Raw genomic sequence first — 72,089 nt, forward strand, 5'->3', positions numbered from 1 at the left:
GTTGTGGCTGCTGTGATGCCCTCAAGCGCCCATCCAACTCCGGATAGGCCACTGCCAGGATCCTGAACATCAGGGGGGTCATGGTGCGAGGGGCACCCCTTCCACGTTGGGAGGCTAACCCCAGCAGAGGACTTCGGGTCAGCCCATTTAAGAAAGCAGCTCCTCCTGCACTGATCTGAAACAGGAAATATTGTATGTAGCACGGGCAATCACGTTCTGTGTTAGACAATTTTCTATTTCCTTTATACCCTCCCACACCTCAGCCTCAAAACCATTTTACAAAACTTTTAGTATTAGCTTCTGGAGACGCTAGCAGGCAGGTGTTTCAGAATCATTTTACAAATCCATACTACTGCAAAGCCCAGAAAAAATCAATATCAATTACCATGGAAAGGAAAAATTATCTTAATTATAAAATAAGCTTTGAAGTGTTACAGCTGTTGTAAAAAAATTACTGGTAAGCTGTTGTAGGACCAAGGGTTGTAGGTACGCAGATGTCTTGCTCAGCTATCCTTCTACTGTGAAGGTAGCTGAATGGGAAATAATTTGTAAAGGCTGCAATTGCACTGAAGGCCAATAGAGGCCTTCACTCGTGGTGTCTAGTTAGGTTTGATGTGTACAGGAGCGCACATGGAAGCAGAAGGCAGTCTCAATCTGATGGACCTTTGTAGCTGGCTGGGACCCAAGGGAGTTAGCAAAAGATTTACCATTTCATTTTCATGAAGCCTATTTAGACACACAATGAGGACCATGCTGTTCATGCTTGTGATTAAAACTGTGACTTTGCTGTCACATGATAAGGTATCATAGTGTAAATCCAAGTGCTTATTAAAGTGGAATACAAAGATTGCAAGACTTTCAGTGTATCTCCTGTATGTGTACTTCTCTAAGCATGCTCTATCAAGCCGTGTCTCTCAGCACAGGCCATAGAATGTTGTTTGCTTTGTGCATGCTTTGTTGACCAGTGTCCTCTCCGTGTCGCGTACGCGGTAAACAGAAGGCCAGAGCACCTCACTCTCCAGCCTAGCGTAGGTTTGGAAATGTGCAGTTTCATAATAAAGATGTTCTTACAGTCCCAAACCAGGTGTATACTTGTACTTAGGGCTCTGATAGTGAAGGTAAGATCTCACTTTTTAGTGGCCAGGTGCGCCTCGGTGTACATCATCTTGCACCACAACAGAGTATCACGACCCTTGCTTCTACGAAGCTATTGGAAGTGCCTTCCTCAGTAGGGCAGTTTTCTGGTACTTCTTCCAGGATGCACTATCAAGGTCCTATGAAGTGGTTTTTCCTACAAATCTGGCATCTCTTCCCTATGAAGCACTGCACCCCCACACTGCAATGCAGCGTCCTTGATGCAGTGTCATCCCATTCTCTGGTCAGTGATCCCGGTGCCCTCTAGGATACCAAGAAACTAGCTTTAATGAATCAGTAACAGACATTGGACTACTTGTTTGTTTAGAAAAAGATAAAATGTCACTTTCCTTCTTTACTGTTGGGAGGAAAAGTCCTCTGCATGGTTAAAGACATCCACCCCTGCCCTGAGTGCCCAACTCTACTGCTGTCTGGATCCTTAATGCAGATATTTTTGTCATAGGCAAACATGCATCATGCACGTGTGCCATAACATAGGTCTGTCTCACAAATTTCAATCTTTTTGGACCGGGAGGTTCACGTAAAGCGCTGCCCTCATAATGGTGGAAGGGTACTGCCTTCACCAGGACTAAGCAGCACGAGTGCAATGGTGAGCACATTGTGTAGTGATCAGTAGTAGTGAATAGTACCTTGTTATCCTTTATCACTGGAGTGAGACCTGCAGGCTCACTCCCCTTTTTAAAAGTTCTGCTGCTGTGTGCCTAATTCACCCCAGCCTACATCACGTAGATGTGGAAGGGAGTACGTGATGGAAACGTGCTGATTGCAAGTGTGCACACAAGAAGTACACTACACAAGGGGTAAAGTGTGATACAGTTGCACATGGTAAATGTATGTATGCTAGCGGTGTGTGTTTTTAAAATAACACACCATGGCATAATACAGAAAGGATGCTGGACTGAACAGTGTGTGCAGGCTGAATGCATTTTCTGCATGTAGTTATGCTTATGGTGGCATAATACACAAGGATAATAGTGCTGTGCAGTAAGTGTGCTGTGGATGGACATGGAGTGCAAGTGTGCCTGCACTGGTACATCACGTGGAGGACCTTGGGTGCCATTTTGGGAAGCCCAGGACTCCCTGGTGGAAAACATGAGGCGTAGAGGAATCCCTCTAGACAGATTTGTTTATTGCTGCTGTAAGCTGGGAGGGACATGCACTGGCCGATGGGAGAGCCAAGATCTCTCTGCACATTTTAAAGGGCCTTTTGATTCAATCACAGATCACAAGGAAGGGGCCTGGACACATCTCAGGGTGTGAGGCATGAGGATGATAAGGTAATCATAAAGAGTAGGGCTGGGAACCCAGGATTAACTTTTTGATGCACATGTCACTGTGGCTGACATTCAGGTGTGAACTCTGGTCACTTCTATGAATCTTGTTGTGGGTAAATAAGCTTCAGAGTCCTGCCTGCTGTGACAGGCATCCATCACAAGGAAGAAGAAAGGGGAAAGATTGGCATTTCAAAGAAGCAGAGCCCCAACATACCACTTCAAAGACTCAGACAGTAAATTACATTTTGTGTCTGGAAAAGGACTACCAGTAGGGGAGTTTGAGACTATAAACGTTGTCATCTGCAGAGCAGCCAGATGGGCTGTGTGAGAAGGGGAAATTCTGCAAGACTTTTGCTTGTGTCCAGGGCTGGAGATCCAGACCTGTTAGTCTTCCAGCTGGGTGAGGGGGAACATCACCCAGGGAAACCAAGACCACCTGCCCTGTAGCACCTGCGTGTTCTCCAAGACCAGTGAGCCCTGAGGAAGAGGAGAGCACTGGAAGGAGCAAGGTCCAGGTGGGGAGCCCTATTGGGGGTACTCCCTGTGCTAGGTGTGAGGAGTCCATTCTTGCAACCAATCTGGTTGTAGCCCGTGTACTGGATTGATTTGGTGACCCAGTGTGCCAGGAGGGGCTGTTGCAGACTCAGCCAAGGAGCAAGGGCTGTGTGGAGGGTGCCAGACCTGTTTAACCTCCAAGGGGTTGGCCTTCTGCGCCAGAGAGGGGGCAACTATCAACATTAATGCCAGGTCAGTGTGACCAGTCTTGTGAGTGCTGTGGCAGTAACGCCGTATGCCAGAAGGGGCAGCCGGAGAAGCTTAGACCAAGGGTTTGGGTCTTCTCCCAGGACCAAGAAACTGCTGCTATGACCAAGGTAGGTCCAGCCTGCATTCTGTAAACTGCATCAAAGGAAGCCCAAGGATTAAAGGACATTGCTGCAGCCCCTTTGGAGCAAGGTGATCAATCCATCCCCCACAGAGGGAAGTGTGACTTTGTGCGATCACAGGAGCAGGAACAACCCCGATCACTAAAACCACCCTCTAGCGTGATTCAGAGTAGAGAACCTGCGCCTGCTGCCACTTGTGACCACGTGCAGCATGACTTTGCTAATGCGGACCAGTACTTTGCTGTGCTGCTGAGGGGTTCCATACCGCTGGAGTGGGTAAGCCATGAACTGTCCCTTTTGGGCCCTGGGGAACATACTGCAATCAGTACTGCGACCATGTAGACTCTTGCGACTGAACTTCTGAAAGGAGTCAGATGAGAAAACTCTTGAGTACAGCCTAATAGTTTACATTTCCTGGAGGTGGTCATCAGTGATTGGTGAATAACAACGAAACCATTGCACTAAGGTTAGTGGGACAGGGAGTGGCCTGACAACTAGTAGAATTCTGACCTCAAGGTGGATTGTGTTATTTCTTTTGAATGTTGTTAGAAATGGGGTCTCTAGTTGGCAGATGCATACACCTTTGTCCAAGTAGGGACCACAATCCTAGTCAGGGTAAGTCACACACAATTCAAATTATCCTGTGCCCACCCTCTGGTAGCTTGGCACTGAGCAGTCAGGCTTAACTTAGAAGGCAATGTGTAAACTATTTGTGCAATAAATCGTACAATAACACAGTGAAAACACCACACAGGTTCTGAAAAATATATGATATTTATCTAGTTAAAATATGATCAAAATGATAAAGATTCAATCAGCACAAGTTGAAATATCACTTTTGCAAACTTTAAAAGAGTCTTAAATCTTAGAAATCAACAGTTGCCTCTTGGTTTCCCAAAGTACCTGGTTTGCGTCAAAATTACATGCACGGAGACCGCAGAGGAGGAGGAAAAATAAGTTGCACGTCAGATTTTCTGACGCGGCACGAATGATGTGTCTTTTCTTTCCACGCTGTAAGGGGATTAGCATTGATTTCCGGCACGCAGTCTTGGTTCCTCACTGCGATGCAGGAGATCTTTTGACTCCCAGGGACGATGCAGGGAAAATCCTGGGTGTACGGGATGAAGTCACAGGCATTGCGTAGATCAGGTAGGTGATGCGTCGAATTTTCTGTCACACGGTAGGCGCTGCATCGATTCTTCACTCAGGAAGTCGGGCTACGTCATTCCAGTACTGCTGTACATCGATACGGTAGGGTTGTGTGTCAAATTTCCAGCTGCAAGCAGGTGCTGCGTCGTTCCTTCACTCAGGAAGTTGGGCTGTGTCATTCTGGTTCGGTTGTGCAGTGATTTCTCAGTCGAAAAATGGCTGTGCGTCATTACTGGCAGGCTGTGCTCTGATTTACAGCACACAAGGAGTTTCCTTGAAGAGATTAAGGCGGTCATTCTGACCCTGGCGGTCAAAGACCGCCAGGGCGGAGGACCGCGGGAGCACCGCCGACAGGCCGGCGGTGCTCCAATGGGGATTCCGACCGCGGCGGTAAAGCCGCGGTCGGACCGGCAACACTGGCGGGCTCCCGCCAGTGTACCGCCGCCCCATTGAATCCTCCAAGGCGGCGCAGCTTGCTGCGCCGCCGAGGGGATTCCGACCCCCCCTACCGCCATCCAGATCCCGGCGGTCCGACCGCCGGGATCCGGATGGCGGTAGGGGGGGTCGCGGGGCCCCTGGGGGCCCCTGCAGTGCCCATGCCACTGGCATGGGCATTGCAGGGGCCCCGTAAGAGGGCCCCTAAATGTATTTCACTGTCTGCTGTGCAGACAGTGAAATACGCGACGGGTGCAACTGCACCCGTCGCACAGCTTCCACTCCGCCGGCTCGATTCCGAGCCGGCTTCATCGTGGAAGCCTCTTTCCCGCTGGGCTGGCGGGCGGCCTGAAGGCGACCGCCCGCCAGCCCAGCGGGAAAGTCAGAATTACCGCCGCGGTCTTTCGATCGCGGAACGGTAACCTGACGGCGGGACTTTGGCGGGCGGCCTCCGCCGCCCGCCAAGGTCAGAATGAGGGCCTAAGTCTTTTTGGCCCTGAGACTTCAGAACACAGGAGACAAGCTCAATCCAAGCCTTTGGAGAGCACTCCTCAGCCAAGTCAGAGAGCAGCAGAGCAGCAGGGCAACAGCAAGGCAGCAGTCCTTAACAGCAAAGTAGTCCAAATTAGTCCTTTAGGCACCCTGGTAGTTCCTCTTGACAGGTTACAGGTTCAGGTCCAGAAGTGTCTGAGTTGGTGGGGTCAGAGAGCCAGTTTATATACCCAAAAATGCCTTTGAACTGGGGGAGACTTCAAAGAGTGGTTTTGAAGTGCACAAGCTCCCCTTTCAGTACAGATCTGTCTGCCAGGGTCCAAGTAGGGGGTTTGGCAGTCCATTCTGTGAGGGCAGATCACTAGCCTTTGAAATGTTAGTGTCAGGCACCTCCACCCTTACGGCCCAGGAGGACCCATTCAGTATGCAGATGAGTGCAGGTGTGACTGAGTGTCCTGTGTTTGTAGTTGTCTCGGTTGAATGCACAAGGGAGCTGTCAACCAGCCCAGCCCAGATGTTGATTGGAGACAGGCTGTAAGGCACAGATGGATTTATGTGCAGAGAAATGCTCACTTTCTAAAAGTGGCATTTCTAAAATAGTCATATAAAATCCAACTTCACCAATAAGCAGGATTTTCTATTACCATTCTGGCCATACTAAATGTGACCTGTTTACCCCTTTCTGATCAGAATCTACCACTCAAACCCTGTATGAGGGTAGCCCTAATGCTAGCCTATGAAAGAAGCAGGCCTCACAGTAGTGGAAAATGAATTTAGGATTTTCAACTACCAGGACATATAAAACGCCCATGTATATGTCCTGCCTTTTACCTACATAGCAGCCTGTCCTATGGGTTACCTAGGGCCTACCTTAGCAGTGACGTATATGCAGAAAAAGGGGAGTTTAAGGCTTGGCAAGTATTTTTAAATGCCAAGTCGAAGTGACAGTGAAACTGCACATACATGCTTGTACCGGCAGGCCTGAGACATGGTTAAGGGCTACTTACGTGGGTGGCACAATCAGTACGGCAGGTCCACTAGTAGCATTTAATTTATAGGGCCTGGGCACATGTAGTGCACTTTATTAAGGACTTACAAGTAAATCAAATATGCCAATTGGGAATGAACCAATGTTACCATGTTTAAGGGAGAGACCATATGCACTTCAGCACTGGTTAGCAGTGGTAAAGTGTGCAGAGTGCTAAAACCAGCAAAAACAGCCTCAGAAAAGTGGAGGGAGGCAGGCAGGCAAAAAGTTTGTCAGGTCTAAAAAATTTCATTCACTTTTGCAAGTGTAGAATTAGAATTAAAATACACTCCCTACATAACGACCTGTGTTTAACTCCCTTATTACAGTTGAGTTCTGATGTAGCTTTCTAGTCATAAAAACGACATAACTGCTCAACTATAGTAACTTTTCACACTTGAGTTGCTGCCAGCAGCCATTGTGAAAGCCAGGGTGCACAGCAGTACTACAGCTGAAGTTTAAGCAATGAAAATGAGAACTGGCTTTTCATTCTTTTCTTCTGTTTTTCTAAAACGAACAATCATCATCTCACTTTGAGAACCATGATTTTCCTAGGGCTGTCTCGCACACCAACAGGGGAAGATCGTGGGTGATCAGTATGGAAGTATATGAGTCAAATGACTGAAACTGAAACTGAAAAAGGGACACCACTGTAAAACAGTTCATTCAAACATGTATTTTCTTTTTGGTATGTACTGTTGCTTTTTTTCTCACCAAAACAGGCACTTATACAGCCACTTTGCCTGACTTCATTGTGCTAAGACATGCAAACCCAGACATGTTCAAAGCATTGGCATAATAAAGCCAAGGGTATTGGCTTTACCACTGCTTGTTGGCAATGCCTTGTTGGTGTTTTTCACTTATAATACGTTTCTATTTGTGAATGGATCAAGTCATGAAGTAGTGTTTAACGAAAGGCATTTTTATTTTCAGTTTTTTATTTTTTTATTTTAATTATGATAATGTGTGTTATTCTTTTAATGATACCTGTTAAGTGATAAACGTAAGGGGGATTCAGCAACTTTATCAGGTAACATATCTATAAAACCCACTTCTAGTTCAGATGAAAGATTAATTAAAATTACTAGATTGTTAAATGCGGTAGGATCCCTGTTAGCCACAAATGAAATAGGAGATGAGCCTGTTAGTAACACTAATACTGGGATTAGAGCTGCGTGTAATAGCAAGAGTGACAAACCAGATGCTTCTATGCAAATTAATTCAAAAACTAAGGAGAATCTGCAATCTAAGACGTTTTAATTGTTTAAGCAAGCAAGATCGCATTTTTCAAACAAACACACAAATTGACCTTCAGTTAATTTATGGCTGAAGTTGACTTAGGTAGTTATTATAAAGTTCCTTTATTTGATAAGGAGCAACCTGCTGCTTCTAACATCATATTGCAAGTCCCTTGCAGTAATCAATTGGAAGTGTTCGCAAATAACGATACAGGGAACTAATTATTATGAGGGAAAATCTAGCTGTGTATGTAATATGAACATGTCATGTAAAAATTCGGAAATTATGTAGCACTAACTAAAAGGATTTCAATGAATGATGTATTATCTCAGCTTTGGGCCTGATTTATATGTTGGCTGGTGGGTTACTCCATCACAATGGTGACCGATGTCCGGTCCACTGAAATCTAAATCCCACTGGAAATAATAGGAGTAACCCATTTGCCAACATCTAAATCAGGCTCCCTGTATCTGAAGATACTGCCTTATTAGACAATGTATGTGTGGCAGTTTTCAATAAAATCGAAATAAAATATGTATGTTCATAGAGTATTTCATTTATATTTGTTAGAGATTTTCGAACCTCTTTGTGTGATGTAACTAACTAAATGTCAAATGTGTCACCTCCTGTGATAGCACCAGGCACAACGGTCATGTAATGTCATTTCCTGTAATGTAATAAAAGTCCAATTGTCACATCATGCCACATCCTGTGATGTCACCAGGTCAAAGGTCGTGTGATGTCACTTCTTGCGACATCTTTGGTGGGATCAAAAAGCATGTGATGTCACTTCTGTTATCCTTGGCATTTTGGTGAATCAACACCCATGTTCACCAAAGATGTGTACTAGAATGTAAATGGTGCTCAGAACTTTCTGTGGTCTATCCATATTTAATCCATGTTTGAGAAATCGGCAATTTCAAATTTATGGACCCATCATAATCAACTAAATTCTTCAACCAAAAATCTTGTAAAACAAACCTGCTGGACTTTCTTTTCTAATAGTAGCCAAAGGTTAGCTTCATGTAGTAGCATTATTCGTGACTTCCTTTCCGTTAAAAATATACTTTAACTTGAAGGATTTATTTATAAAATGCAACTGCAGAGGGCAGATGCTTTGTGTATAAAAAATAGATTAAGTATTCGGGTTTCAGCTGTGTTTATCTCAAAATGCACTTATGGTGGCAAGTCCAGAGGGATAATGAGAAAAACAAGGAGGAGTCACCTCATCAAGGACCACCCATATGGTGTCCAGAGCTGAAGTGAACCCCGCCTTGAGAAATCCTCCATCTTGCTTTGGAGGATTAGGACCAATAGGGATAAGGATATGTCCCCCTCCCCAGAGAGAGTGGGCACAAGGAGGGTGTAGCCACCCTCAGGGACAGTAGCTATTGGCTACTGCCCCTTGACCCTAACACACCCCTAAATTTAGTATTTAGGGGTGACCCTGAACCCAGCTCTGCAGATTCCTGACGACCTCAAGAACGAAGAAGGACTGCTGAGGTGAAAACCCTGCAGAGAAGAGAAGGAGACCCCAACTGACTCGGCCCCAGCCCTACCGGCCGTCTCAAAAAGCTGCAAGGAAAGGAGCAACACATTCTGCAGGACCAACGAGCCCTGAAAAGCCTCCAGGGGACTGCCTGCATCACCGAGGACCAAGAAACTCCTGCGGACAGCGGACCTGTCCAAAAAGAAGACAAGATACCATCTTTAAAGGGACTCTCACCTCACTCCAGAAGCTTCAGTCCAGCTACTCTGCACCCGACGCCCCTGGCCTATGTCCAGAGAAACCAACTAGCCAGAGAGAATACCCAGGCAGCTCCGACGACGTGGCTACCCTGGGTTGACCTCTCTACATCCACACAATGACACCTGCAGAGGGAATCCCGAGGACCTCTCTGACCGCGACTGCCCGGGACGAAGATATCCAACGACTGGAAAAGCACTGCACCCGCAGCCCCCAAACCGGTGCAGCAACGACCAGCAGGCAGCCCTCACCTTTGCCCAGTCGGTGGCTTGCCCGAGAGGCCCCCCCGTTCCCTACCTGCAGCGCCTATGTGACGCCCGGGTCCCTCCATAGCATTCTATTAAAAACCCGACGCCCTGTTTTCACACTGCACACGGCCGCCCCCGTGCAGCTGAGGGTGTGGTTTTTGTGCCTATGTGGGGCCCCTCCAGTACTCCTCCAAACCCCCCTGGTCTGCCCTCCGACAACTGGCGTAGTTACCTGCAAGCAGACCGGAGTACCCCCTGTCTCTATAGGGACCCATGTTATTTTGGCTCCTGTTTGACATCTGCACCTAACCGGCCCTGTGTTGCTGGTACTGGATGTTTAAACCCCCAACTGTGGGCTACCTGTGCCGAGGAGAGTGAACCCGTAAGTTTGTTACTTACCTCAAAAACTGTACTTGAAAATTGCAGTGTCCACTTTTAAAATAGCTTTTTGACATTTTAAAGAAAACTGTGTACATTGTTAAATCCATTTAAAGTTCTAAGTATTAATGTGTAAAGTACCTTCCATTTAATGTACTTAGCTGCTAAATCAATCTTTTGGTTCTAGAAATAAATTAACAAAATAATATTTTTCTACATAAAAACCTATTGGCTTGGAGCTAAGTCATTGAGTGTGTGTTTTCACTTATTGCTTGTGTGTGTACAACAAATGCTTAACACTGCCCTCTGATAAGCCTAACTGCTCGACCACACTACCACAAATAGAGCATTAGTATTATCTATTATGGCCTCTGTCAAGCCTCTTGAGGAACCCCTGGACTCTGTGCACTCTAAATCTCATTTTGATATAGTATATACAGAGCCAGCTTCCAACAATACCTCTTTGTAACTCCGTGAGTGAATTGATGTGTCGGACAAAAACGTAGGACTGGATATAATTTGCTTCTGAACAAAGTCAAAACAGCTATTCTGAAGGCAGACGATCCTCAGAATTGTACACGGGAGGGCAGGTTTGGTATTTCCGGTCTTCAGAAACCTATACTCCAGCTCCCACAACCAACTGAAACCCCAGTCATTGATCCCCTTGTGCTACTTTTTAGCTGCTGTACAGAGTATAGTGCACCCTAGGACATTGATACTTTTTATCAGGGTCCAGCGCAAGCGCTCTGGCCTGCTGTAATCTCTCTGTGGGCTTTTATCCACACCCACTCTTGCTATTCATTCTTTGTTGTGCTTGTCTTAAATGCTTCATTTTCATTGGTGCATTTTGTGAAATGTTCCTCCTTTGTGTGCTAAGTTGCCTCGCAGGCAATTTCACTAAGTGAACAGTTTTGTTGTCCATCACACTACGTCACGCTTCTTCCTGTTACAGTATGTGATGGCCCTTCCTCTGTCCTCAGTTTGCCTTTCATCCCAGCCCCGTTCCTTTCTAGACATTTACACAGGGAATTAGTAACTCTCGTGCTCACACTCATGGCGGACATGGCGCTTTGAATTGACTTGCTTACGTCAACTGTTTTACTTCTCAATTTATGTGGCAAAAAAAGTCCACTTAGAAATTTACAACGCTAATAGTTCTAACTCGAACAAACACAGGACCTACTGCATTGCAAATGCTTGTTATTTATGGTTTCTGTAACAAAATCCTAGATCAGAGACCCATCTGACCTATTTCTGCTGAGCAGATTGGAAGCCCAAGACTTTGATACCTCATACACATTGCTGCCATAAAAACCCAGGGGAGTGACCCTTCAGCCTATTGCTGCTGTGCAGAGTATAGAGCCCCCTTATACCATGGACCATCTTCTGACAATTTTGTACATGATAGAATAATTATTTAGCCCACTGTATTCTAGCCAATTGCCTCTGTGACGAATGACAATGAAGCAAACCCCATTTCACTGATCAGATCAGCTGACTGTTTCTCCCTGTAATGGGGTTGAAGGATACCCCAAGTAATTGACCCATTAGCCTACTGACATTGCTCAGTGGGAATGAAGGAGGCCCCAGGTCATTGACCCATCCAGCCTTTTGCTCCAGTGTAGATTGAATTAATCCACAAGACCTGATCCATCCTGTCAACTGTTTCTTTTGTCAATGATAATAAAGGGAAAAAACAGGTAATTGAGCCTTTCAGCCGTGTTGCTTGTGGAGCATGAATGGAACCCTAGGTCAGTCACCTCTCGCCCGCCACACAGAGAGCTCGCTACATGGTTCATCATTCTTGGTGGGGGCTAAGTAGGTGCTTGAGAGGATGTAAGCCAATGATAAGGTTTTAAGGGCTCGTGCTCTGCCTCCGCCCTAGGGTCCAACATATGTCAGAGATAAGTGGTGTGTGAAGACCCCCATGCCACTGCACTGACTGTGTATGAGTGTGCTCACGTATATATGTGTTATATATATATATATATATATATATATATATATATATATATATATATATATATATATATATATATATATATATATATATAAAAACACATATATGCATTTCAACTCGTGTGTGTGTGTCTGTGTGTGTTTGTAAGAGTTGAAAACATACTTGTTCTGTTAATCTAGGTGGCTCGCTGGGTAGAGTGCTGTCTCTGCAACGTCTGCTTAGCACCAAGAACTCTTAGGGGCAGATTTTAGAAAAGTGGTGCTGCACCCAGTGCATCACCACTTTTCTTGTGTCCCTTAGCGCCCCCCTACCACCACCATGTGTACGCCGTATTTAAAATACGGCACACCATGGCACATGGTAGGGGGCAATAGCGTCAACATTTTTGATGCTATTGATGTACTGTTCAGGGTTAGCACCAAAATTCTGGTGCTAACCTTGAACAGTACATAGGGGCCATTGTAACCAATGGTGTGCCCCCTTTTAACGTCTGCTCTGAGCAGGCGTTAAAAGTAGCCACAATAAATGACACAGTGGAATCCTTAGATTCCACTGCACCATTTTTGCGGTCCCCCTAATGGGACAACACCCCCTTTGCACACATTATGCATGTCCCATGCATACTGTGGGGCAAAGGGTTGCAAAGTGGTGCAAGGCATGCATTGCGCCACTTTGTAAATATGGCGTGGTGATTTTTGAAGCCTAACGCCACATTCGCACAAAATAATTACGTTAATGAGGCGCTGGAGCTTCTTGAATCTGGGCCTCAGGGTGGAAGCTCGTGCTTCACAAGTTTGATCACTAACTAGCTCTTCTTCAATTGAAAATTTCAAACACCACACGTCTGTTTTTGTTGAAGAGGCCATCCTGAGAATAATCCCGCAATATGTCTCAAAACCCAAAAGACGTCACTAAATAAAGTAACATCCTAAAATGCTTATTGTTGAGGATTTCCAGTTTCTCTTCCATGCATTTAAGCTTTTCATGTGCATCCTTTGTATTCTTGACTACAACACGTCATCTGAGGCTATGACAAGATCTGCGAAGTAACATTTGTGCACTGCGGCTGGAGCCTCAGCCCCACAAGCAGTGACCCCACAGAAGCACGAACACATACTATTATGGCCCACCACACCGATGACGCAGTACAGGCCGCTAAGAATGGGACTTATCGCCGAGACCGGCTGTCTTACTCAGCTGTTAAACTGCTGCTAATGAAGGGAAAATGTTTCTCAAACACTATTAATGTGTGTTACAATGACAAAACAACGAAGAAATACTCCCACACAATCCGCGCACAATCTACCTTTCTATGGCATAAGTTAGCTGACTCTAGTGCATGACTTCGTCCTCTGATTTGGCAACTGCCCAATGGCCCCAAATCATGAATGGCACCTTAAGCAACCCTGGCTTTTAGCTAACAGCAAGTTGCATTCTTGGATTTATAGTTTTACTTTTCACACAGTACGCTCGGGCCAATAAGGTTGTTAATGAAGAATACTGTTAGATAAAAAGCCAAGGCATGCTGAGGGTGTCACAGATGACGTATAGAGATGTTCGACATTTCTAACTCAGGAAATGAAACACAGGAAATTCTCACATTTTTTCCTCTTGCAGAAAGGAACTGGGGCAAATCCACTAATCCCTGGGAAGAGAAAGATTCTAGCGCCAAAGGCAGTGTTGATTTTAGAGCCATGTGAGGGTTCAGGCAATGTTTTCACCTCAATGCTAACTTTATTAAGGTGATTACATTGCCCAACCCCTCATGATGCACTTGGAAGCAACTTCTACAGAAGAGAGGTCTGTGTGCAGCGCCTGCCTCTGGGGTCCTCCTGGCACAGTAGCTGGCAAGCACCACACACAACCTCTCCTGCTGGGAAAGTTGCTTTGTAAAACACAAGCAGTGGCTGGCCAGTGTAATTAATGTAATGTAATTACATTCAGATAGTTACACAGCGGCGGCTGGCATGTAGGCAGGGGGGAGTCTCTGTTAGCTCATCTGACCTTAATAAGTAAACTTACAAGGGAATGCGAATAGGTTGATGAAACTTTTGACTCGCAATTAAGATGTTCCCACCATAACTCCAGTACATGCAGATCAATAATCAATCACTAACATTAATAATCAATAGTAATCAATACTATTAGTAATCAATTGGAGTCAGTAATTGTCACACACCATGACCTTTCAGTTATGAATAACCACACCTTTTAGTAAAAGTTAGAATATTTATTTCCCTATTTTAACAATGCTAATTTCATATAAAATAATCTCAATATCAAATGATAACATACAAAACTTCCCTGGCTGTCCAGAGCAACAAAAGAAACGCAATCTAAACAAAGCTTGAGCTACTTCACATTCTAAAGTTACGGTGCAATAGTAATAACAAGAACAATTTCGCAAACTATATCACATACATTTAGATTCAGCAAAGAAAAACTTTGACTGTTACTCCCTATAGCAAGTTCTCAATAGTGAGGATCCTTATCTAACATCAGATTAGCATTGGCATGTTGGGATTCATGCAAAACAATTTAGTCAACACAAATTTGGAAAACACCTAACTATGGCTCAATCAAAATAGTGCAGTTGGTACCTAGAAAGAAAAACAAACATGCACTGCAAATCACATTGGTAATAGTACACCTCTCCTAAAGTGGATCGGCAAGCTAAGATAGTCTTCGTCATCAGGACATCAGTTCATTCAGCAAGGCATCAGGTTCAGCATCAAAGTTCAGAAAATGCAAAGTCTTTAAGAATTAAAAGTACGTCTCTTTTCAAGACGCTCAAGAAAGTAATGGGCTTTCAGCAAGAAAGAAAATGGGCAAATGCGCTGTCTTCCATCAGTGCAGTCCGCTAAGTCAGATTTCCTAAAACTAATTCCCAAGTCCCTATAGATCAAAGGATCGCATGTTCACACTTTGTTCAATAAAACTAAAACATCAAATCTATAATTTCTACGAGTACACAGTTAACATGTCGCTGATTGGCTTCTCCTGTAATCTCCTCATCATCCGGCTCATCAGGTAACAATATTGTTAAAGCTTATACTCCAGTCAGTGTCTCTATTGTTCTCCTCCTGAGAAGGTCAGTCTTACACATCTCACACTTACAATGTTACAATTAGCAAGAACAGCATCTTCTTGCAAGCCGTTCTCATGAGAAAGACTTTTAGCTATGAGCACATTTGGTCAGCACAGTGGAAAATCACAATTGAATTCTCTAAGCAGATGTTTTATTAATCAGTTTAGAAATACAACTTGACATGAGGCCATGCAACTAGGCCAAGACCTCCGCTAAGTTAAGGCCTGCAATTAATAAAGCTAATACATAATGCATAACCCTGAATATGGCATACTACTACATTAATCAAACATAAACTCCATATTTCATAATAATAAGCAATTAATAAGTAAGCTTCGTGAACATTGACGACAGCTCACATAGGCAAATTTTCAAATGCGTGCATTATTTTCTCTAGGTTAATACATTTTCTACGCAAATCCATTACTCAGAATACATGAATATTTATTCATAATTTTAATTAAAACACCTGCTCTATCAAGGGCAAATGTGGTGTTGGTGTGTGCATGCATGCATGCATGCAAGGTGAGTGGTGAAAATAAAAAGAAAAAAACACTTACCTTGCTTGCTGTACAACGTCCGATGTCCTCCTCGCTCTAGTCTCCTCTCTGGATCCAGCAATCCTGGCACTGCTTTCATGCTGGTAACCAGCATGAAAGAAGTGTCAAACTTGGAGGGAGAAACCTCTCTCAGCACCCTCAAGAGCTTGGAGGCATGTGCTTTTTCTAACCCAGCTGTCTTAAGACAGCTGGGTTACAGAATTTTAAAGTGCGCATGCCTGGCTGGCTGCAAGACAGCCATCCAAAAAGACATGCACACTTTAAACTTAAGTGCATAGCTCACTGCTCCCACTCAGCAGCAGTGGCTCTTCCCCGTTCTGAAACTCGGTTCAAGATGGGAGGATGGAAAATAAAATGGTAATAAATTAACTTTATTACTATTTTTTTTATCCCTTAGGGGCATTTTAGGCAGAGGGATGATGCTCCTTTGCCTTAAAGGAGTAACCGCTGCTGTTTTTACATTGTCAAGCTCTTGACAGTGTTGACGAGCCAAAGAACTCCTCCTTCCATGCATTCCTCACTGCACAGAATGAGGAACTCTTGTTCTGAAGGGAAACTGCCCTGTATCCCTCCTTTTATCAGTTTGTGGGAGACAGATACAGTTGAACATCTAGCAGTGTGGCATACACTTACCAAGGACTGGAAAAAAGAATTTCACAATGGGCTACTTAGGCTACCATACCCATGACTTTAAAACCAATAGGTGCGTCTTCCAGTCTATGGCGGTCTAATATTTGGTGTGCTCACCTACATAGTATTTTGTATAAATACCTTGGTACAAATATTTATGCATTTCATAGCTTGTTTTTCGGCATGGCTCTTATTATTAGCTTGTACCAGTGAAATTCTGAAGAGGCTTGAAAATGGTATTTTCTACCAATTCTTCCACATGGTGTTTGCGTTACCATGCTGCTTTTCTAGTGCAGTTATGCCTACCACCTGGCAAAAAAATGGTGCACACAAACAAATTTAGATAGAAGTCATTCATTGCAAATGAGGGGGCTTATTTAAAATCCACTTTTTGTGATGCACCAGCGGCGCATAGTGCAGTCCCATATCCACAAAGCCACTTTTGACTGCCAATTTTGACTTCCATGCAACAATGCAGATGAGCAAGTCACTGCGTTGCCTTACACTGCGTCAGGGAGAGTATCCATGAGCGTTGCGTGGGACACAATTAGAAGAAATATCTTTATTTTTCCTCATTTTTTCCTCTATTTGTACTACATGCTCCCCAAATGGGCTCCAATACTGTACCTTCTCAGATCATATGGTAGAAGCTATCGTCTGGGGTCCTGCATCTTGGGCATTTCCTAAGTACATGTTACCCCGACCTAAACTAAACTACCCCGACCCCCCACCCACCCGAGCCCTAAAATAAAAACTACCCCAACACCCCCACCCATGCCCCTAAAAACTAAACTACCCCTACACCCCACACCTGCCCCCCTGAGCCCTAAAACCTTCTCCCCAATAAGTAAACTACCCTGACCCTCCACCCACCGTAAGCCCTAAAAAAAAACTATCCCGACCCCCCACCCCAAAAACTAAGCTACCCAGACTCCCCTACCGGCCCTGAGCCCTAAAAAAAAAATAACCAGACCCCCCACCCTTCCCCCTAAACATTAAAGGACTCCGACACCCACCACCCACCCTGAGCCCCAAATTCACACCCACCACTAAAAACTACCCACCAACCCTGCCTCAACCCTGCTTACCTCACCGCATCCTCTCCTGATCCGTCCTCCTCTTCTCTCCTTCCTCCTCCCGCCCTTCCTTAAACCTTCCCTTACCCCTTTAAAAATAAACTACTCCACCCTAAGCCCTAAATAAAAAAATACCCAAACCCCAACCCCGCCCTTTAAAAAAATTGCCCTTTCTCACCCCCACATACCCCAATCCCTTAATCCACCCCCCAACCATGCCTCAGCCCCACTTACCTTACTGCGTCCTTCGCGTCCTCTCCCAAACAACGCATGGATTTTTTCTGTGCTTTAACCATGCATATGTGTAGTTTAGCACATGCGTGGTTAAGGCACAGAAAAGGCCATGCTTTGTTACAGCCAGCATGGTTACGCTTGCATGGGAAATGTCTGCGTTGTTAAGGATGCATCGTTTAGGACGTTTCCCACGACATGGACCAGGGAATAAAAGGTGTACTCATTATCCATGGGGTGATGCAAGCATCATACATCATGGAAACGACTATGGACCATCCACTCCCTAAAGTGCTGCACTGTATGTACACAAAAGGCCCACCGGAAGAGAGGAACAGAGCGGTCCCTGACCTCGTCAGATGCACAATTATAATCACTGCCCCACATCCCAGATGCTAGGGGATCTTGTAACAATCCTGGGTCAGGGCATCAAAGATGGCCAACTGAAGTTGGGAGCGTAGACGCCCACCACTATGAGCGGCAGTCCATCCAGGCGACCTTCTAACAACACAAATCAACCCTCCTCATCAATCTTATTGAAGTCCACCAAACATGCGACCCCAGGGTTATCCACATCAATACCCCTTCCCATAAGCAGAGGGTACAGTACCATATATTTATCCCATCCACTTCACCTTCACCTTGCCTAATTCCTCCTGCGTGACATGCGCTCCTCGTAACACCACGTAATGGGCATGGCAGTGCATTTTATAGTGCTGGGCAGGACTGGTCATGCCTTGCGCGTTCCATGTCAATAGGTTATATTGGGGGACATTGTCATGCATTGACATGCCCATGTGTTATTATGCATAACACCACTCTGTCCCTCGCAACATCCCCATATGGACCCTGTATAGGGAGCAACCTGCAGCCATCTAGAGAGCACAAGCAGCCTGTTACAAACATGGCCCACCATCATAGATATTAACAGTTGATTCCACTTGTACTGAAAGCATTAATAGAGAGAAAAAGGTAGGAAAGGAAGAAAAAGTGGAAAGAAACAACATAACAAGCCCAACCACTCTCATGTCAGTAAGACTTCATGTCCTCCGCCTATGTTACGTAAACAGTTGGCAAAAATAATAACACAAAATATCCCATATGACAAACCCAGTTTGTATCTGAAGGCCTCCGGGGCATGACACATGTAAGGCCCAGGTCTCTAGCTGTGGTGCCCTCCATGTTTCACATGTTGTTTTTCCCAGATCTAGCAGGAGCAGCCGCTGACCCAGGCCAGGCCAGGCAATGGGTCTCAAACATTAGGCAAAGTACAGAAAGTCCTCATAGCCGTCAGATCAGGTCATGTGCCATTCAGGGCGTTATCACCTCTGATGGATTCCCAGAACTGCTTGTTTCTGAACTCATGTCTGAAAGCTGATGTTGCAACACCTCAAAGAGGTGTATCCCAAGGTGTGAGGCCTCTGCCACCACTTGTTCTTGTTCTTTGGCTTTCTGGTCTAGAGGCAAGGGTGTCTAATCCTCTTCCGCCTCCTGCGGCAGAGTTTGGGCATTAGCCATTCACCAGACTTTTGGACGGAGCTATTGTCTTTCGCCAAACCTTCCTCAAGGGAGAAGAATAACTGAGTGGAGCTGCCATTGATGACTGAGCGTAGCTGCATAGAGCAGTGCATATTTCAGGAACTCCTACTTAACTGCAGCCTAAGATTTAAGTTGTTGCTGCACCTCTGCTGTGAAGTCCGGGTAGGCCATTATGGTTCTGCTTTCATAATTCCAAGGGCCTTTGGATCAAAGCACTTGTAAGATCAGTTCTCTGTCCCTATTATTCAGGAAGCAAGCTATGAGTGGACGCATATGTGCACCCTAGAGATGGTGGCCCACCTGGTATGCGGTGTGCTCGCTCAACAGAAAAACAAATTGGCACTTTACCTTCCAGTATCCTTCTCATCAGTCAGCCTGCTAAGAATAGCTCCACATTTGGACCTTCGAAGAATTTGGGGAAACCAAGGAAGCTTACATTGTTCTGACGTGACCAGCCTTCAGCGTCTTCTGCTTGTCGATGAATGGAGGTGATCTCTGTAAGTAGATCCTGATCCAGGACTGGAGTGTTTGCAGTGTGGGTTGCAAGGAGGTCAAAGCTGACTCAATGTAATCTACATTCTCCACTATCTTTTGATGATCTACTCAGAGCAGGTTGACCTTCAGGGAAACAGCCTCCAAGGTGGTTTTTATGTCAAGGGTGGCTTGATACACCTATTCAAACTGAGTGGAATGATAGCGGAGGGTGGCGTCCAGGTGTGCCAGTGCACCCACATTCTAATCGGGGGCATCATCAGATTTGCAGCACCCACGCGGTCCAGGTTCTAGCCCTTGACAGTCTTGTGCTTTTACCATCATGTTCCCTTCAGAGGCAGAGGCTGTGGGGGGTATACTCTCCTAGCAAAGGAGCCTGGTAGGCCAAAGAATACACCAGAAGTCACCCCAGGTGCACAACTGAGCAGCAAAATGGGGAGGTCCCTTCTTTGGGTCTCCAGCCCAGTAGCGGGTCAATCACTTGAGCCACCCCACTCACCTCGCGGCCTGGGGCGAGTAGGCTGCAGTGAGAGGTGGTCCAGCCATGCAAGGTAGGGGGCAGACCCTCGTAGAGAAGCTGATCTTCACTCACAGGCTCATAGTAGTCCATGAGCCTGTTTCTGGAGGCAAAAAAACTCCTGCATTTCGATGCCTATCTGGAGAGTGTAAAGGGTCTGTGCTAGACAAGAAGGGCTCTTCTTTCACACTATCCCAATGAGCCTACCTTCAGAGTTGCCATGGCGATGTGTGTAGCCACATCTTAACAGATATCAGGGCCCTCCTCTCAAGCACTGGGGATCAGGAGCCCCTGCCATCTCATCAACTGGCCCCCATCAGCACAGGGCCCTCAGGTCATCTCCAGGGTCATCTGAACTCTGCCCAGTCTTGTGGCCTTTGCCTCTAACATGAAGTAAACCTCAACACAGAACCACTTTCTGAAGTCATTGTACTCAAGTGCTTTCAGCTGCGTTTAGCTGTAGGTCATGTATCTAGGTATGGCACTGAATGTGGCATACAAGTTAATGGCTTTATTCACAGCTTCAAGGAAGTCTCTGCCCCTGGGTCCCCTGGCTCACCATATCCAAGCTTCGGTGCATGGTCCAGTGCACAGTGATGGTCCCATAGGCCATGTACTATACCACTGCAGTGTTTAAGCAGGGGTGGTCTCAGGAGAGACCCCGTGTACATAAACGCGTAATTTTAGCCTTTCACCCAAAGGACAAAATGTAATTTAGACAGATCAGTTTTCCCAGCTGGACTAAAAAGGCAGGGAGTCTCCTGTGAGGGGCAGACAGATAAGAAAAGGCCTTTTTGCTAGGGTGTCTCCTTCCCTAAAGAAATAAAAATGTGCACAACTGGTAAATTTGCAAATGTAAAGGACTTGGAAACCTGCATTGACTTTACTCAAAGGAGTCACTTGAAGCTTTCTGATGACATATTTTATTTTAGAGAGGTACTGTAAGGGTGTTCCAAGGTGAAAAGTGGAGTGTGTGGTTTTATTGGACTGTTATAAAAATTGCTAGTACTAGGTATAAACTGTATATTATTCAAATCTGTAGTTAGAATAACTTTTTTTTATATAACCGAAATCTATTTGAGTATTTTGTAGCAGCCTATATTATGATGTGTGTAATGCATGCTTATTGTAAAGGCTTACACATTCACAGTACTTTCAGGGACCTTGGTACCTCATAGTACTAACAAACATTGGCAAAACCAATAGGTGTCGTCTTCATAAGAGGTATTGACTTTGCTAATGTGTTTTAGCCATGTTATACACCAGAGTGGCTGCTGTTCAGCATGGCAGAAGGTTAGTGGAATAGTGGTGTAGAGTGGAGTAGAGTGGCATAGGAGCAGTGGCACAGAGCACAATGGTGCAGAGTAGAGTGCAGTTGGGTACAGTGCAGTTGTTTAGAGAGCATTTTGCGTAAAGTGCCGTGGTTTAGAGTGCAGTGGCATGCAGTGCCATGGGGCAGAATAGAGTGACATGGAGTACACTAGATTAGAGTGGCATACAATAGAGTGGCAGAGAGTGCAGTAGTATAGAGTGGTGCAGTAGCATAGAGTGCAGAGTGGACTCGTTTGGCATAGAGTGCAGTGACATAGAGTGGTGCAGATTGAAGTAGTGTAGAGTGGTTCAGTGCAGAGTAGGGTATAGTGGCGTAGAGTGCAGTGGCATAGAGTCCAGGGGCATATAATTCAGTAGTACAGAGTAGAGTGGTGTAGAGTACAGTGACGGAGAGGGCAATGTTGCAGAGTAGAGTGTCAGTGCAGTGGTGTAGAGTGGCACAGAGGGCAGTGCTGTAGAGTACAGTGGTGCAGAGTAGAGGGCAGAGGTGTACAGTGCAGTTTAGAGTGCATTGGTATAGAGTGCAGTGGCATAGAGTGGCATGGGGCAGAGTAGAGTGGCATAGAGTGCAGTGGAGTAGGGTGGTATACAATAGAATTGCAAAGAGTTCAGTAGTGCAGATTGGTGCAGTGTCATAGAGTGCAGAATAGACTCGCGTGGCATAGAGTGCAATGGCGTAGAGTGGTGCAGAGTGAAGTAGTGTAGAGTGATGCAGTGCAGAGTACAGTATAGTGCTGTAGATTGCAGTGGCATAGAATGTAGTGGTACATAGAGTGGTGTAGAGTACAGTGGCGGGCAGTGCAATGTTGCAGAGTACAGTGTCAGTGCAGTGGTGTAGAGTGGCGTAGAGGTGTCCAGAGAGCAGTGGTGTAGAGTACAGCAGTGCAGAGTAAAGGGCAGTAGAGTACAGTGCAGTTGTTTAGGGTGCATTGGCATAGAGTGCAGGGGCATAGAGTGGCATGGGGCAGAGTAGAGTGGCACACAGTGCAGTGGAGTGGAGTGGCATACAATAGAATGGCAGAGAGTGTAGTGATTTAGAGTGGTGCAGTGGCATAGAGTGCAGAGTAGACTCAATTAGCATAGAGTGCAGTGGGTGGAGTGGTGCATAGTGGAGTAGTGTAGCATTGTGCAGAGCAGAATATACAGGGAGTGCAGAATTATTAGGCAAATGAGTATTTTGACCACATCATCCTCTTTATGCATGTTGTCTTACTCCAAGCTGTATAGGCTCGAAAGCCTACTACCAATTAAGCATATTAGGTGATGTGCATCTCTGTAATGAGAAGGGGTGTGGTCTAATGACATCAACACCCTATATCAGGTGTGCATAATTATTAGGCAACTTCCTTTCCTTTGGCAAAATGGGTCAAAAGAAGGACTTGACAGGCTCAGAAAAGTCAAAAATAGTGAGATATCTTGCAGAGGGATGCAGCACTCTTAAAATTGCAAAGCTTCTGAAGCGTGATCATCGAACAATCAAGCGTTTCATTCAAAATAGTCAACAGGGTCGCAAGAAGCGTGTGGAAAAACCAAGGCGCAAAATAACTGCCCATGAACTGAGAAAAGTCAAGCGTGCAGCTGCCACGATGCCACTTGCCACCAGTTTGGCCATATTTCAGAGCTGCAACATCACTGGAGTGCCCAAAAGCACAAGGTGTGCAATACTCAGAGACATGGCCAAGGTAAGAAAGGCTGAAAGACGACCACCACTGAACAAGACACACAAGCTGAAACGTCAAGACTGGGCCAATAAATATCTCAAGACTGATTTTTCTAAGGTTTTATGGACTGATGAAATGAGAGTGAGTCTTGATGGGCCAGATGGATGGGCCCGTGGCTGGATTGGTAAAGGGCAGAGAGCTCCAGTCCGACTCAGACGCCAGCAAGGTGGAGGTGGAGTACTGGTTTGGGCTGGTATCATCAAAGATGAGCTTGTGGGGCCTTTTCGGGTTGAGGATGGAGTCAAGCTCAACTCCCAGTCCTACTGCCAGTTCCTGGAAGACACCTTCTTCAAGCAGTGGTACAGGAAGAAGCCTGCATCCTTCAAGAAAAACATGATTTTCATGCAGGACAATGCTCCATCACACGCGTCCAAGTACTCCACAGCGTGGCTGGCAAGAAAGGGTATAAAAGAAGGAAATCTAATGACATGGCCTCCTTGTTCACCTGATCTGAACCCCATTGAGAACCTGTGGTCCATCATCAAATGTGAGATTTACAAGGAGGGAAAACAGTACACCTCTCTGAACAGTGTCTGGGAGGCTGTGGTTGCTGCTGCACGCAATGTTGATGGTGAACAGATCAAAACACTGACAGAATCCATGGATGGCAGGCTTTTGAGTGTCCTTGCAAAGAAAGGTGGCTATATTGGTCACTGATTTGTTTTTGTTTTGTTTTTGAATGTCAGAAATGTATATTTGTGAATGTTGAGATGTTATATTGGTTTCACTGGTAATAATAAATAATTGAAATGGGTACATATTTTTTTTTTGTTAAGTTGCCTAATAATTATGCACAGTAATAGTCACCTGCACACACAGATATCCCCCTAACATAGCTAAAACTAAAAACAAACTAAAAACTACTTCCAAAAATATTCAGCTTTGATATTAATGAGTTTTTTGGGTTCATTGAGAACATGGTTGTTGTTCAATAATAAAATTAATCCTCAAAAATACAACTTGCCTAATAATTCTGCACTCCCTGTAGTGCTGTAAAGTGCAGTGATGTAGAGTGGAGTTATGCAGAGTATAGTGGTATAATGAGCAGTCTAATAGAGTGTATTGGTGCATAATGCATTAGTACAGAGTACAGTGGTTTAGAGTATAGTGGTGGCCAGTGCAGAGTTGCAGAGAATAGTGTCGGAGTGCAGTGGCATATAGTGCAGTTGTTTAGAGTGCACTGGTGAATAGTGCATTGAAGTAGAGTGCAGTGGGGCAGAGTGGCGTAGAGTGCAGTGGCGTAGAATAGATTGTTTCAGAGTAGAGTGCAGTGGCATACAGTGGATAGGTATAGAGTAGAGTGCAGTGGCATAGAATGCAGTTGTGCACACCACAGTGGCGTGAAGTAGATTTTTCATAGTAGTGTGAAATGGTGTAGAGTGGTGAGGTGCAGAGTAGAGTGGAGTTGCATAGAGTGGCATAGAGTGTGATGGCATAGAGTAAAGTGGTGTAGAGTGCAGTGGTGCAGAGTAGATTAGAGTGATGTACAGTGTATTGCTGTGGAGTACAGGGGCATAGAGTTGAGTGTTACAGATTAAAGTGCACTAGCATAGAGCATATTAGCATAGAGTGCAGTGGTGTACAGTGCAGTGTTGCAGAATGGCATAGAGTGGAGTTGGGAGGATTAGATTGGTGTTGCGTAGACTGGAGTGGCATAGCGTGCAAAGGTGCAGAGCGCAGTGCTGTAGAAAGGCGTAAAATGCATTGGCATAGAGTAGAGTGCTACAGAGTAGAGTAGAGAGGCGTAGCGTGAAGTAGCATACAGTGCAGTGGCATAGAGTGGAGTAGTTCAGAGTGGAGAAGAGTGCAGTGTTCCACAGTGCAGTGGCATGGAGTGATGTAAAGTGGAGTGATGCAGAGTAGGGTGAAGTGGTGTGGAGTGGTGCAGAGCAGAGTGTAGTATGCATGGTGTGGTAACACACTGCCATGACAGTCAACACATTTTTGATTGAAATGATCATTACATTGCACAGACATACAGTTTTTCAAATAAAACTATACAGTGCATAGATGATGATGTGTGGAAATTGCATCACCTAATGCAATGATCTGATTTAATCATATAAAGGTATTGTTTTCCAGCACAGTTCAGAATTAACAAAAATGTGCTTAACTTGTACTCTTAATTCTGATATATTCTGAAGTTTATGTAAATGTTGTCATGTGATAGAAAAAACTCTTTCCTGACCCAAGTATCCAGCAAGATTGGTGCATAAATCCTCTCACTTTGAAATCAGAGAAAGAAAAGTAAGCACTAAGTTCCCACCAAAGACAGAGCCTGACATTTGATCTTGTTCCTTGAATGCACAGCAAATGTGATGAGATAAGAACAAGATTTAAAGGCCTGTTTACAGAAAGGGAGCACTCCTAAGGATAGTAAATAAGGTTTGGGCAAGGGAAGGGATGAACTCAAGCTCCATAGCCTAAAACAAAGAAAGCCATCAAATTGAAAGCAACAAAATGTGAGTTACAAACTACAAAGCCAATAGCAAGCAATGGGCGGAATGTATCCCCAAGGAAGCTCTATGAATGTACTTAAAGTGACAGCCATGGGATACTTTGTGGGGAAAGTCCAGTATTTTAGTCCAGTCCATATCTTGCAGAGGTTTCGCCAAATCAATCACCCAGGTAGTATGACGAGAAGACCTGGAGTGGTCTCAATGTTGCAGGAAAGGTCTGGATGCCCATTCTATCGGTTTGCCACCAGTCCCTATGGTGTGGAGCTTCTGGCACACCTCATGTAAGGTTAGTGCTAGGTGGCAGACATGTAATAGGGCATTTTGTGATTGTTTAAGGTGATTGTAAGTAAGGAGTTGACCAGGGTGAAGATGATAGTCTGCCACAAGGGTTTGGAAATTGAATAGCTCTCCGTCCAGAAACAAATCCCGCAATTTTAAGACACCTGCAGTATTTCACTGATGGAGTTTGCTCTGGGCACAGCCGGCCTGTGAGAGCCAGAAGGCTTCGCAAAGGTAGTGCTGGAGTACAGGGTTTCTTCATATCAGTGAGTTAATAGGTTCGAGCAAGTCAAGAGAAAGCTGTGCAGAATTACCCTGGATTGTGATGTGTAGAATGATCAGTAGGAAACAATGACCAGTGTAGTAAACCCTCCTTAAAAGTCTTTACAGATAACCCCCACCTCATGCAGGGGGAGGCTGAAAACCAGCGAGCCACCATTTGGAATTGTGCAGCTGCATAATAGAGTCCTAAGTCCAGAAGGCCTAAACCACCCGCAGTCAGGGGTAGCTTTAGAGTGGAAAGAGCTACCCGATGGCGCCCCAGTGACCAAATTAGATGTGTGGCATGTCTGAAGAAGGAATGAAGGACAAGCAGGGGAAGGTTTGCAAACTAATACTATCTTTGGGTTATCACACCATCTTCACTAGTGCCAGGTGGGCCACTACAGAAAGCAGAAGAGAAGCCCAAACAGCAAACTGGACTCAGAGGGACCATGATGGTCTGCAAAGATTTCCATCCTGCAAATCATTGGGAGGCTGGTAGATATTAATCACTAGGTATTGAAGGATAACTGGTTCCCAGTTCTATCTGAGGTCTAATTGTATATAAAGGGGAAAACAGTGACATATGTTAAAGAAACTCTAATTAATTTTTTTTTGCATTTTGTTTGTGCAATTTACATCCCAAATATTTTGAAGATTCTATGTGTACTTGACACTTAGGGATAACCCAGATCACTAGCTTGGCTTTTTCTCAATTTCAAAACCATTTGAAGACATGAACAAAGCAGGCAAAAGCCTTTCACACCTTGCAAGAGGTCTGGCCCCTGCTCACCCTTCACAAGAATGAACAGCAGACCATTGCACCAGAAGAGTTTGCCAAGGTGGGTGAGTGCTGCTTGCTCAACCACTTGACAGTGCCTCTTCTGTTTCTCTACTGTCTGCAGAGACAGCTCCCCAGGTACCCAATACCTTCTGATAGTCTTGGTGGAAGCATCTTGTCTGATTTTAGAAAATGTCCCACCTTGTTCTTCTCTTCCTTATTCATCCAGTTCTTAGCAACAACTCTTTGAACGAGTTGCTGTGGAATTCAAATTTTATCTCGATTTCATCCTCCTCTTTTATTATCTTTGATTGGTAGTCCTTGCTCCCATTTCTGAGATAACTGTAGAGTCCCAGACATACACTCTAGTGCTGTAAGACTACAGACAAGTTGTGGGTACCTCACATCCTGACATTAGGTGTGGGCGACTGTCTGTCGCCCACACCATCTGCCCTGCCATATTAAATGGTTTTAGGTTGAAAGTCCATGGGCGGTTGGGGTGAGCCAGATGTTATTGTTCAATTTGTTTAAACTAGCATAAGGTTAATTACCTTAATGTTTCCCAAACTGTTTGCCAGGGGTTTTAAAATGTTCAGAAACAGAAGAAACATTTTGTTACTTTCTCTTTAAGAAAGAGTGAGTAGATTTGGGTAGGAGTGATATCCTTGACATAGTGCTGAAGAGCATTAATTCACCTGTCTGCCTTGGCATGAATGCACCAGTAGCCCTACCGGGCAGCAGCAGTGAAGATTAATCAGAAAAGGAAGGGAGGAAGTGAGGAGAGAGGTGAGAGGTCAGTCTGCATGGTGTGAGTCCCCCAGTGGGGGCCTTGCCAGGGGGTTGAGCTCGAGGGCAGCATAGGCAGCCAAGCCAAGCCAGGACTCACTTTGGCTTGTGGCCCTGCGCCCCCCTCAACATTGCCATCCCCCTCTTTCCCTCCCACACCAGCTACATGAAACTATGCAGGAACTTAAAGCAATACATCCCCCCAACCTTAAGACAGCCACAATGCGCTTCGTAGACATTGACCTCCCCCTCTGTTACCCCTTTATTTGTAGTGAGAAACAGCATTGTGAGCATTATAAGCAGTGGGTGCTTTAAAGCCCCCGGCAAGACTGCTTAGTCCCGAAAAGTGAAGGAACCTGTGTGGGAAGTTGCTTGTGGATGGAGAGCAGAGCAGGTAACAAGCGGAAGAGCTGCAAGCAGATACCGATGGTTCAGGGGAAGCTAGCTGTGGCATGATGCTGGGGGTGATGCCCCCCTATGGTTCCCTGACCTCAGTAGGATCTACCATCTGGTTTCCTCAGGCTCCTACCTTGCCCTACCCATTGTCCTGCAGTGTTACCAGCTAGGGCTGGGTTCTTGGTTTTGGCCAGCTCCTTTTGTTTTACTCACTGTCTTCCGTTCAACTGATGTTCCATTGGGCCTAACTGGGTGACCTATTTGTTCGGGCTATTGATTTCTTTCTGCTAGCCAGGCAGTCTCAGCTCTGGCCATTTGTTTCTGACAAGAGCCTGTGTGAGAAATAAATCCAACTCTTTTGAGGATTAAATCTGCACATATTAACTCATTAAAGGGTAAGAATCAGATCTTCTCCTTTTGCTACAAAGCGCAAATGGCACAAGATAACCTCAAGTGCATCTTGGAACAACCTCCTGTCCTGGTAGAGAGGGGAACTAATGCACAATAGAAGGGGAAGCTGTGATAATAGATCAGGAGGCAGCTATCAATTTCCCTGAGGAGGATATTACCCTTTAAGACATTACATATTTGAAGCTAATCCAAAGTAGCAATATTTCACTTGTTTCTTTGCGTCATACAGGGCCAGAGGCAAACACAATGGTAGTCTGCCAGTCTACAATTGTTGCAATTTTGATGTTCCAAATACTGAATTCCTTCAATGTAAAGGGATTGATGTGTTTCCTGTTTACGAGAAATCAAAAATCTGGGTTTATGACCAAATGTTCCACCGTGCCCGGTGGAAGACCCAAGATGGCTACGATCTCCGTAGCGAACAATGGTAGACTTGTGACATATCGTAAAAGCACTGACCCACTACTTCTCTTGCAGATGATAAGTACCAAAAATGGAATTTGCTTGCAGGTGCATTAAATGGTGCTCTAACATCGGTCCCAGTATCCAAGCTGAACAATTTACAGTGAATTAAAAGTGGTTTTCTAGAATGCCTGCCAGCATAAAGAAGAGTAAAGAGAACATGCAATATATAAGTGATTTAAAAGATTTAAAAGTCAAAATAATTGGTATCCAGGCAACCTGGTGTCCCTCCAATCTTCAGTGTGAAGGTTACTTCCAATAGAGTGTACAGCTATTCCATCCAAGAAAGGACACACAAAAGGAGGGATTGCCATCCTCTTAACTAACAAGATTAAATGGAAATATGAAATCTTTAAGGACCCCTCCAATCTCTTTCTAGGAGTAACTTTATTCCCCAATGGAAGTGGGCGTCTAATGACCCCCATCATTCTGCTGAATGTCTAAGCCCCTCCTGATGCTTCCTACAATAACCTTTTGTATGATATCTTTGCTTTAATTTAAAATGCTACAGACCAGGAGAATGGGCTCCAGATAATGTTGGTTTGAGACTTAAACTGTAAACTATAACCATGCTGCTAGTTTATTCTGAGAGACAGAAAAAGAGGAAGGACTGCTTATTCCCCCTCTACTCTTCCCTCCCAATTTAAGAATGGACAACAGAAGGAAGATACTCCTTGGCCACCTGAGAAATAACAATTGTCTGATTGTAAATGGGAAATTGACCACTGACTTCCCTGTGCAGTTTACACATAAATCCCTGATGGGAGAGTCAATCCTCGACTCTGTCATTGTTGCATATTCATCGTTTCATTTGTTGGGTGATCTGAAAATTATAGACTCCTTCTTCAGTGTTTAAAGACTGCTAGTATTTTCTTTCAAATCAAACACAGTTCCAGTAGGATCATGGAAATTTGATGGTACCAACTCGAAATGCAACTAAAAATCAGATAGAACCCAATGGGACCCTAGAATGATCATTATCTTAAAAGATCTCTCACAGAAGGTTGTCAATCATCTTGACTCTTGGGAAGTCCATGTTCTGCAGTCTTTTGACCAGTTTATGAAGCAGATCAAAACAAATCCTATCCAGAGGCTGATCAAAGCTGGCTTAAAACCAATTTCCTTAGCCTTCCGTTGACTTAATAAAGACCTAAATAAACTGATCTGAAAACAATTCATCTCTTTCTCCAAGGAAAGAGACAGCTTTCTGTCTTACTGAAAAGGTATAGAAGTCACTTTAAGGCAGGTCTAAGAAAGTAAACTCCAGATCACAAGTGGATAGACCTAAGAGAAGCAGCCTCTAAAAAACATATGAGATGATTCTTGGTAATAGTTGCATACTGCTGTAGCACTAGAGTTACCCCTCTTCAACTGGAAGAGATAATTGGGTTAGTTATATCTCTGCACTATATGTGGTGAATGACAGGGCAATGCGCCCCCCCATTGCCGCTGAATGTTCCACATTTAGCTATAATATCCCCTCTGTAAAGGAAATTGAATCCTCTATCTGAGCAAAGCAATCATCTGCCACTATGGGGCGGATGAAGTGCTGACATCAGTAGTAAAACATGAAGCCAGACTTCGGGCTAACCTATTATTACCGGTCTTCAAATTCTATTATGCAATATGACAGTCGCCACTTCATGGACTGGGAGCATTATTGTTCCCCTTTATAAAAAGGGTGATCGTAATTCACCCGCAAACTACCTCCAAAATGCCCTACTTAAAGCAGTATGTAACATTTTCGCTAGAGTTCTGCTGGCTCGGCTTAAATCCTGGGTGGAAGATAATTAAATTATCATGCTAGAACAGACAGGCTTCAGGACAAAACACAGGACTTTGGATAACATAGCAGTGCTACAATTAATCAATGAAAAATATGTGCTTATAAGAGGTTCTTCAGTATATGCCGCGTTCATTGTCTTTTCCAAAACCTTTAATAAGGTGGACCAGTACAACGCTGTTGAAGAAGCTGACTGACCTTAGCATGCCTGGAGCCTTATTGCACCTAACTATTGCCCTCCACTCTACTACATGGTTTCAAGTTTTGTTAGGCAGCGATTGAGGGCTCTCCAAGGATCCCAATGAAAAATGGCTTAAAGCAGGGGTGCCTACTCGTTCCGTTGCTCTTTTCCCTGTATATTTCAGATTTGTCTGATTCCCTTTTACAAGGTGCTGGCTTTCATCCTAGCATCAGCAGATGGTCAGTATCCTGTCTTCCGTGTGTAGACGATATAGTAATGTTGGACCTTACCCCTAAAGGTCTTAATAGTCAATTAGGGACACTACATCAGTATGCCAGTGCAAATTTTTCGAAAATGAAGTCTTCTAAAAGTTAAATTCTTTGCTTCCATAAGAAAAGAAATGCTAAATATGCCACTTATCCATGATATTTAGGCTCCCAAAATTGGAAGTGCTTAAATCCTACAATATTGGGGGAAAGTTATGTGTAGCAATTTGAGTGATATTGACAATATCTCAAATAATGTGTGGAAGATTTAGAAAATTGCATTTTTTTGGAAGGGTTGGCGATCAAATTACTATTATTCATCAATGGGTAGTTCTAATTCCGATCCCACAAACATTGCAGAAAGTGCATGTATTGTTGGGGGGAGCATCCAATTTACTATTCTAAATTAAGTTCTTCAAACAATGATGAAAGTATTTATGTTGGGGGAGTCAAATTTACTATTCTAAATCCAATCCCAAAAAATGTTAGGCAAATGTATATATTTGTGGGTGTTCAGAAGTACTAGAAAAACTCCATCACCACAAACACTGTGGGAAGCACGCATGTTGGATGGTTCAGATTTACTATTCTAAATTACATTTCATAAACATTGGGTAAAAATGCATATTTGACAATTCTAACATCAATCCCACTGATAAGGGGCACATTGCACATCATGAAGGATCTTATTTTCTATTGCAGCTCAAATCCCACTAAAATTTGGAATCAAGGGGCATATTTATACTCCGTTTGCGCCGGATTTGCGTCGGGTTTTTTTTACCCAAATTCGACGCAAAACTAACTCCATATTTATACTCTGGCGTTAGACGCGTCTAGTGCCAAAGTCCATGGAGTTTGCGTCACTTTTTAGCGTGGACACCTACTTTGCGTTAATGATATGCAAGGTAGGCGTTCCCGTCTAAAAAAGTGACTCCGAGGCATGTGCGCCGTATTTACACTCCCGGGCAAAAATCACGCCCGGGCGGGTCCAAAAAAATGACGTCCAGCCGCTTTAGCGTAGTTTTTTAGCGCCTGGCCGGGGCAGGCGTTAAGGGACCTGTGGGCTCGGAAGGAGCCCAGAGGTGCCCTCCCATGCCCCCAGGGACCCCCCCGTCACCCTTGCCCACCCCAGGAGGACGCCTAAGGATGGAGGGACCCATCCCAGGGAACATAAGGTAAGTTCAGGTAAGTAAATTTTTTTTTTTTTTGTGGCATAGGGGTGCCTGATTTGTGCCCCCCTACATGCCACTATGCCCAATGACCATGCCCAGGGGACAGAAGTCCCCTGGGCATGGCCATTGGGCAAGGGGGCATGACTCCTGTCTTTGCTAAGACAGGAGTCATTTCAATGGGGGTTGGGAGTCAAAAACAATGGCGCAAATCGGGTTGAGGCGAAAATTTTGCCTCAGCCTGACTTGCCCCATTTTTTGGCGCCCAAGCTCCATATTCCCCTACGCCGGCGCTGCCTGGTGTACGTCATTATTTTTCACGCACACCAGGCAGCTCCACCGGCTAACGTCATTGAATAAATACGGCGCCCGCATGGCGCTTCAGATTGGCGTTAGCCGGCGTTAGGTTTTTTGACGCACAACTGCGTTGGCGCAGTTGTGCGTCGAAAAGTATAAATATGGCCCCAAATGCCCTACTCTATCACCAATTCAACAAAAATTAAGGAAATGCTTATATTGGTGGTGATTTATAATAGCTATTCTCACTCCAATGTCACAGCATTGGGGAAAGTGCACATATTGAAGGAGTCGGATTGTGGAACATGCATTTAGTGGAGGAAGGCACTAATTTATCATTCTAACTCCTTTCCCACAAACTTTGAGGAATGTGCATATATTGGAGGTGGGGATAGATTTACTATTCTAACTTATGTTTCACAAGGTGAAAGTTAAGGGTCACCCTTTGCTTTAGGGCAGTAATAGTTGGCTTACAGGCCAGCATTCCAGAACAAACTCCAAGGGTGTGTGGATATTATTCCTAACCATGCCACTTAAGAAGGTTGGAGCCACCAGGAATTAAATTTTCCAAGCCAGTGTCTTGTAAAATAGCATGGAGCAAATGTATTAAATTTCACATAACCGGCACTGCAACCAAAATTTCTGCACTGCCTTGTTAGAAAGGGTGAAAGGGGGGCTGCAGCATCTGTACCGTTCATAAAAGCAAAAGTCATTATCCTGTCTTGGTATTGATTATTTGACTTGGAATGTGCCTTCTTTATTTGTATTATTCAAAATTCAATAAAACGTATGGATCATAATGAAAGATATGGTGCAGTTGCTCTCCCTCTCTTGTACTGGCACACTTTAGGCTGCCTTGCACCAATGGACACACCCTTGTCCCATAGTGCAAGGGTCTGCGCGTTAAATCTAGAATTGGTTTTGTACTGGAAGGATAATTTTCCAGGACAAAATACTGCACTTAGACATAGTTTAAAACCTTTCTAACTTTGTATGTGTGCTGTTTAATACAGCATACTTGTAAAGTTAGAAACGTTTTGAGAAAAAAAAAACTTTTCTCCAACATGACATCTGCCTTGAGGAGGCGCACATTTTTGCCACACAACCATCTCTATCTTTTTTTGTACACAGAAATTTGCCTCAAAATCCATGGGAGGTTACATTAGATTACCCGTGTACCACCCAGGCGAGGACCACTTGGCACAAAGTAGTGTGAACAAGGGTGACAGTGACAGCGCTTATCCAGCCTCTACACCACTTCTGTGGGATGGCTGTCTGTGGGAGGCATTTGTTTGAAGATATGGGCCAGGGGGAGGAGCAGGGTAGCTAGGACCCACGTTTCTACCACTGGAGGAGTGAGGTCTGGCAGTACCTAATTTAGAGCAGTATTACCTAGTTTCTCAAACCCAGCATACTGTATACCAGCTGCGAGAGGAGGACACCTGTGAGAAAACACTCTTAGGGAATGCGGGGAGGTGCTCTTCACTTCCTCAGCTACCGATGTCAATGGATAGGGATGTGACATTGGTACCATATCTTACCCAAGGCACTGCCTACACGTGGGAGCGGACTGTTCGGATGGGACTAGATAGGGCTCCCTGCACCAGGGAATTCATGGTATCTTCCAGCTTTTAGGGCTCGGAGGGACTTCATGGATCTCTGGGTCTGGCGGGAGGGTGCTGTGAGATGCCGGAGGATTTGTTTCCCAATGAGGAATGAACCACCTTTGAAGCAGCGTGGGAAAGCTTCTGTGTAGGGCCAGGTCAATTATTGCAACATGCTAGTATTGCAGCCATAGTCCGGAAAATTTTACTTACATTCCCAGTGGCCCCTGCTACATTGCTCACTTTCTGGGGTGTGTTGGAACTTGGAGGGAGTCGCTTATACAGGGCCATGGCAGCAGTTTGTAAATGGATCCCGAAGAAATGAGAGTGAGAACCCACTTGTAATTTAATTATAATGTCCAAATAAACTGAATTAGAAACTTGCAAAAATGTCCTTGAAGTTAAATCATTTATTCAATTATTCGAAGTAGATACAGCCAAATGGGTACAGCCGACACGTGTTTCGCCCTCTATGGTGCATCCGCCTAGGGCTTTCTCAAGGCTATAAATAATCAAACATAAGGCAATCAAGATACTGACGAACATACTAGAACTAAAGATAAAAAGTCAAGAACACCAATAAGTGAAAAGCATGCTGAGTTCTGATTCAATTGACTTGTGTGAAAGACAAAAAGGGAAGGAAAACGCCACCTGAAATGTCTGTTTTAACAAAATTAGATTTAGTAGAACGAGAGGGAAAAGGCACCGAAAGGTTTCAAAAATCCTGGCTGTCATATCACATTCAGTGAATTAGTTACCATACCACTCTGAAACTAGGCAAAGAAAAACCTCATAAGTTAAAAGTCTTCGAAATAATTGAAAAGCGGTGCTGGCAATTACACCTAAATTTAAGTTTGATTTCTCAAAATGAAGTAGAACGTGCTCATGCTCAATATCGTGCTCTGAAACTTCAATGGTGGAAAAACTTAACAAATGCCATCATACCATCATGATAATCAATCAGAAGATTAGAGGATGTAAATCAATATATTGATACAAAGAACATCATACAATGTTAGGTCTGCAATAAAAGAGAATAAAAAATAATTCGATTTTTTACGAGTACACGTGAAGAACCAAAGTGCAAAGTAAACGTGACAAACGGAATTGACAATGTAAAAAGCCATTATATTTGCACTCTCTTCAATTCAAACGGTAACAAATAATGGTTCACAAAGAGAAAAAATGATCAAGTGATGACTCCATAGTGAAAACATTTGTTTATAAGAAAAGTTGATAATTGCTAACCTGTCCTGCGTTGAAAATACTGTGAGTTACGAAATCAGATATTAAACTTGGCAAATGGTCTAATATTTAATGGCTAAAGAAACTTCCAATGTGAGTCCAAACCTAAAAGTAATAGAAGGCGAACACTTACTTCAGTACCTTGGTCAGAATCTCGAAATCGAGAAAAGCGACAACCGTATACTGTAAATGGATCCGGTTCCTTGCATGGGAGGCAAGAGAGGGTGACCTAGGGATGCAACCTGAGGAGGCCTAGTGGACAAGAATGTGTGCATTGGTAAAGTGTGTCGAGGAATGCCAGATTCAAGCTCATACATTTTCACTTTCTACATTGCACGTATGTCACTCCAGTTCTGCTACTCAAATTGAACAATAGTATTTCAAAGGTTCAAGCCTCAGTGGCCTCTTTTTTATCTTGTGGCTGGCCTGTCATGAATGAGTACTGGTTGAGAAGTCTGGTGTGAGTGGGAAATGCTGTGCGGATTCTTGTGGGCATGGACTGTGTGGTCTGTCTACTGGGCAACATTTGTAGACTAAAAGGTCAGAAAATGGTGTTTAAATTCTTACACTTGATATTACAGTTGGACAAGCGGCAGGTGGCAGTTGCATGGATGGGTCAGGGATTCTGAATGTGGAGTGGTGGGTGGTAGACTTGATGGAGTTGACGGTGGCTGAGGAGATACGTCTGAAACGGTGCAGGTGTGGCGATGAATCTGAATATGATCTAGGGATGAGGGTGGAACTCCTGGCCATAATTCATGGACCCTAGTGGAACTCGGACACGCTCCTCAACAAAGGATGAAGGTTCTCTTGCTACTGATGAGGACTGAATTGATTATATGGGTTGTTCCTTGTCGAACACAGACATTGACTGTGATGTATGTGCAAATGTGCAACTTGTGCATATTTTTACAACTATGAATAATTGCTCCTACTAGATGAGCTACCTTATCTGTGACATTGTTGAAGATGGCAGTTGGTTTTATAATGGTTCGGTTTTATTTTGATTTGTGAAAAATAATCAAATATGTCTTTAAAAAAAGAAGCTACATGGTGTTATTGTTGTCATTTATATTTAGAACTTATGAAGTTGGCAACATGGAATATATAGGAGTTGAAAGCAGTACTTTATTAGTGCTGGTGGTTGACGGTAGACAGCAGCAGTCCAAACATGGCTTCAGACCTACCCTGTGGCTTGACTGCTGTAGGGTAACCCAGTGGTGTAATCTATCAAAATAATCTTTATTGACATGTAAAAACTTCCCTTTTAAGTATTAGTAAATCATCCCTATGTAAACTTTGTGGCCCACAAGGTAGAGTACACGATCATTTTCTCTGTGGCTGACCTAGCTGTCCTATGTGGAAAATCGAAATGCAGATTAAAATACTAATACTGTAACTCTGTAAAGGGACCAGCTAGAGAAATAATGAAACAACTATTTTTAATAGTTATAAAAATATAATTTAATTGTGAAATTGGATTTTTAATAAATACTAAAGTAAATTAACTTTAGTTACATTTTCCCTGCCTGAAGTTCCTGGAGGCTAAATTTCATTACCTCTGCGGCTTCTCCCACCCAGTTTTCAGCCTTGAATAGATGTGAATGACGTGTGACATGCCTCCCAGGAGCAAACAATAGGCTGCCCTGAATGGGCAGAGATGACCCCTGTGAGCTCAACATAATATGCAGGATGGAGGCTGTGGGCCTCATTTTGACAGCAGAGTGACAGACTCTGCTTGTCTGGTCTGTTGGGCCAGATGTAACACAAGGGGCACATCTGAAAGGGAGAGAACAGGATGCCAAGACAATTGTTGTGTACTGTTTGTCTGGTTGCTGAAGGTCTACCTGACATCTGTCTCTGGATTTTTTGTGGTACAGTGCTTGCTTCAAACTGGATTTTAGTGTTAGATGTAGGAGGGCACCAGAATTACCATAGTATACTCCCCACTCACATGCCCAGCCTCAAAACCAAATATTACTGTGCCAGAAGGCTTTCACCATCTTAAAAATGACCTGGCCCATGACTGTTTGGGCCTGTTTGCTGTAAAGAAAACAGGCACTACTGCAATGGTGTGTAAGACAATGCCTGGGACCATTAACCCCTTTGGTTAGGGAGGGGCCACAATTCATCACCACCCACTAGCTAGTGCCAGGCATAAATGTGGCATCCCCAGGGATCCTCCTTAGATCACTTTTTGGACTTGTGTTTAATAAGAAGAGGACTAGACTTGCTGTCTGTAACCTGAGAGGACTGGACCTGCTCCCTCTTGTAGCCAGGATAACGAAGTGGACTCCAAAGGTCAGTTGGCCGACCTCCAATATGGCTATAAAGACACAAGGTGCACCAGACCTTTTCCTGGAAGTATCCAGCTGACCGGTGGCAAGGCAACTGGATCTGGACTGGACCCTGCTGTTGGCTCTTACTGGGGACCTCAGACATGTACTGTGGTTGGTTGGGGTTTAAAAAAAGACTATGGCCCAGATTTACGCGGGCCTAGCGCCATTCCAACACCACATTAGCGTAATTGTTTTTACGCTAATGTGGCGTTGGAAGGCCAAAAATGCATAATATTTACAAAGTGGTGCAGTGCTTGCATTGTGCCACTTTGTAACTCCTTGCGCCACATTATGCCTACACCAGGAATAATGCATGCAAGGGGGGCATTCCAGCACTTGGGGGGATGAAAAATGGTGCAAAGAAATTGCGACATTTTTATATGCATTTTTAAGACCTGCTAAGAGCAGATGTTAAAGGGAGGCTCCTATTGTTTTCAATGCGCCTCTGGGTGCTTTGCAGGATTAGCGTCATCATTTTTTATGCTAATCCTGCAAAGCACCAGACTAGTGTCAAAAGGTATGACTCTAGTACCCCTGACAACCGATATGGTGCATCGTATTTTAAATACAGCACACACATGGTGGCATTAGGGGGGTGCTAAGGGGCGCAAGAAAAGTGGCGCTGTACTAGGTGCAGCGCCACTTTTCATAAATCTGCCCCTATGCTAGAAGGTAAAATCTTTGATTGGCATGAACTTAGTTGGTGTATCCGACCTGGACTTGAAGTGGTTGGCCTCATATCATGGCTAGGTTAGGGCAACCATTGAATACTATTGGCTCTTTCTGATTTTTGAGACAGTTTTTTCTTAAAACTTTAAAGATGCACATCAATGATTCCCCTTATTATTTTTTTGTCATTTTGGTAAACCAAATCAAATCAGGGTTTATAAAGTGCAACTACTCACCCGTAATGTTCTCAAGGCGCTAAGGGGGTTGTCCTCTGAGCTTCAGTTGAAGAGCCAGGTTTTAAGGTCCTCCCTGAATTGAGGTAGCGATGGTGACTGCCTGAGATACAGCGGCAAGGTGCTCTAGCTTTTTGCCACGAGGTAGGCGAAGGATCTTCCTCCCACCGAGGTCTTCTGTATGCGAGGTACAGTGCCTAGTGCTTGTTGAGCAGCGAGGTTTGGTGGGGGAGTAGAAGGTGATGCACTGGTTGAGGTAGGCGGTTCCTAGGTGGTGGAGGGCCTTGTAGGCATAGACAAGGAGCTTGAAGTTAATTATCTTCTTGATAAGAAGCCATTGGAGGTCTTGTATGTGATTGGAGATATGTTAATGGCTGGGAATGTCCAGGATGAGTCTGGCAGAGACTTTTGGTTGTGCTGTAGTTTCTTGAGGTTCTTCTAGGTGGTACCGGCGCAGAGGGCATTGCATAGTCAAGTCTGCTGGTAACCAGGGCTTGGATTATGGTTTTGTGGCAGTCCTTTGGGATCCATTTGTAGATCTTTCGGAGAAGTCAGTGTGTGTGAAAGCAGGAGGAAGCGACTGAGTGGACTTGGCCGGTCATGGAAAGCAATGAGTCCATGATGAAGCAGAGGCTGAGTGCATGGTTTGTTGGGGTAGCGGGGGCCCCGAGGGTTGATGGCCACCAGGAGTCATCGCAGGCTGATGTGGGTGGTCCCAGGATGAGGATCTCGGTCTTGAGTTTGTTGAGCTTGAGTCAGCTGTCCTTCTACAGGCGGCAATGGCTTCCATCCCGTTGTGAGAATTCTTCTCGGCAGTAGTGGGGTTTTCAGTCAGTGAGATGATCAGCTGCGTATCATCGGCATAGGAGACTATGGATGCAAGCAGGGCCATGTAGCCATGTAGATGTTGAAGAGTGTGGGGCTCAATGAGGAGCTCTGTGGAACTCTGCAGATGATTTCCATAGGTTCTGACAGGTAAGACAGGAGTCTAACTCTCTGTGTCCTGCCAGACAGAAAGGAGCGTATCCATTGTAAGGCCTTTCCACCAATTCCAGCTGGGTGGAGCTTGGAGCACAGGGTGAGGTGAGAGATTGCGTCGAAGTCCGGCGACATGTGCAGTCGGATGAGGGCTGCTATATGGCCGCGGTCGAAGAGCGAGCAGATGTCATCTGTGGCGGTGAGGAGGGCGGTCTAGGTGCTGTGGTTGCTCCTGAAGCCTGACTGGGAGGTATCAAGGAAGCTGTTGTCCTCGTGTGCTTATGGAGTTGAGCATTGATGGCCTTTTCGATGACCTTGACTGGGAAAGGCAGCAGAGAGATGGAGCGGTAATTCTTTAGATCCAGGGTGGTCAGCCCTGGCTTTCTTCAATACCGGGTGGATCTCAGCGGGCTTCCAGTCTTCTGGGAAGGTGGCTGCCTCTATGGAGCAGTTGATCATGTGTCCAAGCTCAGGTGGGATGGAGGTGTTGGCCTTGTTGAAAATGTAGTGAGGACAAGTGTCCGTAGGGGCTCCGGAGTGAATGCTGCTCATGAAGGTGTGGGTCTTGTCAGTGGTAAGGGTGATCCAGCAGTGCAGGGTCTGTGGTGGTTCGATGGGTCGGATCTGGGGATTGTTGGAGGGCTCGGAGGGTCTTGGGATCCAAAGCTGTTGTATGTCTTTAATTTTCCGGTGTCTTTGATTTTCCGGTGGAAGAAGTTGGCTAGCCTGTTGCAGAGGTCTTGAGATGGAGGGATGCTTGCTGTTTCTGATTGGGGTTTGGCAAATTCTTTGACCACAGTGAAAAGCTCTTTGGTGTTGTGAGCGGTGGCGCTGATACAGTCCTGCAATGTGGCTTTCCTGGTGACTCTGATGAGGTGGTGGTGGGATTTGGTGGCAGCTTTGAAGGCCTTGAAATCTTATGGGGACTTGCTGTTCCTCTATCTTTTCTCTAGCCGTCTGCAGATGCACCTGGAGTCCTGGAGTGTGGGGGAGAACCAGCTGGCCTTCTTGAGGTGGTGTTTAGTTGAGGACTTACAGAGAGGTGCTAGGGTGTTGGTATGGTTTTGTTTATTACATTTTAGTCTATTCTTATAATTCCATTTTAAATGTTTATTTGATTTGCATTTTGACTTTATTACTGTTTATATCCTGCAAAAATACTTTTCACAGTGCCCTAAGTTAATCCTGTCCTCTCTGTGCCATATCTACTAGGGAGTTGAGCTGAGGTTAATTTTGTGATGTTGAGTTGTGATTATTCCTTGAGGTGGCCAGCTGCCCACCCCAAATGCTCATCCAATTTCTTACAGAAACAATATACAGTATTAGAAGCCTCTACTGTACAGAGAGTTATACAGAAGAGCAATGATAATTGTGCATATTATACTGTACAGAGAGCTTTGCAGTGCAGATGTTCTTTCTACAGCACCACATTGGCAAACAGGCCATTCCACACAGGGACATATACTTATAGGGTACAGGTGTTTCATACTTTTCATGCCCTTATCTTACAAGCCCTCACATGATACATATGCTAATAATATGTAAAGCTTGAATGCTCATAATGTACAAGCTATTCAAACTATATGGACACGTTTGCTATATGAAGTCTAACTGACCCTATCAAATAAGTGTTTCCCTTTATTGGTTTTTGACTTGGAGGGATTAGACACAGCACATTTCTGCGCCTGGAGCTTTTACCCACTGTGCACTTGCTTGTTCTATATTTAGGGATTCACACTGTACAAGAGTCTCTTAGGGCCCTCGTTGCTCTAACATTTCCCTGACCGAATGCTCTGCTAGAAGTTAAGGTGAAATGGGGAAGCCTAGGATAGGAGGGACAGAGACGTGGACAGATTCTCTCTCAAATCCCCCAATATCATTCTCGCATCTGCTTCCTCCGCACTCTTACAGCTCCGTGCATCCTTTAACCAACCACCATTGCCTGGGACAACCCCCCCCCCCGCAACGCCCCCCCCCCCCCCCCCCGCTGCCCGCCTGTACCTGCCACATCCCGTCCTTCACAGACTTTTTACCCAGTATTGTTCTGCCTTCCACTGCAGACCCATAACTGCAAAACTATAAATGTTGGCAGCCATCAAACATCTGAGGGATTGAAGCATCAGACTGAAATGCGCTGTGTCAAAACCCTCAAAGGCTGTTAAGGGAAACACTGAGTTAATAGAGAGAGGCAGACTCCAGGACGAAGGGAGAAGAGGAGGTTATGTATTTGAAAGGAAATGTCTCCTGCATGGTGAACAGTCATGCCCCCTTTCCGCTAGGTTATAGTCCGTCCGCCCGAAATGACCCCCAGACCAGTGAATGTTTCAAAATTTAGTGGCTGGCATCAGGGCAACAGAGTAATTTACTCCATTGTCGTGGCAGACAACAGGCCGAACGGCAAGAAATAATTCGGCCCCTAAGTGATGTTGTTTTTTAAAAACTATTTATAAAGCTTTCTGCTTAATTTAGACAGAAATAGGTGAAATGAATTCACTACGTAATCCAAGTATTGACAGTACCTGTATGTTTAATAATCTATTCCTTGTATTTTGATCAAGTGAGAAGTACTTCAAAATATTGACGCAACCAAATTAGCGTCACGTCGAATGAAGCGACGTCGAATGAAACAGACATTCAGAAGCGAGATAGTCTTCTACATATTTAAAAATGAATAAAAACGTATGCATACAATGTAACATTTAAATCTAAAACTTAACAACAGAGCTACTGTTTTTTTGTGAATGCAAAACAGTGAAGGTTTTAGAAAATAAACAAATACATTTGAAGGATAATCCATGCCTTTACACATATTTAAACTGGTGCATGGTATGAAGCAATGGAGAAATCGACATACCTTGTGTGCATTTAATATAAAAAAGGAATGCAGATGCCGATTACAAAAATACACGGTCTTAAAGTTGTCATTTATAATTGGCAGTCAAGCAGGTATCAGGGATGACATGACGTTAAAGGCAATTATTTGTCATAGATTGAAATATGAGGCCTATTGTAATAGGCATGTGACCACGTGCATGTTCCATCAGCACTCCTGTGGCCTCCTGACTGCAATTGCCCTATACAAACAGAACAAAAATTTAATCATGCAGAAATGTAACAGTACATTTTAGTTATTTGTTATAAATCACAGGTATGTTCTCCACACACCAGTCAGTTATTTAGCTTGGAAATTATTCAAAGTGATAGGCTTTCAAAACAGATGTTGTGCAGTGCGGTACTTGGTAAATGCATTTTAAACTCGTTTCACAGATGTATAAAATTCACCAAGACATGCATTTTAAGAGTTAATAATTTGCTGATATGCATTTGTTTTCTGCCGGTGTAAGATGGACTCCTGGGCCATTTCCACAGATATAATTGATTCCGCCAGAGAAAGAAGTGTTAAAAAGACCCTCAGGTCAATCATCAGGGAGTGCAATGGCATACTCTGTTTTCAAATGCAAATGTGAACACTGATGGGGTACGAGGTGACGTCATCAAGGGGAACAGGCATTCCCTCTATAAAAGTGGGAGGACAACTTCCATCCAAACCCACATCGACGTGTGTCCTGATCTGTATATTTGTATACCTGCATTTGTTTTGGAAAAATAGAAATGCGTGTACCAGAATGACAAAACAATAGAAAGAGGGTATAAACCAGTAATATCTGACATGAGACAACATTTTTGGCTACATCACACTGTGAACCGCATTCATTGGTCCAAATGAAATCAGGGCATTTAAAAAAAGAAAATTAGAATACTCAGGAAAAATCATAATGATCATAGCCAAATCCTAATTCAGTGGTTTCCAACCTTTTAACTTCTGCGGACCCCCATTTTATCATTACTGGAACCTGGGGACCCCCGCTGAATAATCATTGGAATCCGGGAACCTCCCTCCACCCCCAACTGAGTCATTACTGAAAGCTGGGTACCTAATCTGTTAATATTACTTCATTTTCTGACCAGTCGCAGATCCCCTGAGGAGGATTCGAGGACCCCCAGGGTCCCTGGACCACAGGTTGGGAGCCACTGTCCTGATCTGTTTGTACATTTTATAACCATCCTCTGTATTTTAGACAACTTTTAGGAGCCATAAAAAGCCATTTGCTAAGGGGGGCTAGTGAGGGCTGAAACTTAGAGGGGGCATGGCTTGGGTTTATATGGGGCACTGTTGGATCAAATGCCAGTCCTTCTACTCTCCATTTGCCAGCAGAAGATGCCACGTTTTAATTTGTATGAAGCAGCTAACATGTCATTTTTTGGGGGGAATTGTTTTTGAGTTTCGGTGCTGCCAAGGTCATTGGACTGCTGATGAATTTTATACATAGGATTTTAACCCTGTCTGGTACAGATTCATTTTAACTGATTGCTGAGTAGTGGTGGTGCTTGCGATGCCACCAGGTTCAAGCTTGCCTGGCAGATGAGGGGGTGATACCCTGAAACAGGTCCCAGGATGCTTGTTTCTGGTCCAGGGAGGACCTGGCCTGGCAGTTGAGACTGGACTGTTCCCATGGGGAGCAGGGTCAAGGCTGATTTGCATATGGCCAGGTCCAAACTGGAATATCACAGCTGTAAAAAAAACAATGCTTTTAATCCAGATCTGTGGCTGGGGGGTAAGTGTTTAATTTGTTCAGCATTTCGTCTATCATCTGCTCTTTTTGCATTTGTCGCCCTAACTGGGAAGGCTATGCTCAGACATGGGTCCATTGCTGGATATACCACTGGATTCAAGCTAGGTTGTCTGATGTGTGGGTAATACTCTAAAACTGGTCGTAGGGTGCTTGTTTTTGGTCCAGGGAAGGCTTGACCTGGCAGTTCGGGCTGGACTGTTCTCATTGGGAGGAGGGTCAAGGCTGATCTGCAAATGGCTAAATCCAATCTGGAATGGCATAGTGGGCAAAAAAAAATAAGGGATTTAACCCACATCTATGACTGGGGATAATTGTTTGATTTGTTCGTTATTCTATTTTTTGCTAAAAACAGTAAGACACAATAATCAAAAGAGAAGAAGGGGTATAGAACAAAACGTGCAGAACTGAATTACAAACATAACTGCAATCATGATTGTGTTTCTTCTTGTTGTAGCCAACAGCATTTACCCCTCAAAAAACTATTATTTTCACATGCCACTGGCAGAAACCCAGTTTCCATTTCACAAAACTTCAAGAGAAAACAAAAACGGAAACAGGATTATATGGTGTTTAATCATATTATCCTCCCATTGGTTGCAAGTGATAACGCGTCCAGCCCTTATAAATTACCTGTACCTGGACACGTTGGAGGTCGGTGAATCTTTTAACCGAGTCGGGCTCTCCTCATCCTCAATAGTCGAGTCACTCAGATCAATAATCAATAACTGTTGTAATTGGTAATCAGTACTCAATTAATAGATCAATATAGCACATCAGAAATCAATAACAGTTGGTATTTCGGCGCACCATGACCTTTCAGTCATGAATAACCACACCAGTTTATTAGAAGTTAGTGAATTTATTTCCCTATATTAAAAAAGCTAGCACGACATATATACTGTATGTCTCAAGACCAATTGATATATGTATATGAACATTACTAGCTGTCCATAACGGCGGAAGAAACGCAATCTACGCAAAATCTGAATGATGATACACTCTGTTATAGCAATGCAAATCACCAATGTGACTAACTGTATTTGACTAATTGCATACATTCGGTCAGCATAACAAGATTTCAATTCTTCATGATACATTGAATGAATACCTCGACTAACCTCTAATTAGCATTGGCATGTGGGACTTCATGCAAAACGAATTTAGTCAACACAAATTTGGAAAACTTCTAGCTAGGACTCTATCAAAATTAGCAGTTGGTACCTAAAAGGAAAAACACAATGCATAATACATTTATCCTTTCATATTTACCAAATACAATCAGCATTCAAGAAAAGTCTTCGTCCTTCAGGTACCGGTTGATCAGCATGGGGCAAGTTTCAAAGGGGCAAAGTTAAGGGCAAGTTTCCTTGCAGCGGCAAGGAGAATGGGGCAAAGTTACTGCATGGGCAAGACGGGGGCAAATCAAAGTTAAAGTCTCTAGGGTGAGAATTCTTAAAGTCTCTTTCTCTCAGATAGAGAAAAGGGCATCAGGGTGTCGTCCAAAATGGAGCCTGGCATCAGGCTTCAAACTGGCATCGAGGAAAATGGCTGACTTCTCTTTGTCCGGTGGGTTTAAGTAAGAAACATTCCAAATTCTGCAGGGTCTTCCATTGGAGGGTTCATAGGTTGGCTTCAAATTGTCCAATCAAAAATTGTCTTTTACTAGCGCCCATTTATGCATACACTGTCCTTGGAGCCTTGGAACACAAATTGTATCATGGTTTGCCAATTATTTTACTATCTGTACCTTCATTGTCCGCACCTGCAGAGACTGACCTTGTATCAAAGGGGATGTAACCGGCCTAGCACGAAACCTTGGAGATAAGTGTACCAGCCAGTTTCTACTGGAAAAATACAACTTCAAGCAAGAATATATGTTTCATTAGTTCAAGGAAAAAAAATCACGCAGTTAGAATTTGAAACCAAGCAACTAGGCCAAAGCCTGTACTAAATTTAAGCTAAGCAAAACAGTTTTCAAACAAGAAATCATAGCATACATTTGCGATTATGACGGATTACTACATTTGTAATACTTCGTGATTAATAAAGCTCGTTTATAATGATGGCGAACTACCCCGAGGGCACAATTTCCCTCGCACATTATTTCTTTACTAAAATCACGCTTCATTATATGTATTGATTACACGGTATACATGAATATATGTCGGACCTTCTTTTTCTGTGTCATCAATCCCTCCTCTGATGACTAATTATGTCATCACATCAAATCTACCCACAAATTTTATTCCATTAAAATTCTGTATAGTAATTTGGCACTTCAGTCAATTCCCTTTTTCTTTTAGTCCCTTTTGACTTCTCCCTATATATTTCCACCATTTTGTTCTCTATTTTCTCTTCTCTTTTTCTTTTGTTCCTTGCTTTTAACATTTTGAAAGCTTTCCATATTCCCCAAGAGCCTAATAAACAAATTAATATTATCAATATTCCCTTTACTATTTTTAGTAACAATCCGTTCCAAACGTTGCTGAGCCAATTTCCCACAGAAGCAAATCCTTTTCCAACTTTCTCCCAAACTCCGGGTTCTTTCAATTCCTTTAAATCTACACTTTCTTTAGTTAAATTTGTAAGCATCGTTCTAATTTTTCCACTGTTGTCTGGTATATATGTACAACAGTGACGTGTACCAAGCATTTTGCAAACGCCGCCATCCTTTGCTAAAAGAATGTCTAAGGCAAGCCGATTTTGAAGAGTCATAGCTCTTTCTGCAGCGAGTTCAGCATCCATCAGGATTATAGCTCCTGAAAACTTTGTCAGCATGTTATCCACAATAGTAGACAACTTCCGTATTTTGATTGAATTCAATATGACTCCTACTGAAGGAATCAATGCTCCAAATATATCTCCTACCACACCAGAAGCTGTCTCCCTTTTCTGAACACGATGTGATTCAGACAGCCTTGGAAATTTCTTTAAGTCGTCTAGTTGGTAAACCTTTGGGAACACTATTCCCAAATAACACCTCCCATACCATCCTTTAGGAAGACGATAATAGGCGTTAAGTCCACAAATATAATATACTCCAGGAATAACTGGGTCTTGTCCATTCAGCATGAACGTCCACTTAGATTGAAATGCATACGTATGTTTACATTCACTCGTTCCCACAAAAACAGTGTCATAATATGATGGAAATCTATGTATACAAAATCTTCCTACATGCAATGTATCTAAAGCTATTTTCCCTTGTGTCTTTATTGCAGCAAAAGCATAATTATCTACAGACGTCCTTTCGTGTAATTCCCTCTCTAATTTCTCCTTCATTTCATTCTTCCTGTCATCAGTGCGTTCTAAAAATTCTATTTCTACTGGTGAAAGCAAGCATGTAAGGTCCTCTCTATGTGCGTGAGCTGTGTGAAAAGGTGACATCGGTTCGAAGAATTCCCTCATTAATTTGGCATAATAATCTCGAGCTATCTTACTTAAATGCCCTATTATGGGGACATATGCAAAAGTAACATCGTAATTAGTATAGAAATAATGAATGTCCTTTTGAGCATAAAATCTGGAAGCTACTATACTACATGTAATTCCATACGTAAGAGGCATGCTGTGATACGTTACCCCTTCCACTACTGAGGTAGGTATTTGTGTACACACATAACAATCTTTCGCATCCAGGGTCTCAACATACTCACTCAGTAAGCGATAGAAAACGTTAGATGAAAGTTCCTTCTTATCATGCAAGTGTCTCTCGTCTTGCTCAAGTCTCTTCAGAGCTGTTAGTTCAGTAACGATAATAGGTTTAGAAGTAGAAGCATCATTCGTCTCACTCTCACTTTTACCATGCATTCCAAGAACTATTGCTACAATTATTAGTACGCATGCAGTTATTAAGCCTATACACATGTATTTACAACACTTCATCTTACGCCCCTGTGTAGTGAAGCTAGTCATGATCTGTATAGAATCAGAAAGTCGAAGACACTTTATCAAAGCGTATTTGCAGGTATTTACAAAGCTGAACGAGTTCAATGTTCACACAGTTTTCTTTAGCAGCTTAGTCTCTTATCGGTTAGCAGCGTTGTCTCAAAATCGGTTTAAAAGTCAATCAAGTTAGCAATGTCTTAGCCGGTTGAAAAGTCAATCAGGTGATCAATGGTTTCAATCAACAGAGTCCATAAAGTTTTTATTTCCAAAATGAAGTTCTGCCTCTTCGTTCTCAAGACTGAGGGATACGAATTCGTCTGACCAATCGTTATTGGCTACGTACGCCCACTCCGGACCGGAATACCTCCTGCTCGGTATCCTTTTTCTTTTCAATTTTGCATCTCTCTTTGATTCTTTCTCACTGGTACTTTTCCTCTTTGCCCAAGTCCTTTTCTTCACTTGGTGTTGGTACTACAACAGACACTTCCTTTCTTTTCTCTTTCACTCTTGGCCCTTCACTGTCGTTCAACGTTTCTCTAGTTCTTAGTTTTACTGGCGATATGCTTGGTCTTCTTTTTGCACTGTGTCCACTTGATGGACCTGCAATCTCTTCTGAAGGAGTTTGAGCAGTTCCGTTTTGTTCTGTCTTGTACCCTCCTTCTGGGGAGTCAATCAGGTTTTCCTTTTCTATTTCTGTATCGTCTGCTTCTGGGAAAGCCCTCCTCTGATCAGACTCTCCTGCTTCTTCACCTCTTTCGAGCCCTTTGTCACCGTTACTTTCTTCAGGCTCTTTGTCACTTTCAGCTGCTTCAGGCTCTTTGTTACCTTCAGCTGCTTCGTCGCTGTCTGAGGCTCCTCCTTGGCCTTCCCCAAGTGAATCAGTTGCTTTGTCCTCAGAGAATATTTCTCCCTCCTCTATTTCTGCCTGTTCGCTTCTAGTTCTGTTTCGCTCTGCCTCAGCGCTTGGTACTTTGTTATCAGGTACTGGTAACTTCAGCGCTTCAACTTCCTCATCTGTGGGACACAACACCCTCTTTGTGTGACTGGCGTGAATCCAGTTGGGAACTCCCGCACACTTCACAGCGGTGGTAGTCGTCAAAATCACTTGAAAAGGTCCTTTCCAACGGGGTTCCAAACACGACTTCCTCACGTGCTTCTTTATCACGACCCAGTCACCTGCTTTCAGGGCGTGTCCTGGACCTTGGATCGGTGGCAAGGTGGTTGCCTCCACCTGGTGAGAGAAAGATCGAACCACATCAGCTAGACCTTTGCAGTAGTCTAACACCATATCATCTGTAATATTCAAAAGCGCATTTGCAGGAACTGCTGGAAGTCTCATAGCTCTGCCCATGAGAATCTCGTGTGGGGACAGTCCAGTCTTTCTGTCAGGGGTGTTTCTCATTGACATTAGTACCAAAGGCAATGCGTCAGGCCATTTCAAGTTTGTCGATGCACATATTTTCGCCATTCTCGATTTCAATGTGCCATTCATTTGTTCCACTAGACCTGATGCTTCAGGGCGGTAGCTACAATGCAGCTTTTGCTCAATGTTCAGTGCTGCACAAAGCAATTTTATTACTTCATTATTGAAGTGACTTCCCCTATCTGATTCTAAAGAGATCGGGAATCCGAAACGTGGTATTAACTCTCTCAAGAGTAGTTTTGCAACTGTGAGACTGTCATTTCTGCGTGTAGGGTATGCTTCAATCCAGTGACTAAAAATGCACACAACCACCAACACATACTTCAAACCCCCATGCACAGGCATCTCAATGAAGTCCATTTGCATCCTGCTGAATGGACCCCCTGCTCTTCCAATGTGGCTCAAATTTACTACGGTTCCCTTCCCTGCGTTCATCTGTTGGCAAATGACGCAACGGTGGCAAACTGCTTCAGCGACTTGACGGAATTTGGGGTTAAACCAATCAGTTTTAAACAACCTAATCATGGCATTCCTCCCAAGATGAGCTTGTCCATGGTAAAATCTGGCTATCTGTGTCAAAAGGCTATTTGGAAGAACGAATTTCCCTTCACTTGAAACCCATAATTCATCTAGGGCCAGATGTAGCAAACGTTTGCGACTCGCAAACGGGCCGATTCGCAATTTGCGACAGTGCAAAATCGGAAATGGGATGCAAAAAGCCCATTTCCGACTCGCAAAAAGCGATGGGACCCGTTTGCGATTCGCATCCGTTGCGACCCCATTTTGCGACCCGCAAATTGCGACTCGCAACCAATATGCAATTGCAAGTCGCAAATTGCGACTAGTCGCAAAAAGCCCAGTTTGCATGTCGCATTTACCACTAACTCAGAGCAGGTGGTAACCATTACCAAAGTATAAAAGGAGACCCAGAAGGCATCTGGGTTACTCAAGATGGCGGACATATACCTGATAGCAGTGAGGAGGAGAGTCTACGCAGCCTAGCAGAGGAGGAGGAGGGGCCACAGACAGGAGAAGATATATAGAACCAGGCAGACCCTTTTCCAGCAAACTGAAGAGGAGATCTATGATAAATACCGCCTTAGCAGCGCAGCCATTCTAGAATTAATAGATTTACTAAAACCACAGCTAGAACACAAGACTCTGCATGGCTGCGCCATCCCTACGCATGTGCAAGTACTATGCGCACTGCACCTCTTGGCCTCAGGGAGCTATCAGGGGGTCATTGCCGTGGCAGGTGGGGTATCCCAAAGTGCAGTGTCAAGGTTCCTCAGGGCCTTCCTAGATGCCTTAGTCACGCACAGGTCTCACTTCATATACTTACCAAGGAATGAGGCAGAAATTAACAGCACCAAGCTGGACTTTTACCGCATTGCCCACTTCCCCCATGTCATTGGATGTGTAGATGGGACACACATTCAAATATGCCCCCCTGCTAATCTGGAACATATTTTCCGCAACAGAAAGCGTACCCACTCACTCAACATACAGGTTGTTTGTGATGCCCATTACGTCATCACGGACATCGTTGCTAAGTTTCCAGGCAGTACCCATGACTCATACATTTTTAGGCATAGTGGGATACATCAACGCCTGGAACATGGGGAATTTGGAGACGGATACCTCCTAGGTAGAGCCACAGACACTTGCAGACATACACACAGGTCACTGTGCACGACTATCTGGACTTACTAACAGTGTACTTTTGTGCCCAACAGGTGACAGTGCATATGCTCTCAGGCCTTGGATCATGACTCCGTTTTTAACACCAAGTAATGAATCTGAGAGGCAATACAACAGTGCGCATAAGAGGACCAGGAACCTGATAGAGCGGACCTTCGGACTCCTGAAGGCAAGATTCAGATGCCTCCACCGCAGTGGAGGCGCCCTCCAATACACCCCCATTACCGCATTCAAAATTGTGGTCGCATGCGCCATCCTCCACAACATAGCCACCCGACGTGGGCTACCTCTCACCCCTGCAGAGCCAGATCCTGATGAGGAAGAGCAAGAACAACCACATCGCCATCATGGGGATAGGAGTCTAGCTAATCAAGGCAGACTGAGACGGGAACACATTGCAACGCAATATTTTGGACGGTACGTGTCAACTCCCACCATACTCACCCATTAACCAAACACTCCTTTAGTTAAGTGGAAGAAAAATAACTGTTTTAATAATGTAATGAATGAACTATATACAAGATGAATTTGTCCATGGGCAGGGAAATGCCAACCAGTCATGTGGCACATTAACGGCATGTACCACATTTATTTCTCCGGGCTGTTCTCTAGCTTCTCCTGCCCCTCCTGCCAGCCTGGCTGGTCCCTGCTGCGTCCATGGTGCTCTGCCTCCCACTCCTTAGCACCCTACTGTCAGTAGCAGATACACTGCTCACTGTGGAGCCCTCCTCACTATCTTGGGGTGTTTCCCCGGTGGCCCTCGACATCTCCCGTGTCTCCATTAGTTCTATTATATGTGTGAGACGTCCCAGGCCCCTGGCAACATCCCCAGCAAAATGGCCCATCTCTATTTGCAGGCCAACTGTCCTCCTCGACAAGCCTGTTGTGTTGATGGCTAGCCTGCCGATCGATGTGGCCATCCTGTCCAGTCTTAGCATAATCTGGCGATCTCTGCGCCGCCCAGCCTCTGCCTGGCCCAGCAGTCCGGCCGCCAGTTCCCTGATGGCAGAGGCAATGTCCCCAGTGTTCTGGCACATCAGGTCCATGCGTCTGTTGAGGTGCTGCATGCTTGCATGGTTGTGTCTTACAAAGCGGTGCAGCACCCCACTAATCCTGCCCAATATTGTGTTCTGCAGGCGCTGACCCCGCAGCAGATGTGCCTCACTGCTGGTTGGAGGAAGTATCCGGGATCCAGACGCTCTTGCCCTGCGACGCCTGCGCTGTGGTGGCTGCCCTGTGCTCCCACCTGTATCCTCCCTGGCTGTTGCTGGGGCAGCTCCTGGCGTTGTTGTTGCAGCAGGCGTTACCACTGCAGGAATGCTGCTGACTGTGCATGTGGGGGTGGTGGCGGGTCCTGGGGTGTCCTCCTGGGCCTGGGTGCTTGGGGTGTAGGGGGTGTCTTGCTGGAGACCTGTGGGACATGGGGAACACACTGTCAGTGTCTAGTATCTATTGCACAATTCCTAATAAACATTTGCCTATGAACTGCCTATTGGACTACATTTCCCATAATGCATCATTCTGACTTTTTCTACCCTGAAATGGAGCTATTTTGGTTGTGCATGCACCTGTGTACATGTATGACATTGATAGGGGTACAGGCATGTCACATGGTACTCACCGGTTGATGTGCTGGGCTCTGAGGTGTCCAGGTCCCCAAATCCACACACTGCCTCCGGCTCAAAGGTTTCCTCAATCATGTCTTCAAGGGGTGTGGGTGGTGGCACAGATGATGGTCCCCCTCCAGTGCCTCTCATCTCCCGGAGCCTTTCTGCCACCCTCTCCTTGGTCCGGGAGCGGAGGTCATACCACCTCTTCCTTATGTCCTCAATTGTCCTGTGGCTCACACCCAGGGAATTAATTTTCTCTTGCATTTCCTGCCAGATTTTCTTTTTGGTGGCCTCAGGAACAGTGTGGGCTGCTCTCCCAAAGAGCTCATCATGGTGCTGACAACATTCTTCGGTCAGCACCTCAAGCTCCCTCTCAGAGAATTTCATTTTCCTTTTTCGGGGGGTTCCCTCCATGGCTGCTGCTGCTTGTTCAGTGTGAAGACTGGCAGTTATAAAAGGGTGTGGTCCTGCCTCCTCCCAGGTGTATTTGTTAACTTCCTGGCTGTGATGTCATCATCATGTGCCAGGAAGTGTTTCCAGAGTGTTCTGGTGTGCTTTCTGGAGTGTTCTGCTGCACCTGCAAGCAATTTTGAGGGTACTCGCAATTTGCGACACCCACTCGCTAATTGCGAGTTCGTTTTTTGCACACTCGCAAACAGCGACCTCGCAATCTGCGGACTCGCACACAGCGTTGCGAGTCCGGCTGCGAGTCGCTAAATCGGACCGGTTATTTTCCTGGCATACCAAATTGCGAGTCGCATTTTGCGAGTCGCATTGACTCGCAAAATGCGACTCGCAATTTTTATTTTTCCTACATCTGGCCCCTAGTCTCTTTACACATTGTGATTTGGTCCACGAGAGTTTCTCATCCTCACTGACATCATTCTGTAGGGATTTCGATTCGTCCATCGTATCTATCACCTTTAGAGCAAATATTTCGCTTGGTTCGAGTTCTGGTTCACTTATCAAATTCCATTCATCCCTAAGCAATATACAGTTCAATGCGCAAAACCTTGCGACTTGATCCGCATATCCATTTCCCAGAGAAACATAATCTTGTCCCTTCGAATGTGCACTGCATTTTACCACTGCTACTTCTCCTGGTAGTTGGATGGCATGTAACAATTCTTTTATTCTTTCGCCATTTTTCACTGGCGATCCTGAAGAGGTCATGAAGCCTCTCTGTGACCACAATTGTCCGAAATCATGCACTATTCCAAACCCGTACTGGCTGTCAGTGTAAATAGTAACTTTCATCAATGCAGAAAGTTGGCAAGCCCTAGTAAGGGCTACCAATTCTGCTACCTGTGCAGAGTAAACTCCTTGAAGCCAAGATGCTTCCAAGACACCTGTTACCGTGCATACAGTGTACCCTGCTTTCAATACACCCAGTGCATCTCTTAAACATGAACCATCGACAAAAATAATTTGATCATTTTCTTCCAATCGGGTATCTTTGATATCAGGTCTTGGTTTGGTGCAAAATTCAGTCACCTGAAGACAGTCGTGCTCGATGTCTTCAGCGTTCTCAATTTCAGCATTTTCACTGGGAAACAAGGTTGCTGGATTCAACGTAGTGCACCTTTTCAGCTGCACATTAGGTGATCCCAGGATTATTGTTTCGTACCTTGTGAGTCTAGCACCAGTCATGTGCTGTGTTCGGGAACGTGTCAAAAGTATCTCAACTGAGTGAGGGACCATGACTGTTAAAGGGTGTCCCATCACTATTCCTTCACTCTGAGTGAGGCTGATACCAACTGCGGCTACGGCACGCAAGCACCCTGGCAGTGCTGCTGCGACCGGATCCAAAGTAGCTGAAAAATATGCTACTGGTCTGTTTACGCCACCATGCGCTTGGGTCAAGACAGACAAGGAACATGCATCACGTTCATGACAAAACAATGTGAAAGGCTTTGTGTAGTCAGGCATACCTAAAGCTGGAGCCCTGCACATGCATTCTTTCAATTCAATAAAAGCATCCATCTCTTCTCCTTTCAGTTCAATTTCATCCAATGCATCCTTCTGGGTCAGTTTCAGTAAAGGTTTTGCTAGGGTTGAGAAGTTGGGAATCCATTGGCGACAGTAACTCACCATTCCCAAAAACTTCCTCACCTCCCTCCTCGTCTTTGGAGGACTCATTTGAAGTACACTTGTTATTCTTTCCTTCATTATTCTCCGTGACCCTTTCTCTATTTGGTGACCCAAATATTTCACTTTCTTCTGACAGAACTGTAATTTTGAAGGAGACACCTTGTGTCCCTTCCTTCCCAAATGGTTCAATAGGGCAATGGTGTCGGCTGTGCAGTCACTTTCTGTCTTGGATGCAATCAGTAAGTCGTCAATGTACTGTACCAGGGTTGACCCAAATGGCAATTCCAACGCTTCCAAATCTTTCTTTAAAATCTGATTGAAAATTGACGGTGACTCCAAAAACCCTTGAGGAATTCGACACCAACTGTAAACTCTGTCTAAGAATTTGAAACAAAAGAGAAATTGGCTGTCTTCATGAAGAGGCACCGAAAAGAATGCTTGTGACAAGTCGATGACTGAGAACCACTCGGCATCGCAAGGGACTTGAAACATTATCACAGCTGGATTTGGTACTACAGGGCAGCATTTAATTATTATGTCATTTATTTTCCTCAAGTCCTGCACAATTCGTACCTTTCCACTTGGCTTTATTAGTCCCATGATTGGTGAATTACATGGACTGCTTAACACTTCTTTCAGTACTCCCTGCTTTACAAACTCATCAATGAGTTGGGCGACTTTCATGAGGGTGTCTTGGGCCATATGGTACTGTGGGGTCTGGGGAAAGGTTACATTGGGTTTTACAGTCACTTTCACTGGTTCCACTCCTTTCACCAATCCCACCTCTTTTCCTGTCATATCCCACACTTCTTTTCCGACTGTTTCTTGTAACTCAGCAGGGATATCTGCTTCAGTGATCATTGGGTAAAGGGTAATCAGGGGATATTCTTCATCAACAGTTTCTACTTCGTCCCCTTCTACACTGTCTTCTTCTTCCCCATCACTGCTCGTCTGAATTTTTATTCCATCATTTGAACACATAATCGAACATCCCAATTTGCATAATAGGTCTCTCCCTAACAGTGATATCGGGCTTGAGTCACATACCACAAAATTATGTGTCCCTTGATAGTTACCAATCCTGACTTGTACTGGATCTGTGATTGGGTTCGTCAGGTACCTGTTTGCTACTCCCACTACTTGAACCGTTCTCCCTGAAAGTGGCAAATTTGGCACTTCAATGCTCCTAACAGTGGAACGTGTAGCTCCTGTGTCAACCAAGAATGAAACGCGATGACCCATATCTCTTCCCTCCACATACGGACCCTTTTGATCAACTTCCAAAGATGCTGCAAGCACGCAATTTCCCTCCTCATCTGAACTTTCACTCTCCCATGCATCGTTTATTCCATTCTCGCTGTGTAGTGGGAATTGGTGTACTGTGTCATTTTGACTCATTCCCTGACCCGTGAACTGTTGAGGAAGCATTGCTTGCTGCTGATTCATTGGTGCTAAGGGTATTTGCATTTGCTGATTAGGTACCATAGGAAACTGCTGTTGTATTGGCTGCAATTGTGTCATTTGCACACGAGGCATTTGCACCTGTTGCGGTTGCATGGGTTGAAGACCCTGCATCTGGTTTATATTGTTTTGAAAATTTGGGTTCGGACCTCTCAGTTTCGGTCCTCTCATAGTCTGAAATGCATTGACATCATTGTTTTGCTGACCTACACCTTCCTGCACCATCATTGGTCACTCCCGTTTCCAATGCCCGACAATTCCGCACGTGTGACATGGCATCACCTTCTTCATTGCCTGTATACCATTTGGAATCATAACGGTATTCAAATCAGGACCATTATTCACAAAACCTCCTCGGCCTCTGCCTCTCATCTGCGGCTGAAACATACCATTTCCCTGCTGCTGCTGCTGCGGCATCTGTTGTTGAAAACCTTGCAAACCTTGTAAACCTGTCTGAGCTACTCTGAGCTGCATCACCATCACCTTTTCCTTCAATCTTTTCTGCTTTGTCTCAATCTCATCACTGCAGTATTTTGCATAATTCAACACTTCATCGATCGACTTTGACTGCCAACAAATCAAATGCGATTTAATCATCTGGCTAATTTCGGGTCTCAGCCCTTCCACAAACCTGAACACAAAATGGAGCATGTCTTTTGGCTCAATCGTTTCCGTGCCACTGTAATTTTTAAACGCTTTCAACAACCTCTCATAATACGCGTGTATAGATTCTTTAACCTCTTGAGCGGTCCTGTCAATCCTTTGCCAATCCACATTTTTCGACGCAACCTTGGTTTTCAAGTGCTCGATCACCTTGTGGTACAAGCTCATTACCGTGGGTGATGGCGCACCTGTGTCCCTATCTCTCTCTGGTTCACTCGTCGGCCAACCTACAGCCCTTTTACAATCTTCCCACAAATCAGCCGGAACCACAATTTCAAATAAGGTATTCAGGTCTTCCCAGAGACACTTCGCGAGTTTCACAAATCTATCCGTTTGTTGATACCACTCAATCGGCTTCTCTCTTAATTTGGGAAAGTCATCCGTAAAGGATTGAATATCGCACCTGTGCCATGGTACATGCACAAGTTTTCCCCCTGCTGTCTCTCTCATTGGTAACATGGTTATCAGATCGTCATTCTGTTGTTTTTTCTCACTTCGTTCTGAAGTCTTTTCCTTCTTTTTATCCTTTTTCTTGACCCACCTGCTTTCCCACTTGTCTAAACATCTCCAAACCTGTGCACTCTGCAGTATCTCTTTAAGGTGTGTTTTCATCCCTGCGGATCTCATGTGTTCAAAATCTTTTGTCTCAAAGTCTAACCTGTAACTTCTGCTCAGGTATTTGGTCTTACCTATATCGATCTCGTTTCTGTCTGCAATTTCTTGTAACTTCTTGCTCACTTCTCTTGTAATCCTAGGGCACATGTATCTTAGTTCTTCCTCTGTGTATGATTCTAATCTGTTCAAACCCATTGTTCCCTCTACCAGTTCATCTGCCTCCATACCCAACCTTATTTTATTCAGGTATTCTTCTCCCTTCCCGCTTGATGTACTCTGTGGGGAGTTCAGGCTGTTGAACCATTGTGTTAACTGTTGCGCGTTCAGTCCCATCAATGTAGCAGTTACATCAACTGCCATTGACGGTTTCTGTAATGTTTCAGTTGGTGAGGTTAACGGTACTAATAGTGGTGGATGTGACCTTACCACGGTTGACGGAGCACAAACTGGAATTGGACTAAATTCCGACAAGGACCCAGATCCATTTGGCAGTGCTGCTATCGGAGTTGTCTCTGGAGTGGTTTCTATGCATCTCCTCCCTGTCCCATTCTGTATCATTAACCCTTGGTCGCTGGTGCTTGAATTTGCCTGTATGTACAGTGGTACTGGTGGACCTACAGTGATAGGTAGAGATATCGCGTCTGGATGCTGTCTGTTCCCCGAATTCTGTGGCATGTTAATCCCCACATTGTGGTTCATCATTGCTGGCATACCTAACTGGCTTTCTACTACTCGCACTTCTTGTGTCTGCTTTTGGGGCATCGAGAACTGTGTTGATTCAGCTTGAATCAATGTCGGTCTCTGATAGTTTTGTCCTCCCTGCGCCATCGAATCGGAAGTCATTCCCACATTATGCTCATCGCAACAGTGCCTTTGGACCTGTGGCTGATAGTTATCAGCAGGTTTCAATGTTGGCACGTCTGGGTACATTCTCTGAATCCGTGGTATTCGTGGTGAGAAAGGCATGTCAGAGCTGCTCGGCCTCTGAGATATTCTCAAATTTGGTGTTACATTACCCTGTATTGGTTCTGGAGGGGCAGTACTAATGCTTGAGCCTTTTTCGCTTTCCACGTATGGTGGTGGGCGATCATTCAGCAATTGTATAATGAACTCCTCATCATCTGACTCGTCTCCCCTTTTCGAGTTTCTATTGCTCTCTCCCTCTCTGGACTGACTCCTGTTTGTCTTACAGGTGGCTTTCCTTCCTTCCATCTCCGCTTCATCAGTAATCGCTGGAAACAATTTAATTCCCTGCAATACGTCTGATCTCCAAACCTTTTGTGTGCTGTCCCATCTAGCATCCGCTAGTGTCTTTTCTACTTTTCTTATATTTGTCTCAAATTTCTTTTGTTGTTGGTTTCTAGCTATTAGCTCCCAAATTGCTAGTGCCTCAAACTGTGCTGGCCTTGGAGGTACTTTCATGTCGTATAGCGCAAATCTCAGATTTTCTAAAACCCTTAGGTTAAACGACCCATGGATAGGGAACGCTACACTTCCATGTTTTTCTGTTAATTTGCACCATTGTTTTAGCCAAAGACACGGCGCTACACCCTTTTCTTCAATGACGATGTAAGCTGGTGTACCCTCAGGCGGTGTTTCTTCTCCTACATTTGCTATAATATAAACATCTCCCCTCATGGCACTCTTGAATGCTTTGAAAAATTTCATCTTTCCGTCTTTTGTTTTTCTAAAATATGTAATCAATAAGTGACTTTAATTCCCGGAATACTCTTCGCTTGCCTTTCCCCTTCCAATTGCGCTTCACGGACGGCGTCCAATCCGTGCGCGACCCTTCTCACCAACCGACCTATCCCAGCGCGGCTCCTAGTGACGTCACACTCACACACTGCGGCTGACAAAGTCGCGCGGCTTGTCCTCTTTTTCATTCAGCTTCACTCATAAACTAATTTATGCACTATAACGCGAGCACTTAACCAAAAGAATAAAACAGATCTGTCGGTTTACTACAGGAAAGGTACTACAATCGCTTCAGAAACCTTAGGGATTTTTCACTACCCTCGGCAGTTATTCCATCTTTCTCGGTTTCCCACTTTCGCAAGCAAAATTTGACCCGCAAACTTTAGTCTCAACTGATCAATGAACTATTCTAGTGCACTTTAGAATTCGTCAAATCTCAAAGTCGAAGTTTTCTTTCACTCTGCAACATTCATACCGACTTGTTGACCACGCCCGATCAACCTATTAAACCGACCAGATCACAACATCAAACAAGTGTCACATACACTTTTCAACATACTCCGGAGTCTCTTGACCTCGCAGGGCCCGTCTCAACATCAACAACCACGTGGACAATTTTTCTGCTCAAAGCGCTACACACACGTGAAGTTCGACGACTTCCCTACTCTCACACCTTTGGAGGAACACTCCTCTAATATCTTTTAACTCCTTAAATCCTCACAAACTTCTCAATTAATCTGTGGCGATAAGCTGTGCACGCGCGAAACCCTTACTTCACTCATACCGTCACTAGAAATGCTGAGACCATTCTCATATCTCCATGTTCCTCATTCGCAAGCTCCGAGATCCCGGGAAAGTCATTGGGGACTTAGGGCATCATCATCTCTCCAACTTGTTTTATCAAAGAAAATTCTAACCTGACTCTGTCTATTGTTCGGATGGGGTCCCAAAGGGCTAAACCATCAATCTCTGCTACCATCTACTGATAACGCGTCCAGCCCTTATAAATTACCTGTACCTGGACACGTTGGAGGTCGGTGAATCTTTTAACCGAGTCGGGCTCTCCTCATCCTCAATAGTCGAGTTACTCAGATCAATAATCAATAACTGTTGTAATCGGTAATCAGTACTCAATTAATAGATCAATATAGCACATCAGAAATCAATAACAGTTGGTATTTCGGCGCACCATGACCTTTCAGTCATGAATAACCACACCAGTTTATTAGAAGTTAGTGAATTCATTTCCCTATATTAACAAAGCTAGCACGACATTTATATGTCTCAAGACCAATTGATATATGTATATGAACATTACTAGCTGTCCATAACGGCGGAAGAAACGCAATCTACGCAAAATCTGAATGATGATACACTCTGTTATAGCAATGCAAATCACCAATGTGACTAACTGTATTTGACTAATTGCATACATTCGGTCAGCATAACAAGATTTCAATTCTTCATGATACATTGAATGAATACCTCGACTAACCTCTAATTAGCATTGGCATGTGGGACTTCATGCAAAACGAATTTAGTCAACACAAATTTGGAAAACTTCTAGCTAGGACTCTATCAAAATTAGCAGTTGGTACCTAAAAGGAAAAACACAATGCATAATACATTTATCCTTTCATATTTACCAAATACAATCAGCATTCAAGAAAAGTCTTCGTCCTTCAGGTACCGGTTGATCAGCATGGGGCAAGTTTCAAAGGGGCAAAGTTAAGGGCAAGTTTCCTTGCAGCAGCAAGGAGAATGGGGCAAAGTTACTGCATGGGCAAGACGGGGGCAAATCAAAGTTAAAGTCTCTAGGGTGAGAATCCTTAAAGTCTCTTTCTCTCAGATAGAGAAAAGGGCATCAGGGTGTCGTCCAAAATGGAGTCTGGCATCAGGCTTCAAACTGGCATCGAGGAAAATGGCTGACTTCTCTTTGTCCGGTGGGTTTAAGTAAGAAGCATTCCAAATTCTGCAGGGTCTTCCATTGGAGGGTTCATAGGTTGGCTTCAAATTGTCCAATCAAAAATTGTCTTTTACTAGCGCCCATTTATGCATACACTGTCCTTGGAGCCTTGGAACACAAATTGTATCATGGATTGCCAATTATTTTACTATCTGTACCTTCATTGTCCGCACCTGCAGAGTCTGACCTTGTATCAAAGGGGATGTAACCGGCCTAGCACGAAACCTTGGAGATAAGTGTACCAGCCAGTTTCTACTGGAAAAATACAACTTCAAGCAAGAATATATGTTTCATTAGTTCAAGGAAAAAAATCACGCAGTTAGAATTTGAAACCAAGCAACTAGGCCAAAGCCTGTACTAAATTTAAGCTAAGCAAAACAGTTTTCAAACAAGAAATCATAGCATACATTTGCGATTATGACGGATTACTACATTTTTAATACTTCGTGATTAATAAAGCTCGTTTATAATGATGGCGAACTACCCCGAGGACACAATTTCCCTCGCACATTATTTCTATACTAAAATCACGCTTCATTATATGTATTGATTACACGGTATACATGAATATATGTCGGACCTTCTTTTTCTGCGTCATCACAAGACTCTCACCTGCTGTCCCCTATATTATAGGTCAAAAGTTGCAATCTCTTGTCGCGGGTGATTGCAGATCCCAACTCCATGGGTTTTGAAACACCATTTTTAAGTGTGTATCTCCAGAGGTGAGTGGAATTTCCAATTCTTTTATGTACAAACATATATGTGACGTCCAACTGTCATGACATCACCAAGTTCCCCCACACCGCCCTTCATAATGCAATTCGGCATCGCAACCTGAGTATGACAACTCTGGCAGTGGGGACTCTCCAGTTCTCTCCCTTATGGTCCTGCATCATAATCACGCTGGAGAAGCTACATTATTTTCATTGGCCCAACAAAGGCCAAACAAGCACACAGACCCTGTCATTACAAAAATGTAATTCACAAATCATTGTTTCAACCAGCCTAGAATGTGCATATTTTAACAGAAATTTACGATCTCCTATTCTGACATGGAGTTTTATTGGACATTTTTAAACATATATTATAGACCTGACAGGACCATACATTAATACTGGAGTCTCAAGGATTAAGCTCCAATAAGGTATAAACACAAGCATTTGCACCATAACCTCCTGGCACCCCCACCCCTCTGCTGCTGCCTGACACATCATGAATTCATGCAGAACCAGTTTAACTCGTGGCTCCCCAACTCCCCAGGCCATCGCATCCAGTCTCAATGTCTATTAATAGTTCTGACGGATGGACTGGCTCTAGGGTCAGTCCTCAATCGTATGCCTATGTCTGCCAAATCCTATGATGTTTCAGGGGACAACCCCAGGCCTGAAACACTGCCACCTCCATCCACATGCAAAAGTCCATATAGGCTTCCACGCCCCCAGAGACGATGGAGTGGTAGCCTTCCACAGTTGCGCTAGGTCTCTTTTTGCCAGTGTGAGTCCAAGAAATAACAGGTGTCGTTTGTATCTATTCCCACCTATCCACTACGTGCTATAAAGCAGAATTGGCTTTGGGACAAAGGGAATGACCCAGGCTACCACCTCACTCAAACACAACACTATGCCATGCCAAAAGCACGTGAGTGTGATACAACTCCACACCATTTGAATAAACGTGCCCTCTGTAGTCTCACATCACAGACAGGCAGGGGAGCCTATGAGGCCCATACGCCACACACGGCGCCTTGTGTAGTAAGCCCTATGAAGGTATTTCAGTTGGATCAGTCTCAGACTGGATGATATTGCTGACCCCCTGAGGGCCTCCAAAGCCTCTGTTTAGTCATCATCATCTATGTCCGCAATATCAGCCAGCGACGCTGCCCGGATGGCGGGCAGTGTATTGGGACTGTTGAGGATGAGGACATTTTATGACTTATTAAGTCACCCTCCAGCAGCTTGCCCTCAAGGGGGTAACATTTGGGGAGATTCAAGAGCCCACTCAGGGACGGGGCGACAGCATGGCATAGCTGCTGATATTCATAAAATTGGCTGCGATGCATCATGAATTCTGTTTGGAGCTCTTGAAATTATTTAAGTGTGCAGCCGTGAAATCCGTAGCCTAATGTTGAGATGCCTATCTGATCCCACGCCTGAAAACCCTCTAGCCCGGCCACAACGGTGTCTCCCTCGTCAATCACTGCCACCAGCCCATCTGCCAAAGGGATGTGCTCCATGCCTGTACCACTGCTTGTGACACGGCCAACTATATAGCAAATCGAGGATATCAATGTCACCCATCTCTCAGAGGCGTAGGCTGGATCATCCTGTGGCCTCTTCGACCAGTCACTGAGAACCTGTAAGTGGGAAGTGGTATAGTAAGACTGATCATCAGCCGCCGCAGTAGGTAGACTCAAAGCAAGTATGGAGTGCCATGAGGGAGGTGCCACTGCCCCACAAGAATTGGCCCAATAGGGCACTTATCTGCCGAAACTATGAGGGTGAGAAAGTATATGGGTAGCCCTGGAGCTGGTACACGAGATGCGGCAGAGAGACCATCTTAAAGATAGCTGATCTATCGAACAAGGGCAGCACGGACCAAGACCTGACTTCCTGTCTCACATGTGGGAACAATGGAACTATCTTATGGGTCCGTGAGTCTGCAGAGTCCAGTGAGAGGAACACCCCCAGTTATTTAAACCCTCCAACTGCCATCTTGATGTTCGAGGCCCAGCTCAGGCCGCTCAACGGGCCACGTAGTGAGAGCAGCACCAACTCCTTAATATTCATATAGAGTCCAGAAGTATCCCCAAACACCCCCATAATTTGTAACATGCAGGGACCTGGTGTCTCAGGGTTCGTCATGAAAAACAATACGTCATCAGCGTACAGTGCGCTTCTGTCGGAAACCTCAGTTGACCACTCAAAGTCCCGTACTTGGGCATCTATCCGAATTTAAAGGGTCAGAGACTCCATCGCCAGCAAGGGTGAAAATGACACCCCTGTCTGGAGCCCCTTGAGATGGGGAACGGGGTGGAGACTGCACCTGCCACACAGACCGAAGCTGTCAGATCCGTGTAAAGAAATCGGGCATAGGAAATTAACCGTGCCCAAAATTGAGACACTAAAGGAGTGCAAATAAGTACTCCCAGCTTACGGAGTCAAAGGCCCTGTCTGCCAGCAGCATCACGAGGGGCAACCCAGCCTGTCTGCCAGGGCTGTGGCATTGTGTGCCCGCCAGAAATTATGACGAGTGGTCCTATGGGGCATAAAGCCAGCCTGGTCTGGGTGGACTACGGCATGCATATATTCTGGCAATCTAATAGCCAGTGCTTTAGCGAGAAGTTTGACTTCGATATTGAGGAGAGAGATGGGGCGGTACAATGAATGGCAGCGTGGCTTGTGGAATACTACAATTTTGGCATGCCTCCAATCTGGGGGGAGCTGCAATTCCTCTTGTGCCGCATGAGTCACTACGAGTAGGTGCATTCTCAATTGTGGCATATAGGCTTTGTGGAATTCACTAGGAAACCCCTTAGGTCCAGAGGCCCTCCCAGTCTGCAATGTTGCCAGGGCAGCCCTTAATTCTCCTAATGTAAGTGGCTTATCCAGCAAAGCTCCACCGGATGCCCTCAAAGGTCCAATAGGCAGGTCTTCAAGTAAGTCTACTATGTGGTTTCCCATCACAACTTTACTCCTGTCATATAAGTCTTCATAAAATTCTGCAAAGCTTTGGGCATCCGCCTGGGGCTCTGTCAATAGTTCCACCCCCCATGCCCTGGATCACCAGAACTGGGGCTATCGCGCAGGAGACTTGGTACAACCTATGGAGCATCTTAATGGATTTATGGCCCAATTGATATATACAGCTTTGGGATGCACGCCAAGTGCATTTGGCCTCGTCTAGAAGGATTTGTTTATATTTCTTTGGGTGAGCCCTGGGCGCCAGCAAGCTGCTCCTCCATCCGCCCCCACCTCCGGTTCTCTAAATTAGTCAACTGCAATTCCTGTTGGTGCAGCTTCTGCACTTTGCGTTTGTGTTCACCAGCACAGAAACTGTTATCTGCACTCCTCTGCATGGGTTTCGTGGCCTCCCATAATGCTGTCTGTGAGGTAGCAGCCTCAGTATTCAGACAGAAACATTCTATGATGGCGCGGTAATATGTGACTTGTTAATAGGTTCCTCAGATGCCATGGTGAGAACCGCCATCTAAAGGGAGGGCACAGCGGGCCCACATGTAGCATAATGCTACTTGGGAGTGATCTGACAGCCCTCTGGGGAGGATGTCGATACCAGAAACTATGCAGCAGGCCAGTAGGCACTAGCAGATATTCCAGGCAAAAGAATGACCCATGCACCATGGAGTAGGGTGTGTATCCCGTCTCTGTGGGGTGTTAAGCCCTCCAGGTATCTGCCCATCCCAGTGTGGCCACAAAGGACCCCAGTTTGGACCCTCGGTCCCCACTGCCACCTCCCCCCACCCACCATTTATCTGCTGTTGAGGATATGACATAGTTCCAGTCACCTCTTACCACCGCCAGCCCCTCCAGCAGTTCTCCTCACACTCCCAGATGTGGTCTACAAAGGACTGGCCCAGTGGTAGGGGGGCATAGAAGCTGCCAATGACAAGAGACTCCACATATATTGAGCCTGCCAGAAAAACATATCTGCCCTGTGTGTCGACCTAATTTTTCTCTGACCTTAAGAGCTCCATGCGATGAATAAGCACCACCACCCTCAGGACCCCCGTGAAAACCCAGAGTGGAAAACATGGGTATATCTGTATCTAGTCAAGCATGGGATTTTAGCCCCCACCAAATGTGTCTCTACAGAAGGAAATTTTTTATAATATACATTGCATTTAGTTTTCTGGATAGAGGTCAGCTTCTCATTTTATTTTGTCCAATGCTCCTCGAACGTTCCTTGTTACTATACGGAGCTGCCCAACATGGTCAGCATGAGACGGATCAGCCATTTAGATCTTGAAGGAAGCACTGGAAGACAGCCTTAAAGGGGGTTATGGCCAAAGGGGTATCCAGCCAGTGCAATAAACTATGAAACAAAACATTAAATCCATCCCCCCCACCCCTCACCAAAACCTCACAAACGTGTCTGTCGCAGAAGAGGACCACCACTAGCGCCAACAGGGGCCCATTCAAAGAAGCCCAATAATCCCCATAACAGTTTAGCAAGTTTCACTAGAGAGGTGAAGTCTAAAATGCTCTATAGAGGTAGCAATAGGAAGGACGGCACCGCCGTAGATATTCCGGGGGAAGGGATCATCGACTGATCTTCATGGTTTAGGTCTCTTACAGGATATCACAGAGTGCCAGCCGCAATTGGCCAGCTCAAGGTAAACCTCAAAGCTCATCTGCATGTTGCCTGTTTCACCACGATTAGCGGGATCTGCTTTGCCATTTTCTAGAGGGTTTTGCACGTTGGGATCGCTTATCACTCAAGGATGAATCCAAGCCGTGATGCAGCACGGTGTGAGGTTTCACAGACACAGTTTTTTCCACCCACACAAATACGTCTTCAGGAGTATCAAAGAAGAGGGTGCAAGAGTTACAGAGTTATAAACCACACACATGCGAGCGTGGAAAAGCAGCTTATATGTTGAGGTCTCGGTGGAACTTCTTGTCAGCAGTAATGCATTTTGGTGTAGTCTGAAAATATCATGATGTGATGGGATTCAAACAGAAGTTTGTCCTGGCTCCGAGCAAATCTCAAAGCAGCGCTGCAATCTAGAAAGTTGACAAGTTTGGCGATAACAGGATGTGGGCAGGTGCCCAGTGGGAGCTTCTTTACCAACCCTCCATGGGCACTCTTGATCACGAAGCAGGAAGACAGAGGGGGTCATTCTGACCCTGGCGGTCATTGACCGCCAGGGCCAACGACCACGGAAGCACCGCCAACAGGCTGGCGGTGCTTCCTGGCCAATTCTGACCGCGGCAGTAAAGCCGCGGTCAGAAAATGGAAACCGGCAGTTTCCCGCCGGTTTTCCCCTGGCCAAAGGAATCCTCAATGGCGGCGCTGCAAGCAGCGCCACCATGGGGATTCCGACCCCCTTCCTGCCAAGAGGCTGGCGGGAACGGGTGTCGTGGGGCCCCTGGGGGCCCCTGCACTGCCCATGCCACTGGCATGGGCAGTGCAGGGGCCCCCTAACAGGGCCCCAGCAAGATTTTCGGTGTCTGCTTGGCAGACACTGAAAATCGCGACGGGTGCCACTGCACCCGTCGCACCTCAGCAAATCCGCCGGCTCCATTCGGAGCCGGCTTCATCTTTGCTGGGGCTTTCCCGCTGGGCTGGCGGGCGATCTTTTGCAGATCGCCCGCCGGCCCAGCAGGAAAGTCGGAATGCCCCCCGCGGTCATCTGACCACGGGGCGGTGTTTGGGCGGTTTCCCGCCGGGGTCGGAATGACCCCCAGAGTGTCTGAGGGCATGAGGGTAGTAAGCCACTTGGTGAGGAACTTGTCCATGGAGTCACTCTCACAGCCCTCAGGGAACCCCACAAATCGCAAGTTGTTTCGGCGGGCTCAGCCTTCGGCATCTTCAAAGCAGGCCACCAATTCCTTAGACACAGTCATAAGCGTGGTGACTTTCTGCTGAAGGGATGCTACTGTGTCTTCAACTTTGGAGACCCTTGTCTCAGTCTCTATAATCCTCTCAACCTCCTTCCATAGGTCCTGACGCATAAGAGTTACCTCAGAGCCCACAGCTCTAATTTGGCATCTAACATGTCCCTGGACTGGCTAATAGCTGCCAAGAGTGCTTTATTGTTGGGCCCAGACCCCGGGGTGCCACCCTAATCTGCCTCTCCGGCCCCCACACTGGTATATTTGTCCATAGTGCTCTGACAGGAGGTTGAGCTTGGTCCTTTATCTTTGGTCACAATGGAGCCACTCCAGAGGTCTGGCCCAAGCAGGCCTCACGTACGATGGCGTGGTGCCTCTGACTCGCCATATCCCCCAATTCACTGTTCCATGGGGCAGCACTAGCAGTCAGGGAGGTAGAGTAATTTGGCATCAGTTCTGTTTACTAAGGCGGCTGGGGGATCTGCAATGGGTAGCGGGCACCCCCACACATTTTGTCATTTAATGCATGAGTGCCAGGAGAGCCGTCCTATTCTGATATCTTAACTGAAACATAAAGTCTACTCTCTCTTCCAAAAGGCAGTTGGGGGAGCTGGTACACCTGATTCCTGGCTAATTAGAGTTATGTTTTATTAAGTGAGTTTCTAGGTTATACCATCCACTCAACAGAATCATTTAGACTATCTCTGTCAGTATGTAGTCTAAATATACAATTCTGTTAAAGTCTGAACAAGTTCTTCTCAGAAACATGAGACATTGTTATAATACAATCCACTTCAAACACTCTGGAGAATTTCCAACTCTTTGATGGGTCACCAACTTCGTATTGAGGATGCCTCTTTTAATAGAAATTCTATGTTCTTGAAATCAAATTTTCACTCATCCCACTGTTATTCCCATATATCGTTTGTTGAATGGACAGGTTAACAGGCAAATAGCCCCCATTAAGACCCTTTGATTTCACAGTGTGTGGAGCCCCAAGTCCAGGGTTTTTGATCAGTCAGTCTACTGACATATTTTACATTGGCCACACAGGAATTGGTCTTGTACAGGTGGGAAATGTCATAACCTGGTTTCAGTCACATTAGTACGAGAATGACTGCTAATGCAGTGGCTGCAGCCCTACAGACCACAGTAGGGTAAAAGCAATCCAAATGGGCAGACCTGTTACATTTGGATTATGAACAACCTTAGGATGTATTGTCCAGGAGACTAAGGCCCATATTTATACTTTTTGACGCAAACCAGCGCTGGCTTGCGCCAAATATTTTACTGCCGGCTAATGCCATTCCTACGCGCCATGCTGGCGCCATATTTAATGATTGACGTTAGCCGGCGCTGCGGGCTGGTCAGAGTAAAAAAAAAAGTTTCAAACCAGGCTGCGCCGGCTTAGGGGAAAATGGGAGTTGGCGTCAAAAAATGGTGCAAGTCAGGTTTGAGTAAAAAATCATGGCTCCAACCAGACTTGCGCCGTTTTTTGGCGCACAACCCCCATTGAAATGACTCCCGTCTTAGCAAAGACAGGAGTCATGCCCCCTTGCCCAATGGCCATGCCCAGGGGACTTCTGTCCCCTGGGCATGGCCATTGGGCACAGTGGCATGTAGTGGGGCACACATTAGGCCCCCCGATGCCACTTAAAAAAAAAAAAAAATACTTACCTGAACTTACCTGTACTTACCTGCGATGGGTCCCCCCATCCATGGGCGTCCTCCAGGGGTGGGTGCGGGTGGCAGGGGGTGTCACTGGGGGCAGGGAAGGGCACCTCTGGACTGCTTCCATGGTCAGAGACCATGGAAGTGGACCAACAGGTCCCTTTACGCCTTCCCTCACCCAGGCGTTAAAAAACGGCGCACATCAGGCTGGGCGCCGTTTTTTAAGGCCCGCCTCCTCCTGTGCGTCAAAATGACACAGTAGTATAAATAAGGCGCACAGGCCTTAAAGTCATTTGTTGGGCGGGAACGCCTACCTTGCATGTCAATAACGCAAAGCAGTTTCCCGCATCCAAAAAATGACGCACACAGAGGAATTTTGACGTCCACTGGGTCGGGCGTCATAGTATAAATATGATGCACGTTTTGCGCTGAATATGCGTCAAAAGTTTTGAAGCACATTCGGTGCAAACGGAGTATAAATATGCCCCTAAATTCAGTGTAGACCATCAGCAGACCAGACTTAATTTGGCCTTCTATGTCCCAGTTCAAGATCAAGGGGACAATTACTTTTTCTTCAGTAATCAGAAAGAGAGCCTGAGGCCCAGATTCACAAAGTTAAACTTAGACTTTTGTATAAGTTTACAATTGTTGCTCTTCACAAAGGTATTTCACTGTCCTATCTTTTTATGTGTGGAGACTCCGCAGTCGTAAATATACTTCTTGTAAAATACTTTTGTGAATAGTGAACAATCATAAATGTACACAAAAGGGTAGGTTTACCTTTGTGAATTAGGCTCTGAGACCCAGATTTGAGAGGGCCTAGCGCCATTCTAAAGCCACATTAGCATCATTTTTTTATGCTAATGTGGCGTTTGATTATCAAAAACAAAGCACCATATGGCTTAATGCTTACATTGTGCCACTTTGTAACCCTCTGTGCTGCATTATGCCTGCGCCAGGCATAATGTAAGCAAAGGGGTTGTTTCCCCGTGGGAGGGGGTGAAAAAATGGTGCAAAGACATCTAAGAGATTTCTTTGAGTCATTTTTTTCAGCACTTTTAACGCCTGCTCTGAGCAGGCATTAAAACGAGGCTCACATTGGTTACAATGGGCCTCTTGGTACTCTGCAGGATTAGTGTCAACGTTTTTGATGCTAATCCTGCAAAGCACCGAACTAACATCAAAAGTTCTGACGCTAGTTCCCTAACTCCCACTATGGTGCGCAGTATCTTAAATATGGCGCACACATGGTGGCATTAGGGAGGCTCTAATGGGTGCAAAAAAAAGTGGCGCTGAACCAGGTGCAGCGCCTTTTTCATAAATATGCCCCTGAGTGACTTACCCTCTGCAATGTGATGTGGTGTGCAATGTGCTATTTGGGCAGTGCAAGGAGGTGGGGTGCCCTAACATTCCCATTTTTATGTCAAAGCACTATGCCCTAGACGGAATTAATGAAGAGTTCTACCCGTGGTGAGAGTACTTTCCTTGATGGTTCGTCTTTCCTCTCACAGTTGTATTGTATCAGAAGATCCCTCTTCTGCTACCATTGACAACAAATAATTGGTGGCAGCTGTTAAAAGATCCTTTTCAGCTTCTAACTTTGAAATACATGCCACCAAGTATGTCACATACACTGCACAATACTTTCTCCAAGACTTTCACTCATTGGCTAGAGTGACACAACAGAGTAATGACTTTACTGCCATTCGTTCGATAATGGAGCAGCACGTTAGATTTTTGTCAGATAAATCTTTTGAATGCATGTGTGCTGATGCATCTGCCTTCCAGGGGATCTAGGTTGTCTGGCTCCCAATTGGTGGAAATGATTTAGATGTCTGCGGAACACTAAAAACTAATGATCTTTTTGATCCCAACATATAGAGTAATGCACAACAATGGTCCCTAGACATATCAATGCAACAATACTACCAACCAAATGGTTATTTATTCCAAACACTAATCAGGATTTTCTTTCTTAATAAAAATATTGTATAAGAGCACAGTGGTTGTGAGTTAAAAACCCGCTTGGTGCTCTCTCATTGGTGAGACACACACATGATAATATTGATCAAAAGTGTGTATCTAAAAACAATAATAGCATGTTCCATACTAGGTTAATCAACAATATAGGTAAGGGTCTGCAATTTCAGTCAACGTTCTGATCCTCAAGGAGATAACGGGATCTTGACTGATGGTGTCTGTTACAAATTGGGTCTCTAGTTAGCAGGAGTATGCAGCCTGTCCAAGTAGGGACCACAATCCTAGTCAGGGTAAGTCACAACACAACCCAAATTATCCTGTGCTCACCCTCTGATAGCTTGGC

This window comes from Pleurodeles waltl, chromosome 7 (assembly GCF_031143425.1).
Source record: "Pleurodeles waltl isolate 20211129_DDA chromosome 7, aPleWal1.hap1.20221129, whole genome shotgun sequence".
Classification (NCBI taxonomy): Eukaryota; Metazoa; Chordata; class Amphibia; order Caudata; family Salamandridae; genus Pleurodeles; species Pleurodeles waltl.